Source organism: Natator depressus, chromosome 9, assembly GCF_965152275.1.
Source record: "Natator depressus isolate rNatDep1 chromosome 9, rNatDep2.hap1, whole genome shotgun sequence".
NCBI classification, from domain to species: domain Eukaryota; kingdom Metazoa; phylum Chordata; order Testudines; family Cheloniidae; genus Natator; species Natator depressus.
Window position 1 is genome coordinate 78,279,600 of NC_134242.1, and position 72,089 is coordinate 78,351,688.

Below are 72,089 nucleotides of genomic sequence, written 5' to 3' on the forward strand. Positions count from 1 at the left end.
CTGACCACCTGCACATCACAGGCCACAGAACCTCACTCATCCACCCAATCTAATATTGCATGAGTGGTTCTCCACATCTGCAAAACTGATCCGATTGGCATCCTCTGCTCAGGAACAAATCATGGATTGGGATTCACACAGGGTATGTGCTGAAGGTCAAGATCCCAGAGTACTGGCAGAACTGCTTGTGGGCTCAAGACTGGTCTAGCAAGAAGTGTGACAAATCAGGAGTGAAATGCTTAGGCAGAGATACAGAGGGACAACCCATCAAAATGGATCAGAATATATGCCAGCCTGTCCAGATCCACGTAAAGTGGCAGAGTTTACTTGGGGTATGCCCACTTCTCCCAGGTTTTAGCCAATTCCCTTTAGTCTTTCACGGTCATGAACATTCTTCTTCTTTTATCCCCTACCCCCACCCCCAAATCTAAAGACAAATTTTGTGAGTTTGGCTTCTGAGAAAAATAGGCAGATTCGATTGGTCTTGTCCACCCAAATGTGGGAGGTTGCTAATAAGCTTTAACAAACAGAGACCAGGCCGAATAGGAGTGCTGTGGCCAGTCGGACCCTCACATCTGGCCCTGGCAACAAGGCTGTGACTCAGAGGCCACCTGAGCTGTGCAAGAGCAGAGGAGTAAACAAAATGGGAGATCTCTAACATGGAGACTATTACTGTAAAACAAACAAACAAAAAAAACCTCCTGAGGTTTAATTTGTCTGTCGTGGTGGGAACAAAAAACAAACAGCAGGAAATGCAGTTTGTCTGGGCTTGAGGCCATTCCATTCATCTCTGGCTGTAATATAAACTATCTACCAGCAGTGAGGCCAAGCAAAGTGCTGAAGTTGCCATGGTCTCTTACACAACACTGTTGTTCAAGGTTTGTTTCCTTCATGAAATGCATTTTCTGGATAATTTCTGATTTGCAGGCGAATGCAAGTGCTTTTAGAGCTAAACCGCCCAGGCTGTTTGTGCTAGAACATTTGTATCTTCCCAGTCAAAGATTGCCGCTGCTTTCCTATTGCCCTTTTTATCCACAGAGCTCAGCGTGCTTTGCAAAGGTTGTTTTGTGTCATTGCCCTCATTCTGCAAGTGGAGAATCTGAGGCACAGAGAGAGGAAGTGACTTGCCCAAAGTCAAACAGCAGGTCAGAGAACCCAGATAGCCTGATTCCCCCCATCATAGGCCCTGTCCCCTAAAAAGGACAGTGGCTATGGGGAGAAAACACTTTCTTTCAAGTTCAAACACTAATACTCTCCGGGTTTATTACACCTTTAAGCTGAGGAAGTTTATATGCTTTAAAATAACTTTAAAAGTCCCTGTGAAGTGGGAAGGAATTCATCACTTATATGAAAACAAAAGTGCAGAGAGGGTAAGGTCAACATTTCATGAAGTGGCCACTGGTTTTGAGTACCCAGCTTGAGACATTTAGGGCTGGATTTTTCAGAAGCGCTGAATAGCCACAACCCCAATTAAAGTCAGTGGGAGCAGCTTTAACCTCAGTACCAAGGTTGCCCTTATGCTACAGGCCTGTGCAATTTAATACATTGAGCAGTGAATACAGCACATGGGAGCTCCTTCACCAGGAGGTATCTGCCACTTACTGGGGAGGGGATTCCCCCTCCTTCTTATCCCCTGTCTCCTGACTGGGGGAGGAGTAGCTTGTGCAAGATTGTACTGGTAGGTTATGAGTGTCTTAAGAAGCAAATTTGAGAGATCTGATAGCCTAAAAGACAATAGAATTTGTGGCAGGTGGAACGCAAAGTTAGTTCATTGACTGAGCACCAACTGGAGCCTTCAAGCAAAAGTTTTGGTTCCACTTTCCTTTTTAAAAACAACCCAACTTGGGAGTATGAGGGGGCCACTCGCCTCTCGCGAACACCTCCTGTCAGCCAGATGTGTCTGCACCTGCACTCTCTCTGCGTTGCTTGCGGTGACCCCTGCTGGCAGTTAACTTCTCAGGTGAACCTTCTGTGACTCAGCACTTCAGCCAAGTCACACACCATCTGTAGGTATACAACAATACAAAACAGACCCCTTCTGGGATACATGCTGCAACAGAGCCTATCTCAGTGCCCTCTGTAATGTCTCTTTATCTGCAGCCCTACCTCTGGGCTCTATTCTCACTCAGTCCAACAGGGCTGACCACAATACCCTGCTTTGAACTGCCTCTCAGCCCTTTCTGGGTTATTCATAGATACTAAGGTCAGAAGGGACCATTATGATCATCTAGTCCGACCTCCTGCACAAGGCAGACCACAGAATCTCACCCACCCACTCCTGCGAAAAACCTCTCACCTATGTCTGAGCTATTGAAGTCCTCAAATCATGGTTTAAAGACTTCAAGGAGCAGAGAATCCTCCAGCAAGTGACCCGTGCCCCATGCTACAGAGGAAGGCGAAAAACCTCCAGGGCCTCTTCCAATCTGCCCTGGAGGAAAATTCCTTCCCGACCCCAAATATGGTGATCAGCTAAAACCTGAGCATGTGGGCAAGATTCACCAGCCAGATACTACAGAAAATTCTTTCCTGGGTACTCAGATCCCACCCTATCTAACATCCCATCACAGGCCATTAGGCCTATTTACCATGAATATTTAAAGATCAATTAATTACCAAAATCATGTTATCCCATCGTACCATCTCCTCCACAAATTTGTCGAGTTTAATCTTAAAGCCAGATAGATCTTTTGCCCCCACTGCTTCCCTTGGAAGGCTATTCCAAAACTTCACTCCTCTGATGGTTAGAAACCTTCATCTAATTTCAAGTCTAAACTTCCCAATGACCAGTTTATATCCATTTGTTCTTGTGTCCACATTGGTACTGAGCTTAAATAATTCCTCTCCCTCTCTGGTATTTATCCCTCTGAATTCCCTTTGTAGAGAGCAATCATATCTCCCCTCAACCTTCTTTTAGTTAGGCTAAACAAGCCAAGCTCCTTGAGTCTCCTTTCATAAAACAAGTTTTCCATTCCTCGGATCATCCTCGTAGCCCATCTCTGTACCTGTTCCAGTTTGAATTCATCCTTCTTAAACATGGGAGACCAGAACTGCACACAGCATTCCAGGTGAGGTCTCACCAGTGCCTTGTATAACGGGTTCTCTCTCATTGTCCTTGCTTTGGTATGGAGCAGGGACGCCCAGCCTTCCTGCCTGGAGACTCTTCACCTATAGCAGCTTCGCTGACCCTAGCTTTCCAGGTGAGTTACTCTTCACAGTTCACTCCCTTTCTGGGGTGGTATCAAAAGTCACACAAATGCTGACCCTGTCTCTGGGTCTTCAGCCCTTTCCCTGGGCTACACCTTTGCTCAGGGCTTAAGCCACTTCCCTAGTGGCTGGCAGTGTTCCCTCTAATTTTTCCCATGCATGTGCGGAATGAATTTTGTTATGTGCATCAATATGGAGGTGATGTGTGAACAAAATTCATATGGTGGGGATGGGGCCAAGGTGTTTGGAGTGTAGGAGGGGGCTCAGAACTGGGACAGAGGGTTGGGGTTCCAGGGGGTGAGAACTCCAGTTGGGGGTGTGGGCTCTGGGGTGGGGCCAAGGATGAGGGGCTCAGGCAGAGGGTTGGGGTGCAGGAGGGGGTGAGGGCTGGGGCAGAGGTGAGGGCTCTGGATGTGGGGGCCAGGAATGAGGCATTTGGGGTGCAGGCTCCTCTGGGGCTACAGGACTCTTCCCAGCTCTCTCTCCCTGCAGCAGCACATGGGCTGCGGGGAGGGGGGTGGGGGGAAGAAGAAGAGGTGCCTCTCCCCACTGTGGCAGCTCCAGGGCTGGGGGAGAGGCATATCTTCCCGCCACAGCCCTGAGCACCTGTGCAGTGCTTAATAGGCTGCTGCACAGCTTAGAGGGAACTTAGGTGGCTAGTGAGGGGTACGCAGGCCCACCCACTACTTTGGGTCCCAACCCAGAGACCCTATACTTAGCAGCCATCTGCTGTGTCCTTTCAACTATTTGCTGCTCCTAGGGTTCTCTGGGCCACTTCCTATGCAGCTACTTCAGCTGCACCCTTGCCTTGGGGTTATTATAGCTTGAGCCCCAGCAATCATCCATTGGTTCCAGTCCACAACTGCTCTTTCCTCATGCTGCAACTCCTTCAGCCAACCAAGAGCACCCTACTTGTTCCTCTAGCTGCAGGCAGTAACTGACTCTGCTCAGCCTCTGCAGTTCCTTTTAGCTGGGCCTGTCACATTCTAATTGGCTGCTCCCTGCAGCCTCTCTCTGATTGGCTGTTTTCCCCATAACTGCTCTAAGCAGCCCAGAGGACTCACCTCTACTGCTCTTTCTGTGTGGTAGAGCCGCAAGGCCTCCAGCAGGGGGCCTCAGGGCCTGGTATATTTTGTCACAGGGAGCTTGCAGACAGCTGTCACAGAAATCAGGAAGAATATACTTTCTTTCCACAAACAAGGGCTTCATGTAGTCCATGACCATGGCAGAAATGAGAACTAAAGTGCTGTAATGGACAAAACTTACAATGGATGTGATGATACAGAAGAAGATGGCTTCTCTTGTCACAGTGGTCAAGAAACTCTAGGGTCTGGACTAATCTTTCAAGGGAACGCTGTACTAGAGAATGTGGAAAGCCAGGGAAAGAAAGACAAAACAATATATGGCAAATACAAGGTGAAAGAAAAGGGCTAGTCCAAAAAGAAGGAAAATAACAAGACAAACCCCAGAGCCCAAGAGAGAAAACAAGGAAACAAGTCTAAATGCACAGAGAGGCCAAGGTAAAAAAGAAGGAAGAGGCTGGTCGAGACAAGCCTTAATAAAGCATTTGGCTCTTTTGTGACTACAGGGGCCTGTGCCATACAACATCCACCAAAAGAAAATGAAGTTCTCTCAACCTCGCATAAGTGATGCATGGAGAGATTCCAGAGACCTGGAAAAGGGCAAATATAGTGCCCATTTATAAAAAGGGAAATAAGGACAACCTGGGGAATTAAAGAGCAGTCAGGCTAACTTCAATACCTGGAAAGATAATGGAGCAAATAATTAAGCGATCAATTTGCAAACACCTAGAAGATAATAAGATGATAAGTAACAGTCAGCATGGAATTGTAAAGAACAAATCATGTGAAACCAACCTAATAGCTTTCTTTGACAGGGCAACAAGCCTTGTGGATAGGGAGGAAGAGGTGGATGTGGTATATCTTGACTTTAGTAAGGCTTTTGATACTGTCTTGCATGACGGTCTCATAAACAAATTAGGGAAATAAAACATAGATGGAGTGACTATAAGGTGGGTGCATAATTGGGTGGAAAACCATTTCCAGAGAGTAATCAGTGGTTCACAGTCAAGCTGGAAGGGCGTATCGAGTGGGGTCCCGCAGGGATTGGTCCTGAGTCTGGTCTGTTCAATATCTTCATAAACGATTCAGATAATGGCATAGAGAGTACACTTATACAGTTTGCAGATGATACCAAGCTGTGAGGTGTTGCAAGTGCTTTGGAGGGTAGGATTAAAATTCAAAATGGTCTTGACAAACTGGAGAAATGGTCTAAAGTAAATAGGATGAAATTCACTATGGACAATGCAAAGTACTCCACTTTGGAAGGACCAATTAGTTGCACACATACAAAATGGGAAATGACTGCCTAGGAAGGAGTATTGCAGAAAGGGATCTGGGGGTGGTAGTAGATCACAAACTAAATATGAGTCAATAGTATAACACTGTTGCAAAAAAGTGAACATCATTCTGGGAGGTATTAGCAAGAGTCTTGTAAGCAAGACAAGATAAGTAATTCTCCTGCTCTACTCTGCTGATATGGCCTCAGCTGAAGTATTGTGTCCAGTTCTGGGCACCACATTTCAGAAAAGATGCAGACCAATTAGACAAAGTCCAGAGGAGAGTAACAAAAATGATTAAAGATCTAGAAAATATGACCTATGAGGAAAGATTGAAAAAAAATTTGGTTTGTTTAATCTGGAGAGGAGAAGACTGCGGCGGGGGGGGGGGGGGGGGGAAGGGACATAACAGCTTTCAAGTGCATAAAAAGTTGTTACAAGGAAGAGGGAGCCAAATTGTTCTTGTTAATCTCTGAGGATAGGACAAGAAGCAATGAGCTTAAATTGCAGCAATGAGGTTTAGGTTGGACATCAGGAAAAAATTCCTAACTGTCAGGTAGTTAGGCACTGAAATAAATTGCCTAGGGAGGTTGGGGAATCTCCATCATTGGAGGTTTTCAAGAATAGGTTAGACAGACACCTGTCAGGGATGGTCTAGATAATACTTAGTCCTACTTTGAGTGAAAGGTAGTAGACTAGAAGACCTTTCAAGGTCTCTTCCAGTCCTACAATTCTATAAAGTAGCCTCTGTGATCACTGTTAGCCCAGTGGTTAGAATACTCCCCACGAAGTTGGGAGACCCTGCTTCAATTCCTCCCTCAGCTTCATGAGGTGAAGGGATTTGAATGGGGATTTGCCATTTCTCAGGTGAGTGTCGTAACCACTGGATTATGAGAGAGTCTAATGTGGGTCTCACTCAACCTCTCTTGTTGAAGCCATTCCACTTTAATTAAATATTAATTGGACCAAATAAAGCATGTGAATCTCTCTATAGCTCAGCTGCTACAGCACCTGCTTGAGACATGGGCAATCCCTGTTCAAATCCTCTCTCCTCAGAAGGAAGAACTGAATTGGGATCTCTATGCCTCAGTTGAGACCCTAACCACTGGGCTGAAGGAGGTGGTCTCCTTCTCTTCCCCAGGCCATTTTGTGTGGAGTTAGGTAGGTGCCTAACTCATTCTTGCAAAAAATGGCTGAGGTGCCTGCAGTCTTAGGCAGCTGTATGAGAGGGGCAGGGCTTAGGACATACTCTTCTTGTTAGAATCTCCCATTGGCTAGCTTAGGTGGTCATCTGCCTAGGGTGATGGCTTTTGTGTATCCCATTCTAAGGTGCTAGTCTCTCCCTATTCATTTTATAGAGAGCCTAGGCTTGTGTGTTGTTCCAGTCATTTTCTAGGTACCTAAAAGTTGGGCATGGCAATGCTGAGTGTTGCAGTGTCTATGTCCCTTTGAGGATCCTAGCCTTAGGTGCTTTTGAAAATTGCGCCCATTGACAGTATAGTCATTATATACCAGATTATTATATTAGAAAACAAAGGCTATGCGTGTATGGTTACAGGGCCAGGCCTTAACCTCCGAGGGTTGGTTCTCATTGAGAAGAAACTAGCTATGAGACTTACTGATTCAGGTCAAGTGGCCATATCTAGGCTGTTAGAGCCAAAGGCCAGGGGTTCTATAACCACTGCTGATCTGTAGAAGGGGTTGCTACAACAGCTATGGAAAATATATACTGAAACAAACATTATCTGCCCTGGTATCTTCATGACAAAGGGGGATTTCCTCCCTGCTGTAGATCAGGATCTGTCTTCAGAGAAGCTTGTTCGAGGCAACAACATAATCATGTTAAAACACAGACTTTCAAAATGACCTGAAGGGGTAGCCAGCTGGTATAAATTATGGATAAAGTCAAAGCCAGAATGGCTTTCATTTAGCTTTTATGGGCTCCACACAGGTCTCAGCCTCAGGCTCACTGAAGTAATTTTCAATTTTCTCTTAACTCCTACAAATCAAAGTATTTTATCTACTGCTCTGTATCTCTGATGGTGGTTGCGGGTGGCACACCTTTAAAATGCCTGTTTTCCTTTCTCAGTGTAGCTATTAGCCATCTACATGAGATTCCCATCTTCAGAGCCTCCCAGCCATTTCACCTGTTTTCCATCAATAACAATCAGTCCCTTGCTTCCATCCACTCAGGGGACCCCTTTCCTTCCCTTCATTAAATGGTAGCATGTGCTGCTCGCTAGCTCTGGCTGGTTGAGCACACCTGTGCTGTTCTGCCTTTTTAAAAGACATGCACCGAGGGGTGGGGTGAGGTTTTTGGAAGTAGTGTTTTATGAGGATTGGGGAGGTGGCTTTATTGAGGGATAAAAACAGAGTGTTTGGTAGCTTTCATGGAAATGCAAACGCTAGCTAGGACACCTGAAAGGGGGGAGGGGGAGAGAGAGACAGACTGTGACAGGCTGTGTTCTTCTAAAAGAGAAACATTGATTTAGTCCTGATGTTGCTTGTTGGGGCAGCCTCATGTGATTTACCTTGTGCTCTCAGGTATTCCCAGGGGGGCAGTAATCACAAATGAATTTTCATATGTCAAGGTACTTTAGTCAGCTCATCTTGATGCTGTTGCTCTCCTCTGGAGGGAAGAGATTAGAGCAGGGAGTGGAGGGTTCCTCTTTTCTGAAGTTACCAGCCTCTGCTTCACTCAGCTGATGGAACGAGCAAGTTCCCAAGCCATGTGGGCTGATTAGTGTGTATTTTACCTCAGTATGAACATCCCTTCGGGGTGTATATGTGTGTCTGCATATACTGGCCATGGATGGTATCTTAGCTGCTGAGTCCCTGTGTGGCGGCAGGCAGGTCCCTTGACTGTCAGGTGCATTGGACTATCCACCTATGAAATTGAATAAAGAGTAGAAACCTGCCTGCTGAGCAGATTGTTTCTAAACTGCATCTCTTATTATTCAAACCAGCACTTCCAGTTTATACAGAACCATACCATGCCATACTTGTCAATGTACCCTGTGCTCTTAGGGTCATGTCTCTACTTGCCCTGATTGAGAAAGGGTATAGCCTTTGATACTTCTTGGCTTTCCTCTGCTCTGTTAGAGAAATGCCACGAAGCTTGAACTGTTTCATGAGCAGATCCCCAGCCACCTTAAGCACACAAGAGTTCCGCTCCACAGCGTGCAGTAAAGCCTGAAGAGGAAGAGGGTTTAATCTGAATAGGTGTGACCCTAAATACAGTAGAATATAAACCCACTGAAGCTAGCAATAGGCCAGACCTGCAAAATGTAGGTCTGGATTTGTTTTATGCTCCTCATAATACTGATACCAAGCTGGGTAGGGTTGCAAGTGTTTTGGGGGGATAGGATTATAATTCAAAATAATCTGGACAAAGTGAAGAAATGGCCTGAAGTAAATAGGGTGAAATTCAATCAGGACAAATGCAAAGTACTCCACTTAGGAAGGAACAATTGGTTTCATACATAAAATAGGAAATGACTGCCTAGGAAGGAGTACTGCAGAAAGGGATCTGGAGTCATAGTGGACCACAAGCTAAATATGAGTCAACAGTGTAACAGTGTGTTGCAAAAAAAAAAAAAAAAAAAAGAGAACATCATTCTAGGATGTATTAACGGAAGTGTTGTAAGCAAGACATGGGTAGTAATTCTTCCACTCTACTCTGTGCTGATTAGGCCTCAACTGGAGTATTGTGTCCAGTTCTGGGCACCACGTTTCAGGAAAGATGTGGACAAATTGGAGAAAGTCCAGAGAAGAGCAACAAAAATGATGAAGTGAGCTGTAGCTCATGAAAGCTTATGCTCAAATAAATTTGTGAGTCTCTAAGGTGCCACAAGTACTCCTTTTCTTTTTGCCAATACAAACTAACACGGCTGTTACTCTGAAACCTGTCAAAAATGATTAAAGGTCTAGAAAACATGACCTCTGATGGAAGACTGAAAAAATTGGGTTTGTTTAGTCTGGAAAGGAGAAGACTGAGAGGGGACATGATAACAGTTTTCAAGTGCATAGAAGGTTGTTACAAAGAGGAGGGAGAAAAGTTGTTCTTAACCTCTGAGGATAGAACAAAAAGCGATGTGCTTAAATTGCAACAAGGGAGATTTAGGTTGGACACCAGGAAAAACTTCTTAACTGTCAGTGTGGTTAAGCACTGGAATAAATTGCCTAGGGAGGTTGTAGAATCTCCATCATTGGGAGATTTTTACAAGCAGTTTAGCCAAGCACCTGCCAGGGATGATCTAGATAATATTGTCATGAGTACAGGAGACTGGACTGGATGACCTCTCGAGGTCCCTTCCAGTGCTATGATTCTATGATCCCTAAGCGTATGGATGTTCAAATCTGGGAATTTGATTTGTCCTGGTTTTTAGATAGAGGCCAGATATTAAATTCAGATTCCAGCATTCTCCACCTACCCACGCACATTTGGGGACATTGGGAGACTGCATTTGAACTGGCATTAGAAGGTCCTGAATTCTAATCCTGGCCTTGCTACTGACATGCTGGGTGGCCTTGGGCAAGTTACATGGTTTCTTTGTGCCTCAGTTTCCACATCTGTGAACTGAAGAATTGCACTATATAAGTGAGATTAGAAGCAGGCCCACAAAATACAATTTGAAATCCCAAAGATAACAAAAAAGGTGTCTGACACTGAGCCTTGTACCTCCCTGTTTATTCTCTACATCAATGTTGGGGATAGGTAATATCCAAAGAACCTTATCATTTCAGCTACAGCCACATAATGTGCTAATCTTAAACCTACAGTCCTCCGTCTTCACACACAAAATATTTTACAAGAGCATCAATTAATTACTAAACAACTTAAATTGCTCATGGCAGGGATTAATGGATGAGGAACAGGGTTACGTCTGGGGAATTCTAATGCCTTGAGCCAAACAATTTGAATGTTTATTTCAAGCCTGTTTCAGTTGAAAACTAAGGAGTCAAAGTGCATTGCTAAATATTCATGGTCATTATTAACTGTGTTAATCACTGTGCTGTGCCCCTCGAGCATGAGAATAACATTTTTTGCATTATATGCTGCAAGCTGTAGGGGACAGCATAGGTCTCCGGAGAATGCCAGTGTTTTTCATTAAATACAACGCATAAGCAATTAATATGTAGGGAAAAAATGAGGCATCATTGTAATCAATCACATTAACTCAAGGATCGGCAACCTTTGGCACGCAGTCCATCAGGGAAATCCGCTGGCGGGCCAGGACGGTTTGTTTACCCGCAGCGTCCGCAAGTTCAGCTGATCACAGCTCCCACTGGCTGCAGTTCGTCGTTCCAGACCAACGGGGGCTGTGGGAAGTGGCAGCCAGCACATCCCTCAGCCCACGCTGTTTCCCTCAGCCCCCGTTGGCCTGAAACGGCGAACCGCGGCCAGTGGGAACTGCGATCAGCTGAACCTGCGGACTCTGCAGGTAAACAAACCATCCCGGCCCGCCAGCGGATTTCCCTGATGGGCCGCATGCCAAAGGTTGCTGATCCCTGCATTAACTGTGAGAGCACTTTAACTGTGCAGTGATATTCTGACACACATGGGAACTTGACTTCAGCGATCTTTTGTGCCCCATCTGTAAAATGGGCTGAATAATCCTTCCTTTATCCGTCGTGTCTAGATTGTGAGCACCTCGATGGAGGGATTGTTTCTGATTGAGTCTTTGTGTGTTGCGCAGCAGAATGGGGAGCTCAGATCTCACTAGGGTATCTAGGTTTTAGCTGTGATATAAATAATGGAAGGGGTAAAGAAGTTCAGGATCCTTTCATTCACACTGTCTTTAGTGGCTCGCAGACATAGGTGGTTTATTTTGGGGGAGTCATTCTTATCCATCTCTTAGATGGTCTATGTTTTTTTTTCTTTTCGTCTGTATTTCTTCTCCCTTATTCTTCTGTAGCTAAGAGTATTTGCATGAAAAGAGGGTCTGTTCTGCAAGAATTCTTCTGATCTGGATGCTTATAACTCCCCACCACCACCAAATAATCATAATGTTCTTTTTAGGAAAATATGAATTCATTTACTTGAAATAGCCTTCTGAGATATGCACCTTGTTTTCATTAGCTACCCAAGAAAGAAGCAATTTTGGTTGTTACTCCAGCATCTTTCAGTACAGCACAAGCAATATAAATGGAGATACTCCATCTAAGAGAGCGGACAACAGAACTGAAACAATTACAATTTCCATTTATTTTACACTGACAGGACTTCTCTGTAATAAAGGATGTGCATTTTTTTCTTTTTTCTTTTCAAGCTAGACAATGCAGGTGCCTGTTTCAATGGGACAGATACTTTATTCCAGTCGTCTGGGGTTGTTAACCCAAAAGCCTGCCTCACATAGCCAGCCTTAGCTTTAGGCACCTTAAAATGAATAAGTAAATTGATTGAAGGGCATAGCTGCAGCCTGCTTTGGAGAAATTTTGGACATAAATAACGTTTGTACTGAGCAGTGACTAGTGCTGCCTTTGCTCAGAGAGACTAGCGTTATTTACTGTTGTTCTTTACTGAAGCGCTAACGATGGTTTGGTGCAATACAGTATACAAAATGAAGGTCGTCTCCCCCTGAAGACCTTACGAACGAAAAGACAGATACAGAGAAAAGGGGATGCACTGTTAAGGGAAACCTGGGAAAAGGAATTGGTTGGAATTGGATTACTTCTTGTGAGCATTTAGGAGGAAGTGAGTTCTAGGAGGCACTTTAGCTTATTAACTTGAATGCAAAAGGTCATAATCCTGAATCAGTGTTCATAAGAAAGTGCAGACTTCCAGAATAAGTTCATTCTCTCTACTGTGCCTTCTGAGGCACTTAAATGTACAGTAAGACCATCATTCACTGTGGGTAATACCGTAACTAGTGGTATTCCTCCACTCTGCTTTCTTGGAAGTTTATCATTACTGACATCCAAAAGAGGGCTAGGTGTGTCTCAAGACTGCTGAAAGACATAATCACTGCCCAATAAGCTTACAAACTCAGGCCCGGATGCTGCAAAGTACTTACCTTTTATGTACACAAGCTATCCCAATTTAAATTTGCTGGGATTTAGTTAAAATCATGCTTAAGTTCTTTGCAGGCTCAGGGCCTTAATCATTATTGAGAGAGTTTCTATAACCTGAGAAGTGAATCAAAAACTATGGTCTTTCTTTTATTTAATTTTAAAAAGTACCCCAGGGGAGTAGAGCCATGCCCCCAGGTTGTTAAAATCTGACTGCTGGTGATAGCTCAGGGCAAGGATGAGGCACTGTAGTACAACGTTGTGTCAGGGTGTGTGGGTGTTTTATTTGTAAGATACTTGGTTGTGTGTGCGGGAGAGAGATCAAATTTCCTCCAGTGGCTTGGCCCACAGAGAGAATAGAGAATTTTATGTCACTACTATCAACCACTTTAAGGAAGACCTCCTTGTTGTAGAGCAGGGGTTCTCAACCTATTTCTTTTTCTGGCCCCCTCCAACATGCTATAAAAATTCCATGGTCCACCTGGGCCACAACAACTGTTTTTGTGCACATCCACTAGCTTAAAAGCCAGAGCTGGCATTAGTAGGTAGTAAGCAGGGGCCCCACGCCACAAGGGGCCCCACAAAGCTAAGCTGCTCAGGCTTTGGCCTCAGCCCTGGGCGGTGGGACTTGGGCTTTGGCTTCAGCCCCAGGCAGCCCTTGGGCTTCGGCTATAGCAAGTCTAACACCATCCCTGCTCTATGGTTTATTTTGGCAGACCCCCTGAAACCTGCTTGCAGGGACACCCCCTGCCCCCAGACCCATGGTTGAGAACCACTATTGTAGAGGATCTAGGTTTTCCTTCTGAAGGAACAAGGTTCTGTGGTTCTAATTGTGAATATTTAGAGCTACTACTCATGATGGCCACTAGGGGCCATATAACAAGGAGGTAAGGATCTGCGTAGACCTTACCCAGCTCAATGGGAATGTCTGTCTCTAGCAACCCCCATTTTTTCATGTTCTCTGTATATATATCTTCCTACTGTATTTTAAACTACATGCATCTGATGAAGTGGGTTTTAGCCCACAAAAGCTTATGCCCAAATAAATTTGTTAGTTTCTAAGGTGCCACAAGTATTCCTCGTTCCTTCTGTCTGTAGAGAGTGACATGTAGTCCCATGGACTGAATGCATCCTTGGTCAACTTAATGAAGCAAAAGTCTTCTCATTGGACCATAAGAACGGCCATACTGGGTCAGACCAAAGGTTATGAGAAGGAGTAAGTAACACGTTCTTATTTACTTTCTCCTCACCAATCATGATTTTATAGACCTGTAGTATAATCTTGTCCCCTCTTTGAGAAGCATTTACCCAGCTGGGAGCAACGAGACAGGCAGTCTGCATGGAAGGGAACCCCATGCTGTTTCTTTACTAAGATGTAGATTTGTGCCCCTGCCCCCTTTCCTGCCAGAGAATGGCCACTTCGCAGGTAATGGTCCATCAGCCTTGTTTACACCTGAGTGAGGCATCAGTTTTCCCTTTGTCTCTGAGGAATGGGTTTGGCCACTGCCCACGTTTATTTGGAAAAGATATGTTTAGTCATGATCTCGGCTTATGTTTATAAGTTCACATGTAACACAGCTATGTGCATTTTGCCATGCTATTACTGATCATCAGATTATGAGGTTTTTAAATGATTCCTCACAAGGCATACTTTTTACAAATGTTAGTGCAATAACCTATAGCAGTGGTTCTCAAAGCTGGTCCGCTGCTTGTTCAGGGAAAGCTCCTGGCGGGCCAGGTCGGTTTGTTTACCTGCCGCGTCCGCAGGTTCGGCCGATCACAGCTCCCACTGGCTGCGGTTCGCCGCTCCAGGCCAATGGGGGCTGTGGGAAGTGGCGCGGGCCAAGGGACATGCTGGCCGCCCTTCCCGCAGCCCCCATTGGCCTGGAGCGGCGAACCGTGACCAGTGGGAGCCGCAATCGGCTGATGCTGCGGATGTGGCAGGTAAACAAACCGGCCTGGCCCACCAGGGGCTTTCCCTGAACAAGCAGCGGACCGGCTTTGAGAACTACTGGCCTATAGGGTGTGAAGCCAGGAGTATATTCTGTCACAGTGTGAAAGCATTTGTTTCTAGGTAGTAAGATTTACCTTTGGTTCCAGTTAAGATGAGCAATCGGTCTCTATGAACTGCCTTGTTAAATGACAAACTGAGTGACAAAAGTAGCAGAAGGAGGAAAGATCCTCAATCTGATCCAGATTCAGATGTCCATCAAAACTCCAGGAGCTGGATAAAATGTACCAGAAAATCCAAAACATTTACTTGTATTTATTGGGAGGTGAGTGATTCAGTCTGATCAAGTGTGGCAGAGAAACACCATAGTTTGGGATTTTAAAAAACAGTTCCACAGCTTTGAGGGAGCTCCAGTTCAAGCAACTTCATGGATCACTGTAGAAGTATGGCATGGGGAGATGGGCAGTCACTCGAACTTAAGTTCTTTTTGGAGTTTGTTACATCTGCACATCTGTTGACCAAGCACTTGGACATACTTAGTGCAGTCCCCACCCAATAGCAGGAGCTACTGTTTGTACTTTAACCCAGCAGAGAATCCATATGGGACCCTCCTAGTGTAAAGCAGGGATTGGCAACCTTTGGCATGCGGCCCCCCAGGGTAAGCCCCCTGGCGGGCCAGGCCGGTTTGTTTACCTGCCGTGTCCACATGTTCGGCCGATCACAGCTCCCACTGGCCGTGGTTCGCTGTCCCAGGCCAATGGGGCATGCGGGAAGCGGCGGCCAGCACATCCCTCGGCCTGTGCTGCTTCCTGCAGCCCCCATTGGCCTGGAGCAGCGAACTGTGGCCAGTGGGAGCTGCCATCGGCCGAACCTGTGGAGGTGGCAGGTAAACAAACTGGCCTGGCCTGCCAGGGGGCTTACCCTGGCAGGCCATGTGCCAAAGGTTGCCAACCCCTGGTGTAAAGAGAGCTGCTCTTCCATTGGCTGAGATGGTAGGAGCTATGCTGTAATCTCATCTGGAAGTTACTGTCTGTATATTTTACAGCTGTCAATGCTAACACAGTTGGGGAGGTGGCAAACTGTAAGATTCTAATCGATTCTAACTGAAAAATGTAAGTGTGCTCTTCCTTATTGAAATCTAGATACACAATGGGTCAGATTCAGAGTGGATATATTATTTAGATCATGAGCTTTTTGGGGCTAGACACTTTTTTTCTTCTACATGTCTGTAAAGTGCATACATGGAGTTGTTGCTATAATAATAGCCAAAAAATAATAAAGTGTAAGTAGGTGCAAAAACACTGATGTCAACAGAGTTGCACACACTTTCACCTGCCCTGAATTTGGCCCACCACATGTAGTTTTGCTCACCACATTTAGGGCCTGATTCTCCATTGCCTGGCACTAGTGTTTGCTCATTTGCACCAGAGCAAAATGAATGTGAAGTGGGTACAAAATGCTACCATTCTGTTTTCGCAATACTTTACCTCCCCTCTCCCCCCCACCCCCTTCATATTGGCGTAAATTACTTCACAAGTCACAGAGCCACAATGAATTAGGCTCTTATATGGTAACTAACATCTCCATAGGAGAAATGCTACTGCACTGATCCCTGTCACTGTCATGAGGTAAATTATCCAGTAATAACCTGAAGGTGATGATCTGAATTGAGAAGCCACTGTGAATTATGCCATTGAATAGATTGCTTGTTAAAATATCTTTTTCTGCTTTTACCTACCCAGTCAGCCTAACTTTATGCAAATTAAACAGCATTTCTATAGCTTTTGTTCATCCTTACTAGTAGTTTTCCAGTCCTAAAACTCCATATATTAACTAATAATGTAGCACTTTGTGTTTGGCATTTTCATATTACATATGCATAATTTCCCCCTCAATACAAAAGTCACTAATGGATCATCACTCTGCAAATGCACCCAACTATTTCAAGGCAGGAGGAGTGGGACTGCTAAGTGACAGTACTTGTGAGTATATGGCACATTTCCATAAGGAAACTGATCATTAATTTTTTGAATTCACACTGAAAGATTGGCTCAGGGAAGCGGGACTAAAATGGTAAAATATCAAATGTTTCATCCAATTTAAAGCATACACAGCCCATCATCATGCTGATTGTTGTCTAGCACCTCGATTTAAATTACATGGCTTGTTAGTAGAGCTATGCCTGTAGCCATATCACCTTGGGTTGAGGCCTTGTCACTTTGTAAAGCACTAGAGCTGGCTGAAATTTTTTAAAACTTGTTTTTTGGTTGCAAACATTTTCACAAAAAAGTGTGTGTCCCTCCCCCCCCCCCCCCCCATTTCTGATGCATTCCACTAAGCGGGGCTGGACCATGTTAGTATATGGACGAGAGACCTCCCCCCCAAAAAGCCAAATGCAGCAGGACATGCTGTTCTAATAGGTGGCACTCTTCTCTCCAAGTCAATAGTGAAACAGTGTTCCAGCACATTATTAATGGGTGCTCTGCTGCTGCAGGTCCTGATTATAGATTCGTAGACGTGAAGGCCAGAAAGGACCATTAGATCATATAGAGTGACCTCCCGCATAACACAGGCCATAGCAATTCATCCATTATTGAGACCAACAACTTGAGTTTGACTGCAGCATAGCTCCCAAAAGGCATCTGGTCTTGATGTGAAGACTTCAAGAGATGGAGAATCTCCACATCCTTTGGTAGTTTGTTCCAGTGATTAATCACCCTCTCTATTAAATATTTGTGCCTTATTTTTAATATGAGTAGGGCTGGCTTTAACTTCCACCCATTGGCCTTATTTTGCGTTTCTTTAGAGATTGTACACTGATCAGTTAATCTCCTCCTCTTCTTTTTGTTAAACTAAAGAGATTGAACTCCTTGAAATGCACAGAAAAGCATTTTTTCTGCCCTCAAATAATTTTTGTAGCTCTTCTCTGCACTCTTTTTCTCTAATATTTCACATCCTTTTTTAAAATGTTGACATCAGAACTGGTTCCAGTAAACTATTTGCAGTTATTAAACTACGTAAGCATTTTCCACAAGAATTGGAGTAAAAATTCCAGCATGTGCCCAAATTCTTACATGGGCTATTTTATTCTGCCTCACTGAAGGTTTCAATCTGATATTTTCCCTCTCTTCTAAACTTGTTGTGTGGCTGCATGCTGGCAAACTGTTGCACTTCACCCCAGTGGTGGATGGCTACACTAAAATGATGGGTGAAGTAATTTCCATGTGCTTATCCATGGTTATTTTTTTAAAAAAAATATTATATATCAGTTTGATTGAGGGCTTTCTGGATGAAAGCTATTTTACAAATATAAGACTGCATTGACTCGGCAATTCACGTTTCTGCTCTATGAGGAATCAGTATTTTTTCCCAAGCCCAGGTCTGCTGCTGTTTCGATGAAGGAAGGCCTGACCAGCTTTCTTCTCAAAGAAAGAGATAAAGATTAACAGCTACCAAGTTTAGACAAGTTCATGATAAATTTCTGGTCTGTGAATAATTCTGTAGGACCCAGTGTCTAGGTCATATACAGTAAACAGCTGGCACAATTACTAAATAAACTACATATATATGTAGAGCTAGGAATAGAACAAACTGATAGTTGATAGAAACAGAACTTTCTAAACTGTGCAATGAAGGCCTTTAGTAGTGCAAATTTGGAAGCAAGTGTTATCTTCCAAAACTGAGACTGGGAATCCAATTTTGAGAATGTAGACATGGGGGATCCAGGGGACATAGTGTACTTAGATTTTGAGAAAGCCTTTGACAAGGTCCCTCCCCAAAGGCTCTTAAGCGTAGTAAGCTGTCATGGGATAAGAGGGAAGGTCCTCTCATGGATCAGTAACTGGTTAAAAGATAGGAAATAAAGGGTAGGAATAAATGGTCAGTTTTCAGAATGCAGAGAGTGGTGTCCCCCAGGGGTCTGTACTGGGACCAGTCCTAGTCAATATATTCATAAATGATCTGGAAAAAGGGTAAACAATGAGGTGGCAAAAATTGTAGATGATACAAAACTACGCAAGATAGTTAAGTCCAAAGCAGACTGTGAAGAGCTACAAAGGGATCTCACAAAACTGGTAGACTAGGCAACAAAATGGCAGATGAAATTCAATGCTGATAAATGCAAAGATCACAACTATACAGAAAAAGATGGGGTCTAAATTAGCTGTTACCACTCCAGAGAAAGATCTTGGCGTCATTTTGGATAATTCTCTGAAAACATCCACTCAGTGTGCAGCAGCAGTCAAAAAAGCTAACAATGTTGGGAATCATTAAGAAAGGGATAGATAATAAGACAGAAAATGTCATATTGCCTCTATGTAAATCAATGGGACACTCACATCTTGAATATTGCGTGCAGATGTGGTTGCCCCATCTCAAAAAAAAGATACACTGGAATTGGAAAAGGTTAAGAAAAGGGCAACAAAAATTATTAGGCGTATGAAACAGCTTCCGTATCAGGAGAGATTAATATGATTGGGACTTTTCAGCTTGGAAAATGGGGGATATGATAGAGGTCTATAAAATCATGACTGGTGTGAAGAAAGGAAATAGGAAGTGCTATTTACTCTTTCTCATAACACAAGAACTAGGGGTCACCAGATGAAATTAATAGGTAGCAGGTTTAAAACAGACAAAAGGAAGTATTTCTTCACACAATGCACCGTCAACCTGTGGAACTCTTTGCCAGAGGTTGTTGTGAAGGCCAAGACTATAACAGGGTTCAGAAAAGAACTAGATAAATTCATGGAGGATAGGTCCATCAATGGCAATTAGCCAGGTTGGGCAGGGATGGTGTCCCTAGACTCTGTTTGCCAGAAGCTGGGAATGGGAGACAGGGGATGGATCACTTGACGATTACCTGTTTTGTTCATTTCCTCTGGGGCACCTGGCATTGGCCACTGTCAGAAGACAGGCTACTGGGCTAGATTGGACCTTTGGTCTGACCCAGTATGACTGTTCTTATAAAAAGAAGTGGTAAACACCCCAAGTAACCCCCCCCCCCCGCCCATCACATTCTCTGCACCTGAAAAGACAAAGGAAGCAGCCGCTGGACTCTGGGGGAGGGGTCCTGACTGAGTTAGGTCAGTAAGACTGCTGAAAGCATGTGATGATGAAACTTCTCTTTGAAGGCTAGGATGCTTTGAATCTAATATAATTTTTAAGTTAAGTACCAGTAAGTATTTTAATCTTGTAACCATTTCTGACTTTTATGCCTCATTACTTGTACTCACTTAAAATCTGTCTTTGTAGTTAATAAACTTGTTTCATTGTTTTAATCTAATCCAGTGCGTTTAAATTGAAGTGTCTGGATAACTATTTAAAATAATAAACTGGCATACTATTCCCATAAAGGAATAACAGACGTAGTACATTTGTACTGTTGAGGAGAGAGCTGGGCAGTACAGGACAAACATTGCTGGGGGAAGACTGGGTGTGTGTTGAGGTTGCCCTGCAGCATAACCAAGGCTGGTGAGAGCCAAGGTGTGGCTTGGATGACTGCAGTACACACAGACACAGCTGGGAGTGACTTACATGCTGGAGGTTGTTTGTGAGCAGTCCAGATTGGAGGCTACAACAGCAGAGCATGATAAAGGGCACCCCAGGTTACAGAGCACAGGTAACACAATCCCCCCACTAGTCTGGATTGTGCCCCAGTATGTCTCACACACATAAAAGGAGATTGTAGAGTACTTTCAATCCAACATCTCACCTATCCTCCAACTGCTATAATCAGAGAACGTAATTTTACTTTAGATTCTAAGGCTGGGCTTTTCAAAGCAGAGAGCCACTCAACTTCCACTGAAAATCAATTAGGTATCTACTCCAACAGGATCCTTTTAAAATTTCTCATGACAGACATCATTAAAATGTATCTGAAAATGCCAATGAAAATACACATCCATATTAATTTCAACCCCATTTTCAGAACACAAAACTGGGGGAAATTGTGTGGCAAATGTTGAATTTTTAATGGCATATACTGGCTATAAATTTATTCATTTGAAATTACCCAGAATGAGCCATAATTTTGCTAGAAACTGTTCTGTATAGGGCCATCCAGACTTGCGCCTGGGAGCTGAACTGGATGATCCCACAGTTTGTTTGTTTTTTTTCTTCCGCCTGTAACTTAACATTCATAGACAGACTTCGGGATGTGACATCTTTTTATTCATTTCACATAACACATACAAACTTTCTATTTGTTCTAAGGCCCATTTTCCTTGCACAATTTGACCAACGAGGAACACAGTTTATTATCTGTTTTTATTAACTAAAAATCCCAGACTAATGATGAGGAAACATTTCCAGGAGCTTTGAACATCAGCTGGGTTCTTACTGTGCCAGAAACTCCATGTCATTATGCACAAGTGACCAAGAGGTAACTAGGAAACATCACACAGTCATGACAGCAGCGAGATGCAGGAAATCCATCTTCCTTGGGGGACTTACAGTCACTACAGAGCAGACGGGACCCTGATGCTTTAATCTCCAACACTGGCTTTGTTTGAAAAAATAAAAAGTTACATCTGGACAGATCAATAACTCAGATAAGCACAAGATCCTTACTGGAAATGTGAAGGTTGAAAGTCACAATAAAAGGGAGAAACATCTGTTTCCTTGTTTCACAGCTCTTGTCAAACATTTTTATAAAGTTCTAAATAGTTTCATTGTGATTTGTGAAAAGGTCCAAAAAATCAGGGAACAAAGTGAGGAGAACTTTTGAAGGGAATCTTTTTCTCTTTTTATTCCATTTATTTCTCCTCCGAATGGGTGTATATTTTTAGATTCTCTTCCCTCCTCTCCAAACCCCATGATCAAAAATGTAATTCTGCTCTTTGATCTCTCCTGTGCTTCCTTTTGAGTGTTGCTTGACATGGCACTTCCCACAAGAGATGCAAAATTCATTCATCCTGAGTGAGTAGAAAATAAAAGCTGCAATTGTTAGTGACAAATATTTGGGGTTCCCTCCCTCTTCTTCCCCCTTTTCACAACAAGAAGGCCATATACACAGATTCAAGAACAATACAGACAGGTAAGTTGACAAGTGTTTAGGCTATTGATTAGCTATTGAAATTCTCTTACAGGTGGAGGCCAAAGATCTGGAGGGTAGATATACTCTTCTCCCAGCCATCGCTTCTCAATGAAGCTGTGAGCTGTTGCTGTGAACTCGAACAGCAGTCATATTGTGCACACAGCTATCACTGAAGCCCAGAGGTTTACAGGACTAGACATTTTATACATATAACAAAAGCCTCCAAAGATACACTAGATAGAATATAAAATTTAGAAGGGATATAAACCTTCATGTTTCAGGGCATAAACCAATCACTAACTTAGAAGACTTAAGACAAAACTTCCTTTATGGGCAGGTTTTTCCATAATTGTCACTTATAGGGTTTTATGCAACTTCCCCTGAAGCATCTCATACTGGCCACAGGAAACCACATTAGATAGACCATTGGTCCAATGTCCGGAACATAGGTATTGTCATATATCTGCTATAGACACTCAATGAAGCCAGTCCTAGAAATCAACCAGTCTTTAAAAGAAACCAACAGTCTCTTAAATAGACAGATTTCCCTATCGCAAAGCCAGACCCACATTTCCCATAGGGCTCAACAAGAGGAACTTATTTGTGAGTACATAGAATATCGGAAAGCTGCACTTGAGGGTAAGTTCTTTGTTCCACGATGACACCATGCTGTGCAAGTAGTTTGGTTCAGGTGAAATGGGAAGTAGAGGTCAGGCTTGGCTAGTAGGAGAGCAAATTGCAAATATTAAGGCCAAATATTGTTTAAATGCACTTTCTTATGTAGAAATGAAGATTCATTTAGTACAAGGGGTGGTGAGGGAGGTTTGTCTTTTTGTTTTAATTTGGGGGGAAACTGTGGTGTCAATTTAAAAAGGGAACAATAGCAATGTCTTGAGCCAGGAATAGATGCTATCCAAGCTCTAGACGACAGATGCTATGCAAATTTCCCTCACTCATACCTCCCAGTAAGCTTCAGTTCTACTTACTCAAATTTAGTCCATGGCATTTCTATTGTGACAATCAGCATGGTTTAGATGCCAATTCTGGACCCCAGTTATTCCAGTCCTGGTCACACACCATTAGCACTGTCCATGAATCTTACTGCAGTTAAGTTCTATTCCAATCCTCATACCCCCTACACAGCTTTACCAATGCATCTCAGTCATAAACTATCTCTGAAATGACTAAGCGCAGGCTGCTAATCATGACAATCTGTGTTGGTTTTGTTATGGGGAAAGGTGTCCCCTGAGACTAGATTAATAACCAAATGCTCTGAAGTGTCCTAATGAATGTGTGCTGATATCTGCATCAATCAGAGCTGGGGTTTGGGTAGGAGTTATTAATGAAAGTGAACTAAACCCTCTTACAAGTTTCATAAGAACATAAGAATGGCCATACTGGGTCAGACCAAAGGTCCATCTAGCCCAGTATTCTGTCTTATGACAGTGGCCAATGCCAGGTGCCCCAGGGGGAATGAACAGAACAGGTAATCGTCAAGTGATCCATCCCCTGTCTCCCATTCCCAGCTTCTGGCAAACAGAGGCTAGGGACACCATTCCTGCCCATCCTGGCTAATAGCCATTGATGGACCTATCCTCCATGAACTTATCTACTTCTTTTTTTTTAACTCTGTTATAGTATTGGCCTTCACAACATCCTCTGGCAAAGAATTCCACACACTGACTGTGCATTGTATGACAAAGGAAAAAAGAAAAGCTCCACTTATTACAACTTTGATAGCTACGTGCTGAACATGAGCACTGTAATGTTTGAAGTAAGAACAGTGTTCTGCTACAGGGGTGGGCACTGGGGCTGTCCAGCCATCCCTTATCGAGGTGGGAAAATAGAGTCTTGAATCATGGCAGAAGGACCTTCCAGTAGCTGGTACTAGTCAGCTGAGAGTAGAGTGTTGAACTTTCTCTCTCTCTTCTCCCACAGCCTTCAGTGAGAGCAGGATTGGGCCCAGATACTGCAGTCAGTCCATCCATCCATCCCTGTGTCGTCAGACAGATTTTATTTTTCTCAGGGCTTTTTTAGTTTATTTTAGTATCTCGGTGAGCCTGAAGGCCATGAACCCTCTTCGGGGAATAGGTGCTAAAGAACACAAAGAAACAACAAAACACAGCTTCATAAAAAACTTGAATTGAATATCCTGATCTGCAGCTGAGCAAGCTGTCAGGAATGGGTCCAGGAGAACTCTCTCCCCTCCCCCCAGCGGGTTGTATCTAAGCCCTTCACACACTAGTAGGAGGATTAGGCACTGAGGCAACAATCAAGAAGACAAGAATATGCTTTATCTTCTGTCACAGCCCTAGACCAGGTGATGAAAGGTAAAATACAGGATTAATAAGCAAACCACTGGCAAAAATATCTGCTGTCAAAAGAAAAAGGAGAATGCTAAGGCCTGGAACGATGTGCAGCAGATTCAGACAGGCAATGTGAGAGAAGAATGAAAAGGATGGAAGGATTTCAATGGGACAAATTCAGAAAGAAAATGACACTTTATTCAGAAAGCTGGAACCATATGCCACAGCAGTGAGTGAGGGAATAGGCTTTGAATGGGTTCCGCTCATCTGGCTTTCTGCTATATCCGAGCCTTCAAAGCTAGAAGACCATCCCTTAGAGCTTAGCTTCTTTAAAGAGTGTCTGAAATAAATTACATTTGGTTTTATAAATCTGCCTTTGTGTCCTTCAGAGGTTTCCAATTGGGGTTTCATCCAAAGTGCAGGAAGTTCAGAAATGTTGCTTACCTGCTGAAATTACGTGTGTGTCGTTAAATATATGATGTGAAGGAAGCAGACATGTTACCTTTCAGCCAGAGAGCTGCAGAGCAAGTTGTCCTGACTTGAGAGAAAAGCTTTCACTTCACTCTTCGCTGCAAAGGGGACCTATTTATTTGTTTGCAAAGGGCCAAAATCACTGTTTCAATCTCTTTGCAGTTTGCTTCTGAGCTGCTTGTCTGTTTGCTTCCCCTCCTTTGATCTTGGTGGGAGCAACTCTAAGTACGGTTACATTTACACCTTCTTCTAGATCATTAATGAAAAATTCAGTGTGGTTTCCTATAGTGACCTCTGTGATACTTGGGACTTGAGTCAAAGCCCATTGAAATCAATGAAAATCTTTCCATTGACATCAGTGGGCTTTGAATCAGGCCTTTGGTACTGTTTCACATTTGAAGGGCTACAGTTAATGACTATATTGTTTCTCCTTCATCAGCTAATTTCTAATTCATGGTGAGTTCTCTTTATCTAGCTGGTGTTTTTCCTGCATCTTTGTTTGCTACGTAGTGCGACTATATAACAACGTGTTTCTGAAATTCAAATATCCTCTGTGGCACATTCCCCATTATCTGTTTCATCAGTAATTATGCTGAAGGCCATTAGAGTCATTTGGCTTGAGCTAGTGTTAATAAATCCATGCTGTTAATTGGTCATTAGACACATCTCTCCTGAATCCTCACATATTGACTCACATCAGCCTGTGCTCCAAAATTTTCCCTGGAACAGACAGTTCACCAAACCTACAATGTGACAGGCTTGCCTTCTAGTGAAACTGGGGAATAGGAGGGGAGGTTCTGGGGTTTGCTTGCCAATGACTAATTCACCAAATCACCCATTTGCCTAGATGTTTTATCACTGAGAAGTGTCAAAGAACTCAGAACTATATCTACAGAGCATGAAAATGTCCGGATCACACAAATTTCCTCGAACTCCTCTCCCCACCACCCCAAAACTCCATTTGAAAAGCCTGATAGCTATGTTACAGAGCTGCCTGCTTCCCTCAACGTCTATGCCCTATTGCACTGTATCACCTAGAAAGAAGCTCTGTCCCTTGGCCAAGAAGGTCACTTGTACTTGGCCAAAACTGGGCACCCAACTCTAAATGAATGGCAATCATGATCAGAGAAAGTCCTTGGATTTGTCTCGCCATCTTTCCCACCTGAAATAACTATCCAGGACTCTATCCTGAGAAGCAGGGACTGTCAAATAAATTTGGGCATCATGGTGGATAATCAGCTGACCATGGGCTCCCAGGTCGACACTGTGGCTAAAAGGACTAATGCAATCCATGGATGCATAAACAGGGGAATCCTGTATTTGGCACTAGTGTGATGGCTGCTGGAATACAGTGTCCTGTTCTGGTGTCCATACTTAAAGAAGGATGTTGACAAATTGAAGAGAGTTCAAAGAAGAGTCACAAGAATGATTGAAGGATTAGAAAACTTGCCTTACGGGGATAGACTCAGAGAGCTCAATCTATTTAGCTTAACAAAGAGAAGGTTAATGGATGTCTTGATTAGTCTATGAGTACCTACAAGGGGAACAAATATTTAATAATGGGCTCATCAATCTAGCAAAGAGAGGTATAACATGATCCAATGGCTGGAAGTTGAAGCTAGACAAACTCAGACTTTTAACAATGAGGGTATTTAACCACTGGAACAACTTACCACGGGTCATGGTGGAGTCTCCATCACTGACCATTTTAAAATCAAGCTTAAATATTTTTCTATAAGAGATGCTTTAAAATTATTTTGGGGAAATTCAATGGCCTGTGTTATACAGGAAACCAGACTAGATGATCTTAATGATGCCTTCTGGCCTTGGAATCTCTGAGCCTGGTGTAATGCCACAGCACCCCCATCTTTAGTCACTGGAAGTCTGAAAGAAAATATCCAGACTGCTACCAACAGTAAAAGAAGATTATTATTGTTATTATGAAACATTTATATATAGTAACGCCTACAGCCCAGCCAGTTTGGAGCCCCATTCTGCTATGTGCCAGACAAACACAGTAAATTACAATCCTTGCCTTAGAGATTCACTTTTGGGTCCAACAGTAGAGCATCTTGATTTTTGATACAAAGTTGCTTAAGACCCCAATTCAGTAAAGTACTTAAGCACATGATTAGTCCCTCTGAAGTCATATGCTTAAATGTTAGGCATGTGTTTTAAGTACTTTGTTGATTCAGGCCTTAGTCTGTGTTCTAGCAAGGGCAGATTCCATGTACTTTTTAGAACTTTAGACCAATAAAAAGGACACATAAATTATTATAAGTCTAGTGCCATGCAGTTGAGTTTAGTATAGATACAATTTCTTGCCACTCTGACTTTGCCAGTCAAACCAGCCGGCATACCCTTTTTCTGTCACACATTCTATCATTAACCTAATGCGAGAGAATTGCTGCTATCGGTGTCTTCTTTCTTTGCTATATTAATGGGAACCCTTCAAGTGACACAGAAGCCTCTGGCAATGGGGAAAGCCTGTTGAGTTCCGAATCTCATCCAGGCATCAATAATTACTGTTACAGACAGCAAAGTAATTATCATGATTTAACAGAGCCAGTGATTAACATATGCTCATCTAGGGAAGCAATCTCAGCAATTAAAGAAGAGCTGCTCTTGGCAACAGATCCAGGGAAGAGGTGGCCAAGTGTAATGGCAGAGAGCTGGCAAACCAGAGGGAAACAAAGTAGACAACCCACTCATATGAGGAGGGATATGTTATTCCTTCAGAAGTAAACATGAAGCAATTCAAAAAGAGTAAGGAATATCAAAAGGGGGCAAGAAAATAAATTTAGAAGAGGCATCAAATGTCTTCCAATACCCATGCAGCTGACAGGGATAACAGAATAACTTGCATTCCCATAGAATCTTTTCAGCTGGAAGGATCCCAAGTCACTTTATTGACTCTGTATAAGGATTACTCACTGAAATGGAAGCTGTTTCTGGGTGGACCACAGAAGCCATTCTATGCCAGCAATATTGCCTAATAGTATTAAGCAAGAGTAGTGAAGAATAACTTCTGTAGTTTAACGACAAGAAGGACTTTTAGGGCAGGGGCAACATAAACATGGGAATTTGAATTTGATCAGAGGACTGAGGCCAACACCCCATTGCCTACAAAGAGTGCTCATATGGTGGTTCTTTTAAGAACCACAACTAGTCAGATCCCCAGTTCTATATTTCACATGAAAGATGTCAATATTAGTGTTGTTGCTATGATTATTTTATAGTACCCCAAAGCAAGATAGGAACTTTTACAGAACGTATAGAAAGCGATGGTCCCTGCTCCAAAGAAGTTAGATCTCATAATAGATATAATGTGATCAGTGGGGATAACAAACTGTACAGAGGGGTGGGGAAAGAAATGACAACGGTTACAACAAGGTGCTCAGATACCAAGGTTACCCACTTTAGGCGGATGCGCATCTTGGTGGGTCATTTTAAAGGGTATCTGAACAGATTTAATAGTCATATATTAATTGGCTTTGGGGAGATTTTCAAAGGCACACATGGTAGTTAAAATCTCAACTCCCATTGACTTTTGGCTGTTGTGACACTCTACACCCCAGGGGAGTGCCCTCTAGCCCCCATATTCATCATTTGTATATAACTGTGATACTGCATATAAAGCATGCCATGTGAGGTATCATGGGAAAGCTTATGATTTGCTGAAACCCACTGTTCCATCTAAATATGTATATCATTAATCCATATGAAGTTATGAGAATGTGGTGTATGGTTGTCACTAAAATATGCTGTGAGTTGGGGAATCGCCCAGATATTAGATCCCCAGAGACTAGGACAAGAGAGCTGGGGGGATTTGGCTGGTGCCTTTCTCTGTGTGATTCATGAGTGGCTCTGGGAGCATTCATGCAATCTAGCTGGGTGTGGGGCTCCACATGCGGTCGTGCTGAGTGATAACAGCACCTGGAGGGGTTTGCTGTTTGTCACGAGCAAAGCATTGTGAGAGACAGCCTAGGCTGGAGAGTTAAGGGGGTACTGCAGTCTTACAGTCCTAGGCTGCACCCTAGGGTTCCTGTCACAGTTGTTTGTGAAATGTTTGCTTAGATTAGTCTGTATTCTATGTCACACGATCTTGTTTCTGTGCCATGATGGAGGACTGAAAATTTTTGAAGCAAGGCACTAAAGAATGAGAAATAATGAACATATTTGTCAGGTATGGATTTTCAGAAGAATAATCCTCTGTTAAAATCAGCAAAATGTTCAGGATATGTGAATGTTTTCACGTGGTGGCCATCTGAATATTTGTGGTAATAACAGGACCTCATGAATCACAGTGAACCCAAACTTGTTGTCTGAATTAACAAAAATATTCATTAACTGGTATTTTTATCATTCAGTTAGCACTGTGTCCATATCAGAAGATAAAGGAATATTCTGTGCTTTATTTGTAGGCATGGTGCACCTCAATCCCTCCTATTCTCTGTGGCACATAATGGTTTTGTCTCCTGAAGGCTTTAATACCTTGGTTTAATTTCCATTTTGGATTTAGCATGTAGGTGCTGGGCAGTGTTGGTGGCCTGTGATAGATAGGAGATTGGACTATATGATGTGCTGGTCCCTTTTGGCCTTGAATTTTATGACTCTGTGGTGTACAAGCAATGTTGTCCGCTGGGATCCAGTGGTCTTAGACCTTGCCTTCCAAGGAGTTCTTTCAGGTCACACTTGAGAGAAATTACAGGTGTTCCTTCTAATTTTACTGCTGCAGCATATGGCAAAAGCCCCTCCCTTTGCCTGTTGACATGTTGGGAAAATATTCTTCCATTTTGTTTTCAGCTACGACTTTGCATTGTGATCAGTGAAGTGATCAGTTTGTGGTGTGATCGATTTTGTACACAGCCGGACAGTTGGGCCATCCTGTGAACTTTAATTCGGGGAGGGTAAAACAAACAAAACTATCTTTGCTAATATAAAAACATTATCTGCTTCACCCTCTATCTGCAATACTCTCCTTTTTTTAATAACCCTTCCTAATGAAACTCTCATTCGGGATTTATAATTTAGCAGATTGCACTTGAAACCCGGGCACTTCACTGATACAATCTTGTAGGCTGTTTATTAAGAGTCTTCAGCAGGCAGACTTATTAAGAAGAACAAAGATGAACTGCCATTTAAAGAACATTGAACAAGAGACAGATGTTGAGCCCTGTCACTATCAGCTGAATTAAACAGCCTCAAGGCCTTTGATAAAATATATTCCCAATCAGAGGATTATGACATGGGGTCAGCTACTGGAAAAGGATTCCCTGGACAGTAGAGGGCATTTACACAGTTTGGGGGCCTTAGAAAAGCTTTAGGTCAAATACTTAAGGGGGGGGGATCAGTTTTCTAGTTCTGGCTTTACTCTTCCACTCCATTACCTGAAGAATCCTCATCTACTTTCCCCATCTTTAGTTTTAAACCACCCATTACCATAGCTTATCCTTCACTAGAGCAAGTTCCTTTGCTGATTACATTGTCAAATTGGTCAAATAATATTTGACCTCTGAAGGCTCCAAGCTAGTGGATTCAAACAATAGGTTTTGCAGGGTATGATTTCAGACTAGAAAGATAACTTTTTTGTTCTATGGTTAGAGGTTAAATATATAAGAATCAAAAGGAGAAAAGTCCCCAGGTTTGGAGAATGAACTAGTGTCAGGAAAACTGAGCCCCCTCCAGATATTCTATGTATTTGTCTTTGGTTAGCATTGTCCCTCTCTTCTACCAGTATATTTCATTCTGTCCCCTACCCTTTCCCAATCTAAAGGGGGAGACTTCTCCTTCCAAAAAGAATTGTCTTTAAAAAATATTTCTGATATACTCACTGGGTGCATGTGACCCACCATACATTTTCAAGCCATGAGCTCAACTCTGATGCTGCTAAAAATTTAAAGCTCGTTTATTAGAGGTTGTTATTTCTCTGGTTTATTGCGGGGTTTGCTCTCTATCACATTCCAGTTCCAAAGTCAAGAAACGCGGCAATGGCAGAGCTTGGATTAAAACTCAGGTCATCTGACTTCCAGGGATGTACCCTGTCTATCCACTGGACCATACTACCTCCTCCTGTGGTTACAATACATTACTGGCTAAGGCTATGTCCATGGAGGATGCTGTAGTTCAGACTGATTTGGACTTTTTGGCCTGGTACAATATAATTCCCCCATTATTGCCTTATTGATACTAGGTAAAATGGGATGTTTGCCAGAGAAAGTCTTCAGTTTAATGCACGCCCTCCTTGAATAAAAACTTCAAAAACCTATTCTCAGTAGTTAACAGAAGTGAATTGGTATTTGCTAACCTAAGTTTCCTGGTGTGAGACACTTAGTTTACTGCAGCCTGTCTTCCTGCTCTGTTGTCTGCTAAATGAGTCCTGAATGTAGTTTTGAAATGTTTAGTATTTCTTGGAATAATTCTTATTTCACTGACGTTCACATAAGAAAAGAATATCTCTCTGAGAACAATGTATTCCTCTGAGCCAAGGGACTCGGGAACAGAGCTTAATTGCCTTGGGCAGGGTTTATCTGCATTAGGCAGTAAGTATTTGTATGCAGCACCAAATTTAAAAAATTACCCTTAATCCCTGCGTACACTGAGGCCTGGTCTACACTGGGGGGGATCGATCTAAGTTACGCAACTTCAGCTACATGAATGACGTACTTAGATCTACTTACTGCAGTGAAGACACTGCGGTAAGTCGACTGCTGACACTCCCCCATGGACTCCGCCTGCACCTCTCGCTCCGGTGGAGTACTGGAGTCAAAGGGAGAGCGCTCAGCAGTTGATTTATCGCGTCTTCACTAGACACGATAAATCGACCCCTGCTGGATCGATCGCTCCAGAGGTAGGTGTAGACACGCCCTGAGAAAAATGTCTGTATTTATTATTGCTACTTAGATAGACTATGGTAGTGCCTCGAGGTCCCAATCGAGATCTGGGCCCCATTGACAAAGGCACTGTATAAATGAATAGCAAGGGACAGTCCCTGCCCAAAGAGCTTGGAGTCTAAATAGACAAGACAGAGTTATAAAGAGGGGAAGTCCCTTGCCTGTCCAACGAGGGGAATTGGAAATAGAAACCAAGTCTCCTGAATCACGGTGCAGTGACCTGTCTGCTGAACCATGCTGCCTCTAGGTGTCAGACAGGCAAAAAAATTTTCCTTCTTTTTGAATGCTCTTAAATCTTTTCCTTCTTTCCTGACTCTATCACCCTGACTCTCCCTCTCCTTTCCTCCCTCTGCAGCTCCCTCTATCTAATGGTTGCTTCACCATAGTCAGATTAATCTTTTCAAGGAAAAAATAAAATCCTTACTCTTGCTGTGCTCCTGTAAACTCGGTTGTTTAACTGAGACTATGATGTAACATTCAGTAACGCTACAGAGTCCTATAACTGTTAAGTTAATAAATGCTACAGTCCTGAGAAAACATTCATGGAATCTAGCTTAAGTGCCGATGTACATCCATTCACTCAATTAATGTTATAAAAAATCCCAGACGATAACAAATCAGACTAGGACCTAATATTAAAGTGCAGTTCCACTCTGAAAAGTTGCTATGTAATAATGACCCACAGTCCATGGACCTGCTCACTGCTAACGTTGCTGCCAAAATCAGTTCTGTCTGCTTTTACTCTTGTTAGATATGCAGAGCCAACGTTGTACTGGGAGAGTGAGCTGGATTCATAGATGTGAAGGCCAGAAGGGGCCATTAGATCATCTAGTCTGACCTCTTGCATAGGACAGGCCATAGAAATTCATCCATTATTGAGACCAATAACTTGAGTTTGACTGAAGCATAGCTCCCAAAAGGCATCCAGACATGATGTGAAGACTTCAAGAGATGGAGAATCTCCACATCCTTTGATAGTTTGTTCCAAGAATTAATCACCCTCTCTATTAAATATTTGTGCCTTATTTTTAATTTGAGTAGGACTGGCTTTAACTTCTACCCATTGGCCTTCTCTTGCATTTCTTTAGAGAACCTTTTAATACCTAGTATGTTTCTTCCCCTGAAGGTACTCATACACTGATCAGCTCATCTCTTCTTCTTTTTGTCAAAGTAAAGAGATTGAACTCCTTGAATCACACAGAAAAGCATTTTTTCCTGCCCTCAAATTATTTTTGTGGCTCTTCTTTGCATTTTCTTCTTTCTATTATTTCAACGTCTTTCTTAAAAGGTTGACACCAGAGCTTATTGCTGGATTCCGTTTAACTATTTGCAGTTATGAGACTACCTATGCACTTTCCAGAAGAGTTGGGAGTGAAAATCCCATGGCAGTTGGAGGGTCTACAGCTCCCCACAGTTGCCTGCATGGCTCTTATTATGGCCCAGCTGTGGCTCATTGGCCCCCAAGTCCGCACCCCCAGGCCAGGCCGGAAACCAGAGTGGGGTAAGAGCCATGTGTGCAGCTGAGGGGAGCTGCAGACCCTCCATCTGCCGTAGGCAGGAGGCCCGGGGAGTGGGAACCTGGACTGGGGGCTGCTCGTGGGCCCCCCCACCCTAGGCAGGTAGAGAGGCCCAAGCTCCCTGCCCTGGTTCCGGCCTCTGGCTTGGCCGTGGGGGCGAGACATCAGGGAAAGAGGAGGCAGGGCTTCGTGGTCCCTCCACTTTTAGGAAAAATCCGTCACCCCTGGCTTGAGGAGGCATCTGTCAGTGGCAGTGAGCTGAACACCATTCTACTTCAAATAGGAATGGGGAGTAACTGGCTAGGAAGTGATACTGCTGCAAAGGACCTGGGGGTTATAATGGATCCAAATGGAATATGAGTCAATGCAATGTAGTTGTGAAAAAGGCTAATATTCTGGGGGGTGTAACCAGGAGTATTGTATATAAGACACAGGAGGTAGTTATCCCACTCTACTCAGTCCTGGTGAGGGCCTCAGCTGGAGTACTGTGTCCAATTCTGGGAGCCACACTTTAGGAAAGATGTGAACATATTGAAGAGTCCAGAGGAGAGCAATACAAATGATAAAAAAGGACAGACTGAAAAAACTGAGCATGTTTAGTCTTGAGTCAGACTAAGGAGCTCCTCTTTTGTCCCCATTTCACTCCACACTCTCCCTTAGATAAAGCAGGAAAGCCTTCATAACTCACCTGGTGGCTCCTGATTGGCCATTGCCTGACCCTTCAAGCCACTGGAGGATCAAGTCTTGTTAGTATCTGAGCCTGAGTGGCTTTTCTAGACAGGGGGTTACCAGGCCAGTGATACCCACAGCAGGGGGCAGTGAAGGCCTGGCATAGCCCATCACATCTCCCTTTTCACGTTATGCCTCTGGATCAACAATATCCATGATCTCTCATTTCCTGGCATACTTCGCTCCTCTACTAAAACTCCCCTCTCAACCTATTGACACGAATGATGCATCATAAATAAAGCCCCTTGCCACCAAACCTTTTGAACTCACCTTGACTCTCCAACTCACAAATCTGTGTTGACTGTCTGCACATTTGTGGTGGAGCGAATGCTCTGTGAGGAAGGCCTCTGCTTGTACCTGGCTTGCTCGATCCATGCCTCTCGATAGGCCATGATCACAGCGGGCAACACGTTGTCCTGTGTTTGAGGCACCTTCTGGCACATGCTGAGTAAGGACTTGAGCTCTGAGCGGAAGCTCTCGTTCAGCCAGCAGTAGATGAAGGGGTTATAGCAAGTGCTGCTCATGGCAAACCAGTGCAGAGCAAAGTAGATGGAGTTTTTGGTCTTGATGCCAAGGCTGGAGATGAGCACTACATAACAGTTGAGTGGGAACCAGCAGACAGCAAAGACCACCACAACCAACACCAGCATCTTGATGCTCTTCTTCTTGTTCTTGTGGTGAATGATGTATTGCTGCTTGGTGATGTCCCCAATGGCATTGCGCAGCCACAGCTTCTTGGCCAGGCTTGTGTAGGTGATGGTGATGATCAAAAGGGGCAAGAGGTAGAGGAGGAGGAAGGTGGAAAGGTCCAAGTATTTCCACACCAGCTCTGCAGGCTCAGGAAAATCAGGAAGACACAAACTCCGGACAGTAGCTTCCCTTTCAAAACAAAAAAAAAAGTATTTATATAGTATGTGGCCACAAAAACCTTCCTGTAAATTCCTGCATTTCCTCAAACCAGTGTGGGACTTTCAGGCCACAATATTAATCGCCTTTATGCTGCACTTGTGGACATCACAGAGCTAGTATTGCCACCACTGCTTCCATAGGACCCAAATCTTCTATCCTTGTGTACACTGAACCATACCCTAATATGCAAGCAGCCCCATTGCAATCAATCTGACTACTCCCATAGTACAGTACTACCAGATGGAAGGATGGCAATACCTGGCTCATAGTAACTAATATCCTTCAAAGGGGAAGAAGTACCTTCCCACCTCTGTCTTTCATGTCACCCCACTTCCAACACCCCTCCCCTCACTAGAAAAACAAATAAATTACAGATGTGACTACTTATAGATGCTGTAACATTGTAACTGCAAGATGTTTGTATGCATTCTTGACTACCCTTAGCCTTGTATTTGTGACACTTCTCCTTCTCCATATCCCCCTCTGTTGTTTGTGTGTATGTGCCACTTGGGACAGAAAACATGACTTGTCTGTCAAGCATCTTGCACTTACAGGTGCTGTAAATAATAAATGTTAATTGGGGGGTGGGAAAGGCTAATCATGGAGGACAGATTATGAAACTGAATATGCAGTACGCAGAAGTGTAAAAATAGTGTGTATGCATGCATGCACACATGAAGGGGAGTGCTGTACAACTTTGATTGTGGTATGTTTGGGCAGAGCTGAAGAAAAGTAAGAAAATGCTACTTCTGTAAGGCTTTCCAACCAATGATCTCCAAGCACTTTGCAGATATTAATCAAACCCTCATCACCCCTCTGTGTTAAATGAATATAACTATCCCTGTATTGTAATTCTGTTTATGAATATGTTGCACTTCTATAGGCCTCTTTCCCCATCACTTTCAAAGTGCTTGGCAAAGCTGGGTAAACACGATTATCACCATTTTACAGAAGAAGTAAATGATGCAGAGCGGCTAGTGGGGCTACGCCAAGAATTAATATGGCCCATGCTGCTTAATTAAAATACAGGTCCATATATGTATCATACATGTGTAAATTAGTATTATGCACAATAATAATATTCATACTATCTACTTTTACACTAAGATAAAAGTGATCATGGTGATCTATGGTGTAAACTGATTACTAGCTGGTGTCACAGCATAGCACTGGCACAGTAGGACATTTATACTTCCCTCTGAAGCATCCAGCATTGGCCACTATTGGATGGGCCATTAGTCTGTTGCATTATGATACAAAGGGAGGGCAGTTCCAGTACAATCATTCCAGTGTTCGCACAAAGTGGAAGATATTGGGTATCTGATTCTGTTAGGTTCTCATCCTGGCCAAGGAGAGCAGCATTTCAGAAAAGTGTTAGACTAAATCAGGTCCTTGTATCCTAATGGGCTTTTTTGTCACCATGATGCACTCTCCCTTGTATTGAGGTCCACATTTCCATTGTCAAGAGTGAATGACATGGGTTTTTTTTTTTTTTTTGGGCGGGGGGGTCATGAAGTGTTGCATTATTCTAAACAAGAAAGGCCTATTAACGAAAACTGAAATCTTCTCTTGGAAGCCGTTGCGGAGAAACGGGCAGTTTTGTTTGTCATGGCATGAGATGGGTCCTCACGTCCCCTCAATAAGGCAAAGAGAAACTCTTATGACCCATTTTTTATAAACAAGATATCAAAGGCTAGCATAAAGCAAGTAACTGCAAAGAAAAGAGAGTTCCCTGCAGGATGTCGACAAGAGAAGCAAGGACAAAGCCCCATCAGACAATTCTTAGGAATGCTACACAACCCTCCTACTCATCTTCCCCACACAAACCCCAAAGGGACAAACAGAAGGTAGGAGTGTGTCTCTGTAATATCCCAAGCTGTGGGCTCCACCTAATGACTCCCCATGCTTCCCCAAACTCACAGGTGTTGCCTGTTAACCTAACCCTGTATGATAGGCAACTATCTATTAATATAAGTTAAACAATTTCTCAGTGCCCCCCACCAGAAGGGACTGAACGTTCCACAGACCAAAAATAAGTACATGTAGCTGGAATTGATGAACTATTAAGGGAGGTGGTGACCCACTCATTTATTTCCTGGGGGTGTTTTAAACCCATCTTTTTCTGTCTCTCTCCCCTTCTGCTTTGTCTCTCTCTGCCCATCTTCTTTCTACCGCTGTCTGTACTCAGCTGCAGTCACTGAAGACTTCTTAATCCCTGCCAGACAACTTTATTCTCCACAGTTTGATTAATATCTTTAATATCCTGTTGTCAACCTCCTGCACTGACTATTATGCCATTAATAGAAGACCTTCCAGAACTGACTGCTGTGAATGTGGGATGACTGCAAGCCTAGGGGGAGCTGACAAATGTCAGGGGTGTAACTAGAAGGATTTTGAATTTTTAGGACTTGGAAACTTTTGATAATAAGGAAGTAGATGCAAATGGAGAAAGCAGACTTTGAGACAGAGAATTTAAGGCCACAAAGGACTGTCACAGTTTAGGGCAACTGCACTCACAGGCACCGACTTTCCAATGTGCGGGGGGTACTCAACCCCCGGCTCTGCCCCAGGCCCTGTCCCCCACTCCATCCTTCCCCCCAAGGCCCCACCCCTGCCTAGCCCTGCCCCACCCATCTCTTCCTGCCCCTCCCTCCCCCGAGCATGCCACGTTCTCACTCCTCCCCCAGCCCCCGAGCCTCCTGCATGTTGTGAAACAGCTGATTGTGGTAGGTGGGAGGCACTGGGAGGGAGCAGGAGGCGCTGATTGGCAGGGCCCGCCAGTGGGCAGAAGGTGCTGGGGGGAGGGGGAGGTGCTGATGGGGGGCTGCCAGTGAGTGCTCAGCACCCACCATTTTTCCCCCTGGGTGCTCCAGCCCCAGAGCACCCACAGAGTCAGTGCCTATGACTGCACTTGGATTCCCCCTCAGTGGTCCTGCCAGGGCATCCACTCTCTGCTTCCAGCTCCCCAGGTGTTGTCTCTCTTCAGTGGAAACAAGTGTCTCTCTCCCTTCTGACTGGTGTTTTCCCAGGCTGGACAGTTCCATTGCCATCACTCTGTCATTCCCAGCATGGACAGGTTGCCTTAGGACACCTGCTTGCTTTCTCTTCAGAGACGGATAACACTGTAATTGCTACAGACATAAGTTACCACACAGTTCTTTCTAAGCAAGCCTACTTTATTCTTACAGTACAAAGCATTACAGAGAAAACATATTAAAACCAATAAAAGGACCTAATAAGCTTACTAGAGTTCGTTCTAACTTTCTCTTGGGCTCTGGAAAGTGCATCTTTTAATATCCCACCCTAGGGGCATCCTTGTTGTTACAAGTTCATCAGAGCTTCAGCTCACAACGTGTCCACTCATAACACATTCAGTTCCCTTTTTATACAGTTCAGAAGTCTTAGAACTGGAGTTTCCGGAGGCAGGTAGTAAGTATACAAAGAATCTCTCCCTCCCCAGGGCATATCTTCAAAAGGTTGGCTTCAGAGGGGAAGAATTTGCATTCCTCTTACCTCAACGTATTTCCTAAGGCAGGGATCGGCAACCTTTGGCCCGCGGCCCACCAGGGAAAGCCGCTGGCGGGCCGAGACGATTTGTTTACATGTTAATTCTACATATCATCTTGAATATGAATTCCTCCCTCCCCAAAAGGGAGTGAGAAATTAGGAGGCAAGGCAGGGGAAAACAAATGGGTTCTTGTATTAAAGGTTTTCTAGACAACATTCTTAATGCAATAGTTTTGATGTAACAGCATTGTGTCCTCTCTCTCTTGCTGTCCATTCATAGGAGGGAAGTAGCTGTGAGCCAAGGAAGAACGCCAAGGCTATCTTGTGTGGTTTTTGCACAGATAAGTCAGAGGGCTCTGTAAGCAAGATGAAAATCTTTCTAATGTTGATTATTTTAGCCTCCACATTCTTCTCCTTGGGACTGAAATCTCAAGCAGCCAATACTGCTCGCTGTGATACTATCAATCCTGTCTTGCTCCAGTGGGGTTCTCCTGGATATTTACTGACCAGCAGTATTGAATGAGAACATGGGGGAAAAAATAAACCTGGTTTGTTTTGATGCATCATACATGGCTGCATCCATCCCGAAGAAACCGTTCTTTACTGGTTAGGAAAAGAGTCTCATTAGCTGGCACCACAAACTTGCTGTCAATAGTGGACTAAGGTAGTACCTAAGATCTTGGCCCTGCCCCAGAGCACAATGATCCCTGGATCCATCACCCCATCCTGCCCCCATGATACAATGTTTCGTGGCTTTAGGATCCCGACATCAAGTCCTCAAAAGCTTCTGCCCATGTGTGTTGGCTCAGTTGCAGGTAACACCCTGAGTTTGATTTACATGCCTTTTCCTGGTACTGATCCATGCTACTTTGTGGGCACTGGGGTCAGAAGAAATCTCATATAAAGGGAGAAGAAGTAGTTTAAGGCTTAATGAAGAAGAGACAACTGCTGGGTCTGAGCTTCCGCATGGCAGACTAGATAACTAGCTATCTTGCATCCAATTTCAAGATATCTTTGGACTCTCCCTCCCCTCCCCCCATGGAGCAAGAAGGGAAACATTTATGGATTTTGCTATGCCAAACTCCAGCTCAGAATCTTCACCTTCTTGTGGAACTTTGTGAATCTTCCTCTGAATCTGAAGTTTCACTTGATCCCCTTTGCATTTGCCAAGCAAACAGCACTCTTCACCTCCGCTTTACAGCAAAATAACCAAAGCAAAGGGGCATTAACAAGAAAGGTTTTATTGTCCTGCAGAATCACCAGACCGCCTTAAAAAGCACCGCCATGTGTTATGAGGCTGCTGCTTCTATTTTGATGTATTGTGTTTAAGTGTTTGTCAGAGGTGCCTAACGTGTTCAGTGAGGCTCCTCTTGTTTAGATTTATCAAACAAATAAAACCAAAGATGCTGAAGGGAGATGATCTCGCTCACTGAGTAAATGAGTGGCTCAGTTTGCTGAGGTTTGCTCTTCTGTTGATCAAAGAGGGAAGTCTTTATTGTGTACCTCAGTGATGCTAGATAGCTCTATGCATGGCTTAGACATGTATAACCTTGCCTATATAAGTACCAGACATGTGTGCTGTGTTTTTGATAGTTTGATTCCTGCCTCCTTCACCTTCCCTCACAAAAATATAGGGTTTGTTGGATGGCAGGGGTGTCCTGTTTATGAACAAAAAAGCAAATGGGGAAAACAGTTGCCTTCTAGCTAAAATAGCCCTCCAGCAGTGAATCTAGTGCTGAGAGAAACCACACAGTAGCTCTAAGTCTTTTAGAGATGATAGAAAACCAAGGCCCTGAGCACTTGTGCTCACTAAAGTTCCAAAGGCCCCAAGTTTCACAGTGGACCAGCTGTGTTGACCAAACTCCATTTTGGGTAATCACAAAGATATTTAGGTACCTAACAACCATTAAAATCCATGATAGTTAGGTGCCTAAATGCCTTTGAGAATCTGGGCCATTCTGTCTATATAAAACTCCCTGTGCATTGTCAGTTGGATGCAGTGATTGTCACTTCTTGGGCTAAACTATCCTGCTTTATGTCAGCCCAGCTTCCCACCTGAAATAGAACTACATTTCAGTAGTGCGGGAAGTGATTCTTGTAAATGACTGTGTAAAGTGCCATGGGGGCAGAGGAGCAACTTACCGGTAGTTGTACTGGAAAAGCTTCTGATAGATTGCATGGGGCAGGGAGAAGCAGGTTGCCATCAGCCAGATAACAGAAATGCTCAGCATTCCTCTTGTGAGCGACATCCTTTGCTTTAGTGGGTTCAGAATAACCTGCAATGGAGACTTCACAATGACTGTCATCTCACTGGGAAAGAAAAGTCCCTTCAGTAACTGATACTTCTCTTCACATGTTCCAATGCTTTTAAGAAAAATAACTGAATACTTAGAGAAATGCCTAACGACTTAGAGTGATCTAGAGAAAACTGAAACGTAGAACTCTACAGCTGGTACCAAAGAGTACCTTCAAGTCAATTTTCTCTGGTTTGTCTTGAAATTACGTCATACCTTAAACCATGACTGAGCAGTGACAATTGTGTAAGATTATCTCCACTTGAAAGGATGTTTATTCTAAATAAATCAAATTAAGAAATGCCTCACACGGTAACTGGGGCAACAGAGCACACCCAGCTTGGGTAATTTGCATTTTCACACAAGGTGAACTGAGCTCTTTATTTTTTGACATTATTTGTGCAGAATTTCAGGGTCTGAAGATCAAGTTTTCTACAGGGAAGGGACATTGTTTGCACGTTTCTAGTTTTTCTCTCTACATTTTGTAATGACGGTAGTGCTCGCAAAAGTGACAGGCTGACACCAATGGCTGTAGGTCAGAGTAACATAGGCAGATGCTATGCAAACTCCCCTCTCAGCTCTGACTATGTGACACCCCCTCTTGTGACACCCCATTTTATTTCAGTTCTGGCCTCCCCTTTGCTTACCCATGGTTAGATAGGGGATACTGTGGTTTGGAGCACCTGTGCCAAAGGAATCTTACACCAGTCTGGGGATTCTGTACCTGATGTCTGTCCAGAGCTATGGCTGTCAGGGTGAGTGTGGAGACATGAAGAGAGCAGTATTGCACGAAGCGGCTGATATGACACATGGCCTTTCCAAAGGCCCACGTGCTGTTCACAAACCGAACCTGCAGAGAATGTAACAAACCAGCAAAACCATCAGCAGGGCACGGTGGTTCATGTACCTGAGCCAAAACAAACAGAGGCGCTCTTGAGACTGCATCTGGAGAGCTCAAGAATATACATAGCCTTATGGTGCCCTCTGTCACTTGGGGCAGGTTTCCTTTGAAGCCCAAGAAAACTATTGTTAACTTTAGACACTGAAACTCCTTGGTAATTGTTTATAAATAAGGCTACGACTTAGACACGGAGGTCATGGAAGTCATGGAATCCATGACTTCCAGCGACCCCTGTGACTTCAGCCTGCGGTGGTCGGGAGCTGCAGGGGCTGGGAGCTGAAGGGGTACCCCCACTGACTCTGGTGGCCCCTGGAGCTCCAAGCCACCGCAAGTGGTAGGGGTACCCCACTGTTCCCGGCCACAGAGTGGGAACCTCCCAGCTTCCAGCTGTGGCAGGGGAACCCCTGAGCTCCTGGCTGCAGCAGGCAGTGGGAGCCCCCAAGCTTGGAGGTGAGGGGGGAACCCCTGGGCTCCCGCATGCCACGGGCCCCCAGAGCAGCGGGCGGCGGGGGTACCCTGCAGCCCCCAGCTGCTGCAGGCTGTGGGGGCCCCTGCATGTCTCAGCCATTGGTGGTGGGGGACCCTGGATCTCCAACACCCAACCCGTGGGAGCTCCTAGCCGCCCCGCAGATCCACATTTTGACACCGATATTTTTAGTAAAAGTCACAGACAGGCCACGGCTTCCGTGAATTTTTCTTTATTGCTTGTGAGCTGTCAGTGACTTTTACTAAAAATATCCCTGACAAAATCTTAGCCTTTTTGTAAAGGTTAAGACTGAAATTCCAGACATTTTGCTAAACAGTAACTTCTAGGAGCTTCACAACTAGTTTAGAGCCTTCTAAAGGGTTGAGCCTGTAAATCACACCCCCACTTGTGAATACATAGAAAATAATTCCCATGGAGGAGTCTATACAAGCCCTATTGCACTCTAGTGGTTCAATGAAAGGGACTAGGAGGTGATGTTGTTGGAACTAATTTTGGATTTGGAAAGACTAAGTGGGGGTGAGGGGGGGAAAAGACCCCTCTTTTACTTACCTGGAAGAGCTGCTGTCTGTGGGCCATGAATGTGCCCAGTTCAAGTCTTAGCCCCAGAAGCATGCCCCGAGTGAGTGCAGCCACCAGATGAAACATGGCGCTGGATGGCCAAGCCCATGCCTGGCTCCATTTTTGGCAGGCATAGTAGCACGGCTTGCGGCACTTACCAGAGTGAAAGGAGTGTTGAGCAGAGTGATCATGATATCGGACACTGCCAGGTTGACAATGAAGAGACTGGTGGCTGAGTGCGTCCTCTTGTTCTTCATCACCACGTGGCAGACCAGCATGTTGCCAAACAGGGATATGATGATGATAACTGAGTATGCCACGATTAGAAGAGCTTTCACTGTGGGCTTCTGGGACTCTGGTTCATACTTGGCCAGCTCAGCAAACTTCTCCCACTCAACAATCCCGCTGTCTGTCCAGTTGAAGGCTGTCCTGTTGGCTGCCTGGTAGATTGACATGCGGTTGGCCAAGGAAGAGCTATGGTCAAACTCCTCCAGAACTCCTGTGACCTGGGGAAAGTAGGGAAGCGACTGATGTAGGGGGCGAGTCATTGTGGTTTCCAACTGGGTTAAGCTAAGGGCAGACACAGTTTAAGTTGCAGCTCCAGGAAGCGTGGTTAGTGATTGTTTGCTTGACTTTGACAACGCTGCTTTTCTATGAGACTAGCATGAGTAAAGCCAGCCTTTAAAATGTAAAATTAGAGAGCGGCTAAAGGTCACAATAAATTCTCCTGTGCAATCAGAAAGGCAGTAGGGTCTTGTTTAACTCTGATGTGCAGTGTGGAAAGGAATTGTGAGGAACTGCAGGCTCTCATAACTCTTTCGTGTGGTAAAAATTGCATTAGCCACTAAGACAGGGTGGAAAAAAATCCCTAATTCCATGAAGCAAACCTGTAACAAACTCTCGGCTCAATGCTAATCTTGGACAGCATTTGGCACTGTCCTACTCCCACTTCAGCTTCTCTTCTTGTTCTCAGCTGTACTTATGCTTCTTTCGCCCTTCTGAGATACTGTTGTGTTCATCCTCATTCTTTATTTCTGACCACCTTACTCTTTTCTGTTGAAATGAAATGCACAGCTATTTCCAGGACTGTCCTTAAGTGCACAAATAGCTGTTATCTTCATCTAACCATGATAATTGTCCGGAGGGTATTCAGAACCTGTGAATTATATCAGAAGAACATTATAGGCTGTTTTCTCTTCCACACAATTGCTGTGAATTCTGCTTCCTCTCTTTCATTTTTGATGGTAAATGATCTTTTCAGCTAGAGGCCTGGACACAAAATCGTAACTCCTAATACCTTCTGAGCCCCCCTCTCAGCGTACATCCAGATATTTCTGGCAACTGACCTGCAATTAGCAGAAAGCAATACAGATTTTTGGATGCTACTGACTAACAGGGGAGGTATGGCATAAAGATGTTGTTAGCAGGAATTACTTAACTATATCACACCATCATGTATTATGTATATGCTATATGTACACATTAGAGAGCAACAAGTGTTACATGCTGTGACGGGTTGGACCCCTTGGGAAGTCACCTGATGCGCTGAGATATCACTGAGTCTACCTGTTCTGCCAGCATGGGTCCCTTTAACCTGTCTAGCTGAGCCAGGCTCTTCAAACCTCCTCTAACACACACACAGGCAAGGCCACACCCATCTGCAGATCTGCTCTGGGAAGACTCAGCTTAAGGGACTTGCTCCAGCACTCAGATGTCCACTTCCCTTGGAGTACAAACCCCAAATTATATGAAATTCCCCTCTCCCCTCAATGTGGAGGAGGGTGTACACAACTTCTCTCTCCCCCCACCCCATTTGAAATGACACAAACTGGGTTATATTATAAACCAGAAATAATTTTTTAACTATAACAGGTGTATTTTAAGGAGTTAAGGAGGTAGCAGACAGAACAAGGCAGATTACTAAGAAAATAAAACAGAGCACGCAAACTAAGCTTAATACACTAAAGAAATTAGTTACATGTACATTCTCACCCTAAATGTGGTTCTAATAATCTTCTTCACAGGCCAGACACTCTTCCAGCCTGGGCCCAATTCTTTGCCCCTGTTCAGTCTTAGTTGTTTCCAGCAGTCATCTTGGGTGGCGTAGCAAGGGAGAACTAACAACCTTGGATTACCTCACTCCCCACCCTTAAATAGGATTTGCATAAGGTGGGAGTGCTTTCTTTCCTAGTTTGACCCCGCTTCCCTTACAGTGGAAAGTTACAAGAAGTCCCAGGTAATGTTTTAGTATCAGGTGACAAGACCACCTGACTCTGTAGGGCCCCTGTAGCCATTCTTCACAGGCTGACCCACAGGTTCACAGGAAGACTAAGCTTTTTTACAGTCCAGTGTCCTTGTTGATGGGCCATCAGCACTGTCTGGCTTTTCCATTGTTGTACCTGAAGTGTTGGCAGTGGGCGTCACCCAAAGTAGCATAGTTGAAATACAGATACATCGTCAATATTCCTAATTTCAGATACAGAAATGGCACATGCATACAAATAGGATAATCGTATTCAGTAAACCATAACCTTTCCAATGATCTCTCACATGACCCATCTTGCATAAAGTACATCTCAGTTATGTCATTCATATCATAAACATATTTTCATAAAGAATATGGAATGACACATCACACCTGCTACTTAAAAGTTGCATCGATGTTATTTTGCGTATCCCTCTGCCTGTGAAACCAGATGCCTTCACTATTGTAAGTGCAACTCAACAGGCCTCAGAGGGAAAGGAAACATTCCTAAAATAGCTTTGAATCGCACACTTTTAAGGACTGTATACCTCACAAGCTTCTGGGGCTTAGCCTTAAACCGTTGGGCAAGAGAGATTTCTGGCTTTCTACTGGGACAAAGACCAAGGCCGCGTACTTTAAACATGTCACCTAACTATTGTCACTGTTGTGCCAGGGTAACCTGCAAAGAAGGAAACACTTCTTTGGCAGGTTGATTTTTCTTTTTTAAAACATAGTAGCTGTTTGAAGCTGCTCAAAGGCTTGTAAGTGGGGAAACATTCTCTCTCTCTCACACACACACTCTCTCTCTCTCTCTCTCTCTGTGTGTCTCTCTCTCTCTAGCCCTCTATTTTTTTCAGGTGGTCTAGTAAGAGGCAGTAGAGTGAGCAATTTGTACACTCACTGAATGATCCAGTGCCCCAGCCACAATATACCAAGTTAGACATGCAGGTATAATGGGTGGTGAGTTTAGTGAATTCAAATGGCCAGTCTCTATAGATAATTCTCCCTTCCAGGTGGTCCTTCTATTTCAACCATGAAGCACAGTGTGAGAGCAGTTTGTGGGGGAAGTTTACATTGTGCTATCTCTGCTAAGAGGATAAGCAGGTGACTGGGTCAGGCCTGCCAATCTGGCATCTTTCACCACCCACTAAACTCAGTAAAAAATGTTAAGGAGAAATGTGATCCCACACAGAGACTGTAAATCTCAAATACAATCAATAAACGCCTGTGGAAAGCAAGAATTCTAAAGCTTTGCCTCCCTTTTGTTTCCAATAAATGTTGCCCCTAGCTGGGTCAAGGGAGGGGAATTTATTGGCCGGTGTTTCTGACCCTTTCACCAAACTGACCAAACCCACAGTCTTGTATTTCTACTGCTGTCTGCCAGTGCTGGGGGATACCCCAATACCCAAGTTCTGTGTTGTTCCCAGAGGATGATATTTCTTGCCCATTGTATACACTATCCTTTTAATGCAGCATAAGCACAGGGCACTGACTTACCCTCCTCCCCACCTCCCAGAACTGTTTATCAGTAATAAAAATCTCTGTGATAGCACCTTATATTTGCTTGCTGCTCTACGACTATGCACCCAAATGCTGCAAGGAGCTCTGCCCCATGCCTACTGTGATGTAGTGTACACCCCATACAGGACTGGAAGGGGTTAAGGTGGCCAGGGAGGCCAATTAACTCCACAGGTGGGGCCTATATAAAGCTAGTTAGCTGGCAACAGAAGGAGGCTACTGGGAAGTAGGATGTAGTCACTTGCTGAGTGGAGGGAGTTGGGAGGCTGGCAAACTCAGAGAGAGGGGAAGCCATGAAGGTAGGTGAAGGCTCTGGGGAATAGCAGCAAGGAATAGGAATGCAGACCTTGGCTGCTGACCAGAAGGCCCCTGAGCTGGAACCTGGAGTAGAGGACAGGCCTGGGTTTCCCTACCAGACACTGGGAATGTGGCACCAACCAGGCAGGGGACAGCAGATTGCCTGGGACAGTTTGTTCCCCTTCAGCTGGGTCACCATACACTATCCCCGGGAGTCATGAAGAGGAGGTTGCGGTTCCTAGAGTGAGGATATGCCAGGAGAGACACCACTAGAGAAGGGCTCGATACCTGGCCAGAGCTCATCCCCAGGATAGCCAGGAGGAGGCACCACTAATGGTGAGTTCCCTTATGGTACCTACACAGAACTCCATGCAGCATTGGGGCCATAACAGGAGATGTTCCCTGCCTTGAAAAACACATGCTTAAAGCTAGATAAGACACAGGATAACTGCAGAGGGAAGGTGGGTTGTGAGAATTACTGATGAATTAAAGGACTGCTGGAAGAAGTGCATTCGATATGAAAGAAGAACATGAGGGTGCAAGGCAGATGAGAAGAGGAAGGCCCTCTAGCATGTAAGGGAACATGATGGAAGAAAGGAAGCCAAGACTGGATGGAGAGAAAGGATACAACAAGGCAATACATGTGTATAATATGTAGTGTGGGGGCTCTGTAAGGATACAGAAGAGTGACCAAAGTGGGTAATGCTAGCTAGAAAGGGGGCATGGCTTTCCCTGCATGTCTGAATATCTTTTTCCTTCGTGTCTGCCTGACTTTCTGGAAAGTCTTTTGGGACAGTGTTAAGGGTGGTCTATAAAAACAAGTGGATACAAATACAGGTCTTGGAAGAAAGTATCCGAGAGACTGAAGGAAGCACGAATCCTGAAAACAGCTCATTGAATGCACTCTTCTACCCATTAAATTGTTCACAAGAGAGAAAGATGGACTATAGGGGAAATCCAAAAGCTTTTAGCTGCTAACGTACAGCAGGAGTAATAAAACAGGGGGAAAAAATTCTGATTTTCTGAACACCGAAATAATACTGGGTGGGGTGGTTAGCCTTTGACTGTGATGGTGTTTTGCTTTTGCATGACACAAGAACCAGGGCACATTCAATGAAACTGAAAGGCAGCAGAAGTCAAACAAAAAAGGAGTGTGTTTTATGTTTTGTGTTTTGTTTTTTATTTTTTTTTAAAAAGGCACAATTAGCTCATGAAACTTGTATTACAAGATATCTTTGAAGCCAAGAGCTTAGCAGGATTCTAAAAGGACTGGGTGTCTATATGGATAATGAGAATACCCAGATTTACATTAAGTAAGGATTTTAGAAAGAGTGTGAAAAGGATATGAACCCTGTAGTAACTTTAATCAATTCCTTGTTGTCCTATTCAGCATCACTCTGCTCCCCTTTAGGCCACCACTAGGTCTGACCTTTCCATCCTCCTTTCTCTCTCTTTCTTTCTTCCCATCTTTGAGAGTCTCCGTGACTCCTTCCTTTGCATTTCCATTCCTGCAGCAATTCCCAGCTCTTCTAGCGCTTTAGTCCCCCCCCCCCCCCGCCCCACCCCCTTTTTCTGTTCTGTCTGCTAGAATGATCTGCCATGGAATGGTTAATGCTGATGTTGAAGTATCATGAATGGGCTTTGTATCTGATGTGTCAATTAGATGAATGGGGAGTGGGTTGGTTCACACCCCTCAGAGCTATCTTATCAGGCTCTCTCCAGACTCAAGCAGACACTGTGTCAGTTTACACTGGTTTAACATTTGGAAGGTTTTCTTTGCAACCATAAAAGATAATTACTTTTTTTTTTAAACATGAAAGCTGAGTTTCTGAGAATGTGGCTAGGTCATGTGGGCCGCATACATACACTATGGGGCCAGATCTGGTCTGCCAGTCATACGTCTGACAGACCTCCTGAAAGTGGTGGAGGTTAGGAGGAAACTTCCCCTGAGGAGAGGTTATTCTATAAAAGTGGAATTTTTAAAAGTGTCCAAGGCACATGAGCCCCACTTGAGCCAGAAGCACTTGGGTGTCTAAGTCATTTAGGTAGGGTGGGATTTTCCAACCTACCTAAACGGGCCATTACAGAGTTTCTTCCAGTGTCATTTGAAGTAACCAGTACTGGCCACTGTTGGAGACAGGATATTGGATCAGATGGACTACAGGTCTGATCTGGGATGGAAATTCCTATTTGTGTGTGTTTAAGCTAAACCTAGATTGTGCTCTTGTCATAACTGAAACATTCTGTTTTTGTGTGTGAAGAGAGCTTGCTTAGCAAGCAGGTTTTTGTACATTAGCTCATAGTTCTATAGATTTATATATTATCTGGAGGAAAACTGAAGTAGACAGCTTCAGATACATTTTTACATGTTTCCTTTATGAGGCATCACCATCTCTTTTGAACATATGTCTAACTGTTTAAAAACATCTTTTCTGTTTAACAAGCATCTTCTCAGTCACAACCTGACAGTTAAATCCCATTCTGAATATATAAGTATTACTGAAACTGTTCCTCCATTGCTTTGTCAACCCAGGGTAAAAGCAAATATCTGATTTTATTAAATAGTTTATTAAAAGTACCAATTATACACAGATTACAGGCAAAATCTAATGGAGAACAAATTACCTTGTCTTTAACTTATTTCTCATTCTGCCCTCCACTCACATTTGCTTGATTTTGTACAGAAATCCCCAAGAATTATTACATCAGCTTTAAAAGGCAATTTCTTTAAGTACTGTCACAAAAGTGTCTCCAATTAAAAAAATAAGGGCAGCAACATAGATCCTCCAACAATTGCAGCAGTGTCTCCGGGATTTCTCTCTGTTTCCAGTTAGGAATTTATTTAGGGATCTGCAAAGAAGTACATTCCAGCTTCACACCCTGATCTGAGCGATCAGTGATATGTTTTGTATAAAACGCTTTCCATTCAACGGGTCTCTTCAGAGAGCATAGAAAAGTCACACCCAGGGAAGTACTGCAATCTAGTGACATTCTCTCTCTCTTACTCACACATACACAATCCTGGATATTTTTTGCAGTCTAGTCTCTCTCTCTCACACACACACACACACACAGTTACAATAGAGTGAAATGCATGCCAACACCCCCAGGTAACTAGTGCAATCGAGCCACACACAAACCCCTCAGAGATCGCAAGCTAGTGGCACACACAAACTCTGTCCATTTTTTTTTTAAAGTGTGTGATAACAATGCGGATTGCCTCCCCAAGAAGCTAAATTCGCAGAGCTGCTACACTGAGCCAAGCGCAGCAAAACAGCGTTCGTTCTCCCTTTGCTACCTGTTTAACTTCGCTTCTTTACCCACCTGCTGCAGCGAGCGGTCTCGCAGCCACCACAGCAGCTCCTGGCCCGGAGGAGCGGCTCTCCGTTGGTCCCGCTACTTTGCGAGAGGCTGGTTGCATCCCCGGGATCCCCCCTCCTAGCCCTGTTCGCCCGCCGCAGCAGGCTGGAGGGGTAGAGGACCAGCCTGTTGCACTCTCACATGGTGCCTACCGCCCGCTCCCCCTCAGCTGGCCACACGTGCGACGCTGCCCGGCCAATCAGAGGCAGCAGCAGGCAATGGGCGGTGCCTGCTCTCGTTCACAAAACAAAGGGCTCCCGGCCCTCGGCGGGCCCTGCCGATCTGCAGCGCGCGGCTGAGCAGCCGGTGTGGATACCGCACCAGCAAACCCAGCCGAGCAGGTTGCAGCCCTAAGGGCACGGTGAGTGCCTTGAGCAAGGACTGAGGGAGGCTATGCTTTGAGCAGGGGGGTGGACTAGATGATCTCCGGAGGTCCCTTCCAACCCTGATATTCTATATGCTGATTGCCAGGCTGCCTGCCTGTCCCGCTTTCTAGCTACCTTCTCCTGTAGAGCCCATCAATATGGCATCTCGCTGCTTAAATTACATTGACTTTTTTTGAATGGGTTATTTAGGCAAGTCGCTTTGCTGCGTCATGCCTCAGTTTCCCCACCTGTGCTAAACATACTCACCTTCCTTGGTAAAGTGCTTTGAGATCTGTGGATTGCATGCTCTGCATAACAGCTAGGTATCATTAGTTTGCAAAATCAATCCTACAGTCAACCCCTGGAGAAATCGGACAGTAACCAGGTCCTGCCTCCCCCCCTAAAGTGATTAGCTCAGTTCCAGGTTGCCGGGAGATGGACATGCAGAAGTGACCTTCTCAGGCAGGTAAAGAAGAGAAGACAGGGAGGCATCCGAATCACATCATTCCGAAGGAGGTGCTGGAATCAAGGCAGGAGGAAGAGACTGCCAGTTGGACTGTCTTATTCTGTAGCCTTCAGACTAGTGATACATACTCTCTCCAACCAAAAGGAATTGGGTTGAAATGCAAGCCACCATGAGATGTTCTTTTGTTTTTTAAATAGAGACAAGAAAATCCAAAATGGAGCTCACTGTATGTGCAATATACACAGGCTGGAGGTGATTTTAACACTGGTTGTATTAGAGTTCTTGCTTCTAATATAACATTACGTATGCACTTAGAGTCGACCCAGCCTAGGCACACACACCCTCATGTGGCTGTATTATTCAGCTAAACACCAAAGGAACCAATCTATGTATTTAACTAAAAACACCCACCATCGTTTAGTGATTCTTTTGTTTCTTTGCTTCAGCACCAGATGTCTGCATAGTGCTTTATAGACAGACAAAGGCACAGCCATGTACCAAGGAATTTACGGTAGGGACTTGTCTTCCCTAGCAGTTTCACTAGAGTTATGGCCCAAGTGTTCCTGTTAACGTTTGCACAGCAATTTGCCAATGCAAGGTGCTATCTAAATGTTGTTGTTTGTTGTTATGTCATAATAAAATGTAGGGATTAGAAAATGAGAGATTAGATACACCTGCAAACAAACAAACCTGTGGTTCCTTTAGAATTTGAATTTTATTGGTGGTGGGGGATGCTAAGCAGAGGAACGAGAATTGAATGCTCATTTCAAACAAGAGATTTGATCTCTACCAAAATCAGTGAAGCCACATGAAACAAGAAATACCTTGGTGTCCTTCTGCCAAGAGGTGCCAAATCAGATATCCCCTGATGCTGATGACAAAGGATTGATCTGTCCCACCAATCAATTTAAAAGCCACAGTTCTCCAAGCCCAGCTAGTATGAAATGTAAGCAGTTGTGCTGCTTATTAGAAAGGAAATTCTCTAAAAGCCTGATTCAAAGCCCAGAGAACTCTATGGGAATCTTTCCATTGACTTTGCTAGGCTTTGGATTGAGTCCTAAAACAGGAAAGTTCAGAGTGATGTGAAAAATGTAGTTGCCCTGCTAGGAGTCTGGGTTATAATCATTGTTTTGAAAATTGCCAGCAGCAAAGATTTAGGCAACATACTTTCAGGTCAGATTGAGTGGGCTGTTAGTCTAGAATGTTTTGTGATAGTGTGAAGCACTTGTGTTATATAGAAAACTTGGAAACACAATGTGCGGGGGGGAAAACCCCTTCAAACCTGGCCTACACATTGTGGTTTAAGATCTTTAGTGGATATTTTTTATTTTTAGTTGCTGATTGTTCCTACTTCTAGGAACTTGTTTTCCTGTTTCTGAGGCTCCTGTTAACTGATTCTGGTATCTGAATAAAATATAGTCTAGAGAAGGATTTCAAGAGGCAGTTGGAAAGTGGTATTGCGCTTCACATTTTCCTTCCCACCATGTGCATTTTTCTTACCTTGATGTTTTGTTAAGTTTCAGTGTTCTAGATGATATCCCAGTTCATTATTCTTTACAAGGCTACTACGACGGAATACATTTATGGCTGGCATTAGTATTGCCTTTCCTTTCTTATTTAGTACCATATGATACTCCTGATTTCACTACAAACCTGATCCCCAAAGCTGTTCAGTGTCACAAAGGGAACTGAAAGATGACAATCCCTTTCCCTCTACAGCACAAATAGCCAAAATATGGGAAGGTGCCATTAAAGTGTTGACAAGCTACAAACATGGATTTGACTCCTGGCAGGATGGATAAGATGAGCTGTAGTGCCTTGGTGAGTGATCTTCTGGGGAACACCAAGTGAAAATGGTGAGATCCTTCCATAAGACTCTCAGATAATATAGATGGCTATAAATCCTGCGACCAGTCCATGCTTGACATTGTTGGAAATGGATTTTTCATTGTACCTACAGTCTCATTTAGAAAATACACAGTCCAGAGAGAGAGGATAAAAAATGAGTGTGTGTGTGTGTGTGTGTGTGTGTGTGTGTGTGTGTTCCAAAGTGTCCTAAGACTTCATTTTCCTTTGACAAATTCTGCACCATTCCCAGCCAGCCAGCTGGATTCCATAGGGTAACCGTGCCAGCTAAACAGATGTAACTCCAAGGTAGAAATTGGTCAATTGTCTTTATGGTTAGCAGCAGATAATAAACACTCCCACATGGAGAAGTGTTAATATAACGCATTGAAGAATGGGGCTGTGAGCCCCTGAAGGGCTGCTAGACCTCTCTGAGGAGAATCAGGGCTACTGAGTTCAGATCAGAGCTAGAGTGTAGGGCAAGCAGAGTATTTTCCTTTAAAATTTGTGTTCCTTAAGTGCCTTTGGTGTTGGTGAAATGTGCTGGTCTGATGTCCCGATAGATCAAAGTCCTTTGTAAATCTTTAGTGGAACATTATTAGTTTAAGCTGCTCTTGCACTGTCCCCAGCCAATATTCTTCATCTTGACTCTGGAGAGTACCTCAGTGAGTAGGCAGGTCTCCAGCAAGATCATGTTTTTATATAGGAATTGAATTAATTACATATCTGACTCTGACAGGTATAAAGAGGGCAATTTGTGGGTTTATCATCTCAATGATTTTTTTTGCATCTGTTCTCTGATTGTGATATTCAACAGCATCTGAATACTCCATTCATAGTGATCCATTCGTATTTTTCCTGCCTACTACATTTCACTCTTAACATTCTAGTGGTTTATAACCATGTGTAAATTCAGGGGTGAAATCTGAAGAGTTCATAGTAGCCAAATTCCAACATAATCCCTGGCTGTCTATCTCTGGGAGTAATTATTTAATTACATATGTGCTCTGGCATCTTCTGAAGCGCACACATCACTAACTGTTTATAAATTAAAATCCCATCTATTAAAATCAGTGCATCTTGCATTTCTTGGTACCTTGTTTATGAAATTCATTTTTCCCCCAAACTGCATACTCTTTGAAATATCATCTCGCCCTGACTTGCAGTTTGCGAAGGTACTTACTTTCTAGGTACCAAGGCCTCGATTCAGCAAAGCACTTAGGCCTAGTCTACACTACGGGGTTAGGTCGAATTTAGCCGCCTTAGGTCGATTTAAAAATGACTGCGTCCACACAACCAATCCCGTTCCGTCGACCTAAAAGGCTCTTAAAATCGACTTCTGAACTCCTCCCCAACGAGGGGAGTAGCGCTAAAATTGACCTTGCTGTGTCGAATTTGGGGTAGTGTGGACACAAATCGATGGTATTGGCCTCCGGGAGCTATCCCAGAGTGCTCCATTGTGACCGCTCTGGACAGCACTTTGAACTCCGATGCACTAGCCAGGTACACAGGAAAAGCCCTGGGAACTTTTGAATTTCATTTCCTGTTTGGTCAGCATGGCGAACTCAGCAGCACAGGTAACCATGCAGAGACCCCAGAATCATAGAGCGTAGAATGTTTCTACGCTCCCCTTATCGCCGTCCCTGAGGTTATCACAGATAAGAAGGTGAAAAAACGCACTCGCAATGACGTGTTTTCCGAGCTCATGCAGTCCTCCCGCATTAATAGGGCACAGCTTAATGCGTGGAGGCATTCAGTGGCAGAGGCCAGGAAAGAATTAAGTGTGCGCGAAGAGCGGAGGCAGGATGCGATGCTGAGGCTAATGGGGGGAGCAAACGGACATGATGAAGTGTCTATTGGAGCTGCAGAAAAGCCAACAAGAGCACAGACCCCCCGCTGCATCCACTATATAACCGCCTACCCTCCTCCCCATGTTCCATAGCCTCCTCACCCAGACACCCAAGAACGGGGGGTGGGGGGAGAGAGAGGCTCTGGGCACCCAGCCACTCCACTCCAGAGGATGGCCCAAGCAACAGAAGGCTTTAATTCAAACAGTTTGATTTTTAGCGTGGCTACAATAAGCAATGTGGTCTTGTCCTTCCCTCCTCCTGCATCCCACCCGGCCTTGTCCGTTATCTCATTTTTTAAAAAATTAATAAAGAATGCATGGTTTCAAAACAATAGTTACTTTATTTTGAAGTGGGGAGGGTGGTTAGCTTATAGGGAATTAAAATCAACAAAGGAGGCAGGGTTGCATCAAGGAGAAACACACACAACTGTCACACCGAAGCCTGGCCAGTCATGAAACTGGTTTTCAAAGCCTCTCTGATACGCAGCATGCCTTGCTGTGCTCTTCTAATCACCCCGGTGTCTGGCTGCTCAAAATTGGATGCCAGGCGATTTGCCTCAACCTCCCACCCTGCCATAAACATCTCCCCCTTACTCTCACAGATATTATGGAGCACACAGCAAGCAGCAATAACAATGGGAATGTTGGCTGTGCTGAGGTCTGACCAGCAGCGCCAGCGAGCTTTTAAACATCCAGAGGCTTTTAAACATCCAAAGGCACATTCTACTCCCATTCTGCACTTGCTCAGCCTATAGTTGAACTGCTCCTTACTACTGTCCAGGCTTCGTGAGCCATGGGAGCAAGGGGTAGGCTGGGGTAGGTGTGACCATGCAGTGCTGCCAGCTGGGAGAGCAGCCTCAGGCAGAAACCTCCAGGCTCGCAGGAGAGCAGAGTTGCAGCGGAAGTGGTGGAGCCATACACCCTGGACAAGGATGGCTAGCAGTCCTACTGCACCATCTGCTGCGAAGGCACTCAGGAGCTGCTGCTGTGTAGCAATGCCAGCTGCTGCAGGTGCTTCTGTGTCGAATGCTTGGAGGTCCTGGTTGGGCAAGGTACCTCAGCCAAGGCAAAAGAGCAAGAGCCCTGGCGCTGTTACATGTGTCAACCACAGAAGTGCTATGGGGTGTTACAGCGCCGACCGGACTGGAATGTACAGCTGCAAGACTTCTTCATCAGTGACAAAGGACAGAAATATGATGCACCTAAAACCTAAAAAGAGTCACTACCCTTGATAACGGAACGTGAGTGATTGCATTGGCTACTTGGATCACAGAAGCTCCCACAGTAGATTTGTTATACCAATAAAATAAAAACGAGCAGGATCTTATTAGAGGGGATAAGACAAAATGTCACATTTATTGTGAATACAAAAAGAATCATAGTAGGCAGTCAGTCATAGCTGTAACATTTCATTCAGTTTCACATTCATTCACACATCGTTCATGCACACACACAGGTTCTGCAGCTGCTGTATAGTTACCAGTCCTGAATGTAGCTTGAGTTCGTGGCTGGGTTCGTAGCTTGTGGCGGCTAACTGGCCAGGAAAGCCGGGCACAAGGAAGGGCTGGGGTCTCTGTTGGGCATGCACCGATGGCCTTCCATGTTGGCAGCAGAATGTTACCCCTTCAAAATCTTCCATCTCACCCATCCTTTTTGTAGGCTTTAGTTTGAATCCAGAGTCTATAGGTCTTGCTGTGTCACGCTGCCTCTGGGTTCGGTGTGATTGATCACCCGTCAGTTGCAGACATGACTGTCAGCCTAGGACCTGGCTTTGATGTTTCTTCAATTGTACTTTTGTTCTTTTTCTTTTGAGGGTGGACTCCTCTTACTTTGTCAGGGCTGTTGTCTGCATCTTCAGCCTTTGGGTGTTTACACTTTATTTCATCAGGACAGGCTGGGGCTGGAGGTTGAGTCCATCATCCATCCATACCTCATTCACACATCTAAACTAATAAGATTACAGCAGGGTTTTGCAAAAATGAAGGTTGCAGCAAGCTTTTACAAACGGAGTGAGCATTTTAAAATGGAGTTTGGGACAAGTTAAAATGGAGTTTGTTACAATATAGACAAGTATAATGAATGACAAACAGTGAGCAGAAGTTACAATGTTGAAACAATGTAAAAGTTCGAGTGATTTAAGCAGCAATTGGATTGAAAGTGAAACTCAATTAGCCAGTTATCGGGGTAACCGGTTTAATGAATGAATGTTGTTTCATTCATGAAACTTTGCTTGTGAAGTCATATTAATACAGTGAACAATTAAACACAATTTCATTGATCAGTTCTACAGACTTGCCCACAACAGCAGTGGTGACGGTAAGCTGAGCAGGCTCCATGCTTGCCGTGGCATGGCATCTGCAAGGGTAACCCAGGAAAAAAAGCGCAAAACGATTGTCTGACGTTGCTTTCATGGAGGGAGGGGTGACTGACAACATGTACCCAAAACCACCCGCGACAATGATTTTGCCCCATCAGGCACTGGGATCTCAACCCAGAATTCCAGTGGGCAGCGGAGACTGCGGGAACTGTGGGATAGCTACCCACAGTGCACTGCTCTGTAAGTCGATGCTAGCCACAGTAGTGAGGACACACTCCGCTGACTTAATGTGCTTAGTGTGGACATACGCAATCGACTGTATAAAATCGAATTCTAAAAATTGACTTCTATAAAATCGACCTAATTTCGTAGTGTAGACATACCCTTAGTCATGCTCTTAACTTTAGAGCACTTGTTTATGTTCCATTCAAGTTAATGCTTAAGCACGTGCTTAAGTGTTTTCCTGAATTGAGGGTCTACAACTGTTTGCAATCTCAAATAAGGGAATAAAATTCATTTCAATCAAGGTAATAGTCAAAGAATGACCAGTTTGAGTTGTCATGTATCCTTTGAAATTATCTGAGCTTAAATGAAAACACTTGAAATTGAGTTTATGCAGTGTTGTTGTAGCCACATTGGTCCCAGGATATAGCTTGTCTCTCTAACCAACAGAAGTTGGTCCAATAAAAGACATTACCTCAGCCACCTTGTCTCTCTCAAATTGTATTTGGCTTTTAAAGTTCTGTTGAAATTAAAGAGTGTAATGCTGTATGATTGAAATATGACCATTTATATCATTAAGATTGCCACTGTTAGACAATTGCAACAAATCTTGGACAAAGCACATCATGTAAGTTGTCAATGGAAAAGTTAGGATTTGCTAAGTATGATTATCCTGTTTATATGCATGTATCATTTTTGCATCTGAAGTAATAAATATTGACTATGTACTGGCATCCTTCATATGTGCTGTATTCCTTGGATAACAACCATCAGGCAAGATCTACATTGAAGCCAGACGGCTATGTGTTTGATGGCCCATTAAAGACAGTTAACTCTCCCAGTGGGCCATAGAAAAAACTCATCCTTCCCAGTACTACTTCCCGTGGATGTCTTACCACGGATATGGGCAATGGCTGCTCCTGTGAGTCAGCAAGCCATGTAAGGACATGTGATATGTTCATGTGACCCTGGACTCCGTCTTGTTCCAGTAATTTTCCACAAACTGGGCTGTGAGTTTGTTTGAAACATAAAATTTCCAGACACATGGCCAAGGGTATAAAAGACTCCTGGCATGACTCCTTTTTGCCTCTTTCCTGCTCTGATTCTCTGGACTCTGGATTTACAACTAAAAGGAGCATATATGGACGGAGGACCTTCCAATCTTTAGGAAGTTACCAGAGACTTTACAAGCCAGTAATCTATAACATTATTTCTACAAACTGGATATAAGAATATTGCAGTTATTGTATGTATATGATCCATTAACCATTTAACTCTCTCCTTCTTTTCTTTTCTTAATAAGACCTTTAGATTTTAGTTACTGAAGGATTGGAAACAGCGTGGGTAGGATCTGCATTGACCTGGCTGTGTGGCTGATCTCTTGAGATCAGAAGAACCCTTTCTTTGATTAAATGGGTTTTCAGTAACCACTCATCATAGAGTCCAGTGTCTGCGTGGTGAAACTAGCCTAAGGAGACTGTATTTTTGACTTCTTGTTAACTAGTGTGGTGACACAGAAGTTGTTACTGGCTTGGTGTAATCTTATGATAGAATAACCTTCAGTTTGGGGTGAATCTACCCTATTTCTCAGCAGTTTGTCCTGAATCTGGCATCCTCAGCTGTGACCCACCAAGGTGCACTGACAATAGGGAACTATTCCTCTTTTAAATGGTAGCTGAATTTAATTTGCAAATTTAAACTGAATAATTTCTGCCTTGATGGATGCAAAATACCTCCCTCCTCTTTTCTTTATGCACTCTATGGAATATTCTATTCATCAGTCTACTCCTATCTTTGCTTTCATTTTGACTGCCATTTGCCTATTTTATTACCTCTTATTTGAATTAAATACTCATTTCTGGGGCTTCCAATGTATCTTGTTACTGAGCAGGCTGGTTGTTTTTTCTCCCCCCGAGTAAAAAGATTGCTTGGTTGTCATTTGTGCATATTTCGTGGGTGATGCTCACAGTATCCACCTGCTTCCGTGGAACTTTTGCAAACCATAGATATCAAAGGCATCCAATAGTTACCTTCATTTGTTGTTTTTAAACTGTTGTGCTTATGGGTGATTAGATACTATAGAGGTGGGTGCATTAGAAATACCGTAGATACATAGGTGTTAGAGAAGTTACACTTTGGCATTTCAAGAAGTCTTTCTTTTCCACCATAACTTTAAATATCAATATCATCATCATCATCAAACAATTCAAAGTGTGTAGCTAGCAAACTAAAATATGTCTAAATGTACACCTACACACTCTGACTGCATACAAGGGACAAGTGATCTACCAGGGGATCATTTATAATCCCCTCTGAGGAGCCCCAAGTTGGGCACCCAAAGACTGTGGCACTGAAAATCACTAGTGAAAATCGGACGAGTCCGAGTTCACACAGGAAGTCAGTGGCAGAGCCACACAATGACTCCATCCCAGAACCTCGAGTCAGTGCCTTCTCCACACGACTATTTTCCTTCTGGATCTTATTTCACCTGAATTTAGATCACTGAGTTTAGACTAAAAGTACGTGTTACTCACTGAAAACTTATCTGTGCAATCCAGTTGAAGCCATGTATTTGAATGGGAACAGTGCCTTTCAACTCGCTATTTCAGACTGACGTCTGCCATTAGCATATATTTTTAACAGCTTTTATATTGCTCACTAGGGAGTAGGAGAAGGGGTCAATTTCAATAGCCTTCAAACAAGAAAAGGCAAACAATAAAATAGTTTCAAAATGTGATTAGTATTCAGAACACAAGTGACAAATGTGATTGCTGCCAGTAATGGAACATCAGAGAGGATAGAAAAGAACTTGTTTGCAAATGGGCTAGAAGTCAGAGAACTGGTGTACTTTCAGATAGATCAGTTGTAGATCTGCTCTTCATTCTTCTTGCATTGAATGCCTGATCCTGAAGACACTTGTGCATCGGCTTAACATGATGCACCTGAGCAGCTGTATTGAATCATACGGGACGACTCACGTGTGTAGGTATTTGCAGAACTGGAGTCCTAATTTTCTTTCCCCTATTGTTTAGATTCCTGGGGTGAAATCTTGAGAGTTTTGCAATGACTTCAATTCAGTTAGGATTTCACCACTGAAACTGAACCTCAGATCCAGAACTCAGTGCTTGGTCTGCATGGCTGGTCTGGGCAGATTCAGAGAGGAGTAGAAATTCTCCTTTCCTTCCTAGTCTACTTTGTGATAGGTACTTCAGTCCAGTGGTCATTAATACATGATTGTTATCGATTAAAAATGTTGGTATACATACACACAAACCCAAATATGATACCAGTGTGAAGAAAAGGACAAAAACAAGAAAAAATTGCAATGTGCCTTTTTTTTTTTAAATCATACCACTAAATAAACAGATTCTCTCCTCAATTCAGACTTTACATTTACTGTTCATTCAAGCCCTACTGAACACTATCTTTCATTTGTAGAAGTAGCTGATGAACTCTTTTCAGAGTAGCAACTGTGTTAGTCTGTATTCGCAAAAAGAAAAGGAGTACTTATGGCACCTTAGAGACTAACCAATTTATTTGAGCATAAGCTTTCGTGAGCTACAGCTCACTTCATCAGATGCATAAAAGTGGAAAATGCAGTGAGGATATTTTTATACACACAGACCATGAAAAAATGGGTGTTTATCACTTCAAAAGGTTTTCTCTCCCCCCACCCCACTCTCCTGCTGGTAATAGCTTATCTAAAGTGATCACTCTCCTTACAATGTGTATGATCATCAAGGTGGGCCATTTCCAGCATAAATCCAGGGTTTAACAAGAACGTCTGAGTAACGGGGGGAGTGTAGGAAAAAACAAGGGGAAATAGGTTACCTTGCATAATGACTTAGCCACTCCCAGTCTCTATTCAAGCCTAAGTTAATTGTATCCAATTTGCAAATGAATTCCAATTCAGCAGTTTCTCGCTGGAGTCTGGTTTTGAAGTTTTTCTGTTGTAATATCACAACTTTCATGTCTGTAATCGCGTGACCAGAGAGATTGAAGGGTTCTCCAACTGGTTTATGAATGTTATAATTCTTGACATCTGATTTGTGTCCATTTATTCTTTTACGTAGAGACTGTCCAGTTTGGCCAATGTACATGGCAGAGGGGCATTGCTGGCACATGATGGCATATATCACATTGGTAGATGTGCAGGTAAATGAGCCTCTGATAGTGTGGCTGATGTGATTAGGTCCTGTGATGGTGTCCCCTGAATAGATATGTGGGCACAGTTGGCAACGGGCTTTGTTGCAAGGATAGGTTCCTGGGTTAGTGGTTCTGTTGTGTGGTATGTAGTTGTTGGTGAGTATTTGCTTCAGGTTGGGGGGCTGTCTGTAAGCAAGGACTGGCCTGTCTCCCAAGATTTGTGAGAGTGAAGGGTTGTCCTTCAGGATAGGTTGTAGATCCTTGATGATGCGTTGGAGGGGTTTTAGTTGGGGGCTGAAGGTGACGGCTAGTGGCGTTCTGTTATTTTCTTTGTTAGGCCTGTCCTGTAGTAGGTGACTTCTGGGTACTCTTCTGGCTCTGTCAATCTGTTTCTTCACTTCAGCAGGTGGGTATTGTAGTTGTAAGATTACTTTAGTTAAGCTATTACCAGCAGGAGAGTGGGGTGGGGGGAGAGAAAACCTTTTGAAGTGATAAACACCCATTTTTTCATGGTCTGTGTGTGTAAAAATATCCTCACTGCATTTTCCACTTTTATGCATCCGATGAAGTGAGCTGTAGCTCACGAAAGCTTATGCTCAAAGAAATTGGTTAGTCTCTAAGGTGCCACAAGTACTCCTTTTCTTTCTGATGAACTCTGAGCACCATGAAGGAAATCATCATTTTGTCATTTATTTGATATGTGATAGATTCTCATAGGAAGCTTCTCCTATGAGGCTTTAATAATAAGGATGTTGGCTGTTTCCATCATATCCAAATGAATTGCTTTGCATGTGAAAGAGCAGTTGCAATCCCAGTTGTGGATTCAGCACCGGCCTTAGGGAAAATGGTACCCTGACCTGTGTGAACTTTTGGCGCCCTTCCTTTGAGTCCGGATGCATGGTGGTTGGGTGAACAGGGGGACAGCTCCCCATATAGTGACCCCGCTCCCCCTGCAGCTGTGGAATGATGGGGTAGGAAACTGTGTGTGTGTGTGTGTGTGTGTGTGTGTGTGTGTGTGGCTTCCTGAAGCTGAAGGAGGTTCCCAGAGGTGGGTCTGACCTGGCCTTGGGAGCATCCCATGCAGGGGAAGAAGTCGTCCCATCCCCCCTCAGCACAGCCAGGATTAGCAACTGGAGCCTGACGCAAGGTAGAATCCCCAAGCTGGGGCACCCCCAGCCCTGCCCCTTTCTGGCTCTGGGCCTAGTGCTCCCTTTAGGGGCCGTGGGCTGGCTGGGGGGAGGAGGGGTTGATCACAGCGCCCCCCTGACCACAGCACCCTGGGCAATCACTCATGTCACTCACCTGTAAGGCAGCCCTGTGTGGATTTCTGTCTTTGTACCTTGCAGTGCTGTAGGATGCCATTATAAGTGCAGTAGAGGTCAGAGTGGAGATTTATTTCCCCATCTGTTATCTAAGATGCAACCTGTTGCTGGCCAGAATTTGAGGGTTTTTTTGGTCATGAGTAAATAATTGCCCAAACATTCAGCCAGGCACATCTACAATTGCCCACGTAAATATGAGTGGACCTTGGCCCTGATCCTGATCCTGCAAGTGCTTATTCATTGGCTTACCTTTACACCTGTGGGTTATCCCATTGAAATCAGTGGGTCTAGGTATATGTGAAATACCAGCTGAACCTCTTCTCAGAGGGGTGAAAATCAGTAGTTCCATTGAAATTAATGGAGTTACACTGGGATAAAACTGAGTGAGAGGAGAATCAGGCCCATTGACTTTAATGGGAGTCAGACAGATTTCCCTTTAGTGTTCCATGTTGCTTCCTAATCTTAGAGAGACAAGGCTGGGGAGGCAATATTTGTATTGGGCCAACTCCTGTTGGTGAGAGAGACAAGCTTTTGAGCTACACAGAACTCTTCTAAATCAAAGATATTATCTTGTCCACTTCATCTCTCTAGTATGCTGGGACCCATGCAGCTACAATAAAACTGCTTCCCAATCTTGTCTTGTCTTGTCTTGTCTTGATATTTTGTCTGCACAGGTAGCTGCTCTGCCTAGCATCTACCTGCCTTCTCCAGTTACATACATATCCCCTATTTCTGGGACAGCTCAGAGAGGCGTGAATGAAGGAAGAGCCAGACTTCCCATGGCTGGGTTCAGCTCTCCTGGGTGAAAGAGAAGAGAGAGTTTAGGCCAACGGAAAACGTCAGGAGAGCATCACTAATTGCCCATTCAGCGTCAATAACTCCTCAGCCATTCCTCGCTTCCTGTCTCTTAAAGGGCATAAGGAAAATGATAGGTGAGATCGCGGCACTCTGGAGCTGAAGGGCTCCTGTCCTCCGGGCTGCATTTTTAATTCCACTGGTGAACAGCAGGAAATAGCTTACTCATCAGAAACTCAAGCAAATAGCTTCAACTTGCTGCATCATGAGCATGAGAACCAGTGGTGTCCGGAAAGCGGCTTTCATCTACCTCTCGTCATTTAGACGTGGTGAGGGGAAGAAGGTGTGTGGTTACTTGGCACATGGTATAGCGTGTTGGAAACACCTAGTGAGGAGGCCTAACATAATACAGTAAATATGTCTTCTTCCACAATGTTGTTTAGTGGTCACAGCAGGGAACTAGGATACTTGTTTTCCGCTTCTGACTCTGCCCCTAATTCTCCATGTAACCTTAGGAAATTCACATGGCTCAGGCGGAGGTAGAGAATACGTGTAATTTGCACAAGTTGCCAACCCATTTTAATCCCTTTTATTCCCCTAAAAATATACATTCTCCCATTCCTAGCATGCATGGGTCCCATCAATCAGCTCCCCAGACTATTTCTATCTTAGTGAGAACTAAGTAGGATACAAATGACAGAACAAAATCATGTTAATATCCCTTTGTTCTTGGCATGTCAATACACGCTGAATCCTTGCACATAGAACAGTTGCTGTTTATGAGAAGAATGGGGGGAAACCCCCCACACCTTTCTTAAACAGTATAACGTTCTCTGTTCATGATTGTGTTTCTCAGACACGGGTCATAGAGAAGCCACCATGGTTTTGTTGCTTATTAGCACGTATGATTCTTTTCCTGGGAGGTTGCTGCAGAGTTTGATTGTTTTTAATTTCCATTTTGTAGCTAACAGCACATAATGACAGAAGGGGGCATGCTTCTTTCAGTAGTGTATATTTGGCTGCAGAAGCTGTGTAACTGTACTGATTGCCAATAACAAGCAAAATAGTCAAATGAGTACATGATGTGCAGAAAGCGTGATGCTGAGTCATCTATATACATCAGGACACCTTTCTGTTGCTGTGTGTGTTTCCTGACCCCAGAAAGAACAGATCTGCCTCCCCCAAACTGTGTACGGCTTTCAGCCTTCCTGTGGCTGTGAAACCACAGAAACAACAGAGAACGAAAACTCACAAGTTGAACTGTAATCCAGTACCAGGGCTCAGTCCTCCAAGGTGCTGAGTACTATGGTCCCGAACCAGCAAAGTATTTATAAGGACATCCTCAACTTTGTGTGCACAAGTAATCCCAGTGATTTACGGGATTTCAACTGATTTCATGGAGATATTCACATGGTTAAAGACAAGCATATCCTTCAATGCTTTGCTGGACTCCTCTGCAGTGAAGACAAATACAAAGAATTCATTTAGTTTCTTCACAACGGATTTGTCTTTCTTGAGTACTCCTTTAGCATCTCAGTTGTCCATTGGCACCACTGACTGGCAGGCTTCCTGCTTCTGAGAGACTTAAAAAAACCTTTGCTGTTAATTTTTGTGTCTTCTGCTAGTTGCTTTTCAAATTCTTTTTAGGCCTGCCTTATTATATTTGACTTGCCAGAGTTTATGCTCCTTTCTATTTTCCTCACCAGGATTTGCCTTCCAATTTTTGAAGCATTGCCTCTTTTATTCTCTTGTTCAACCATGGTGCCCTTCTTTTGGTCCTCTTACAGGTTATGTATTTATTTATTTATTTAAATATGGAGTATACAATTAACTTGGCTGCTATTATGGAGTTTTTGAAAAGTTGCCATGAAGTTTGCAGGTATTTCACTTTTGCGGCTGTTCCTTTTAATTTCTGTTTTTGTTGCCTCTCTAGTCTCCCTGCATATTTCATAATCACTATCACCATCCCATCCTGGTCAGGTGCTTGGTAGTATATTTCTACTCCTATACTCGTATTATCATGCTAATAGGTTTTACAGTAAATGTTCAGCTCCAAATGAAATAAGCTGTTACCAGAACGGTTCAAGGACATACAACAGCTATGAAAAAGAGGGTGGGGGGAGAATATGTACAAAAAAAATACTTTGTGTAATTTCTAAAACATAAATTCACTCCATTTTATATTCTTTGGTTGCCCTGGAAATGGGATCCAAAGCAGAGACCTCTTTCCAGTAGGACTGTGAAAAGGAATAGCGCTAAGGATACAAATTACAGAAGTAATGCCTAGCCTTCCTGTTGGTCTGTTTTTTTTTAATAGAGATCTCTGAGACAGGAGAGGTATTGCATCGAGATTCTTGTCCTACTGGAGTCCTCACATTCCCGTACTGGTGGTCGTGTACTGCCTTAGACAGGTGTTTTCTCTAGAAGGCTCTTTCTTGCCTGATAGACTTGTTGACGTAGGACTGGCCCTGTAGCTATTGAAAACGCTTTCTTTGTTTGTACAGAAGAAGGCTTGGCTTGTGGCTAAAGCTCAAGATTGGGTGTGAGATCAGGATTCTGTTGCCCACTTGGCCTCTGACTCATGATGGGGCTGATCCAAATCCCCTTGAAACCAACAGAGTGGGCTTTAAATCAACTCCTCTGTGACCTTGGGGAAGGTTACTTTGCCTCTCTGTGCTGCCTCAAATTCCTCATCTGCAAAACAGGAATTTAAATACTTCCCTACCTCTGAAAGGATTAGTGTGTGGAAGGCCATGAGCTCCTTAGAGGGAAGACCATATATGTGGGTGAAGAATTACTGCTTTGTATTATTTTCATCTCTTTATGCTCACCTGTCTTAATCTTTCATTTCAGCTGCCCTCTTCTTTTTACTTTCTCCCTGCCTTTCTCATGTGAACTTCACTGAATAGGTCAGAGAATGAAGTGGATTTGCTTGCATGCAAAAAGCAAAACAAACCAACCATCACCTCAGTTCTGTGTAGAAAGGTTAATCTGCTGAGCTTTGGGAACTGTTGTCATTTATACACCTAATAGCCTAAAAAAGGCTCTGTTCCTCTTGGACCATCTCCACACTATCAACCCCACGCATATCTGGGTTTATGGCTTTCCTTTCTTTTTTTTTTTTTTTTTAAATACAAATCAAATCTTGAGCCCTGAAGGAGGTGACATTGATTTGGTGATAGAGTAATGATGATCATTTTACACTTAGATAGCACCTGTCTTCCCGGCAGACTCTACAGTGCTTTTCAGGCTGTAATAAAAGGTTTATACACCTGCCATGTGTGGCCACTCAGTTTTCATTTAGCATCCTAACCTTATTGTATAGAGCATCAGGATCTAAGGGCTACAGTCTAAACCCCCTCCAGCCCAAACAGGACATGGTTCTGCCCTAATAGGGAAGCAGAGGATTCTCCTTGCACAAGAGAATCCCAGGGTGGTGGAAAGCCAGCATTGCCAGCTCTGTGCCACCCATGAAAGGCCACCCCCAACCCTCTTGCAACTCTCCAACACCATCTACTATGAAGAACTACTAAGAAGACCCCACACTACAATTTACCCAGGAATTTAAGGATATCATCAAATCCTTCCCCAAATGCCAAGAGAAACTTTACAACCTCATCCCCCATGAACCTACCTGACGGACCTTCTACATGGTTTGCAAGATACACAAAGAAGGGAACCCAGGCACACTCATGTCTGGCCACAGCACTCTTACCAAAGGAATTTTGGGACTCATAGGAAACTATCCTCAAGCCAGTCACCACACAAAGGCCCAGTTTCCTCCATAACACAAAATACTTCCTCCACAAACTCTGCAACATTAACAACCTCCCTCAGAACACCAACCTTGCTACCATGGATATCACTTCCCTATACATCTTTCACAGTGATGGCATAGATGCCTGCCTCAAACGTTTACAAGACAATGGACAACCTGCAGGTATCCACCCTAAGCACATTGCCAAACTCATCCATTTCATCCTTACCGATAATAATTTTACATTCAACAATAAACATTTTGCCCAAACCATGGGAACAACCGTGGGTACTAGGATGGCTCCCCAATATCCCAACCTCTTCATGGGTCACCTTGAAGAAGAATTTCTGGACAAATGTACCACAAAACCAATGATCTACCTGAGATACATGGATGATATTTTCATCTTTTGGAGAGCCAATATAAAGTTCCTCAGATTTCCACCACAACTTCAACAACCACCACACACCCAATAAACTCTCTCTGGAACACTCCCACACTGGCATTGACTTCCTGGACACCACGATCAGCTTCAACAAAGGAAGCCCACAGACAGCTATACACAAGAAAACCACAGAGCACCACACCTATCTTCATAGATCCAGTAACCACCCCAAACACACCAAAAAATCGGTTATCTACAGCCAGGCATTCGGATACCACAGAATATGCTCTGAGGAGAGTCTGGGATATACACCTTAACATGCTTAAAATGGCCTTCACCAAACAAGGACACTCCCCCAGAGAAGTAGATCACATCAAGGAATGGGTCACTCACATACCCCGAGATAACTGCTTCAATATAGAAATAAACCCCCCCTCATTGTCACCTACCACCCCACACTGGAACCCATACAGTATATCACCAAACTACTACATGGGGACCCCATCCTGAAAGAAATCTTTTCTGAACCCCCATTCTGGCCTTCAAACAACCCCCAACCTCACCAAGCTGATCAGAAGCAAGCTCCCCACAGACCAGGACACACCAACTCAAAGCAGAACCACACCCCGCCAGAACAATAGATGCAAAACCTGCAGACATATCTACGCTGTTACAATGATCAACACTCCCCACCACGCACCTTTCAAGATCCATGGATCCTACAAATGCCTATCACAACACGTGGTGTACCTCATCCAGTGCACTAAAAGCTCCACTAACAACTAGGTGGGTGAAACCAGACAACCACTATGCTCTCGAATGAACTCACAGAAAAATACTAAAACACCAAAACCACCATATCACCTGTGGGTGAACAAGTCACAAAGCAATCACTCTGTATCTGACCTCTCAGCCTTCCATTCTCAAAAGAATCCTGCACAACGCTCTCAGAAGATGAGCCTGGGATCTTAAATTCATAGCTTTGGTAGACACTAAAAATAATGGTGTTAATAAAGACACTGGATTTGAGGCTTATTACAATAATCTGTAACCCACTATAACCTCCCTTTTTTTGTTCTACAACCACATGGGTATTAATGGGCTACTTCACCTTGAATGGTCTCTCAGAATATGTGCTAACTATTTATGCTAAACTATTTGAACTTGTATTTAGTTGTAACTCTCCTAGGACCTTTCCCAGATGGAAGAGCTCTGTGTGGCTCAAAAGCTTCTCTCTCACCAACAGAAGTCCGTCCAATAAAAGATATTCCATTAGGCTGTCTACACTACCACTTAGGTGTCAGTATAACTTATGTCACTCAGGGTTGTGACTAAGCCACCCCCTTAATGACATAAATTACACCAATCTAAACATCGGTGTGCACAGCTCTATGTCAGCCACCGGTTGTTGGGGGTGGATTAATTATGTCGAAGGGAGAGCTCACTAGTGTGGCCATAGAGTGGGGAGGCTATCTCTCTGCTACCCTGGGACCAGCATGGCTACAACATTGCATACACGAGGGATATACTAGGGAGCATAAGTTGTAGCCACCTCAGCACTGAGAGGACAAAAAGGTGGTAGAAAGCCAAACCTCCTATACTTCCTCCTCCAGAGCACTGACCGCTGCTCAGCCTCACCTAAGGATCTGGCCCTAAATCTCAAATAAAATAAATCAAAGAGTCCGGTTTTCAGCCATAGGCACAGAAGTTAGGGTACACAGATCCGCATTTGGGTCCCTCGAGCAATAATTAGGGGACTAGAGCTGGGATTTGAATGTACAATTCATCCTGTCAAAATGCCAAATTTGAAAATTAGATCAACAAAAAACTTAGAGGCTACATTTAATGAGCCAGGCTGGAATTTTGTTAGGAAGTCAGAGCTAACATGCACACCCAGTGTAAAGGTTATCTTCATTAACCTCTGGTGGTCAAGACCTTGATTTTATGACTCGTCCAAGAGCTGACAAAATTCAACAGTGATTCCAGTAGTGTTCATCTGCCTTTTAAAATGGCAATGCTCCAAGAGATTTTTCACAATTTTGAAAAATGTTTCTTCAGTGGCTATAATAATAATAACCCATTGGAAACCTGAGTGAAATCATTTGTTGCCTTGGTTACCCGCTACTTTCTCCCCTCCATCATATGTGAATACATATTTGTTACTGACAGGTTTCAGAGTAACAGCCGTGTTAGTCTGTATTCGCAAAAAGAAAAGTACCCCTTTTCTTTTTGCGAATACTTGTTGTTGTAGCTTTATTCATGAATGTAGTCTCTTTCCTCCACCTACCCCTCACATCAAGACTGGAGACAAAGTTGAATATCTTCACTTCAGAAAGTGAGATCACTGAGCTGCTTAATGACTGGATCTGTCCCAAGCCATTTTGAGATCACAATAATAAGCTCCAATTTTCATGGTCAGCTTGATCTTTTGACTTTCCCCCCATAGAGCAGAGAAATGTTCTAAATTCAACTCAGAAAAGTTTGCTTTGGGCTTTATTTCACAGCTCACAGGTCTGTCTGGGCCCCATTAGGGAAATGGAAGTCAAACAATTCATGTTAAAAACCTATAATAATAAAGTAAGGGTTTGTAGGAAGTTTACATGGGTCACATTTCTCTAATAAGTTTGGGGTGGCGGAGTCATTTTAGTTTTATTTACTTATTGTACTTTTGATTTATACACTCAGTCAAAAATGTGCCAATACTCTAAGTATGTCTGACAGCAAATAAAAATAAACCATATAACTAGGCTATAAACTATATGCTATCTTTATAATCAGAAAATGATAAAGTATAATGCTGGACAGGACCTTGAGAGGTCTTCTAATGCAGTGCCCTGCACTCATAGCAGGACTAAGTATAATCTAGACCATCCCTGACGGGTATTTGTCTAATCTGTTCCTAAAAACCTCCAATGACAGAGGTTCCACAACCTCCCTAGGCAATTTATTCCAGTGCTTAACCACCCTGACAGTTAGGAAGTTTTTCCCAATGTCCAAAATAACGGTTGTAGGTGCAAGACTTGGGGCAAATTTGAAATCACACACAACACATCTATTTTTGGGTAAAGTATTCCTTATCCAGACTACTGTGTACATACTACAACTGTAATAAAAACTAACAAACATTCTAGGTAGTGTAGCATTATCTTTACAGGCAAAAATGCTTTTTGACCGGGAGAGGGAAAATAAAACCCCTACTCAGTTCAGCATTTTGCTGTAGATTCCTTGACTGTAGTACAAACTATCAGATGAGTGAAAACAAATTCCTGTTGTGCGCACCAGAGCGGTCATGTTTGATTCAAAGCTGAGGTGCTCTCAGAGACCTATTGGTGACAGGTTTAATTGCAGCCGTTAAAGGCGTGAGTGGAGAGCAAATTGAAAAACATCAGGGGAGATCAAACATCTTTCAAAGAAATGAATAATGTCAAGATAACCACAAGTAAGGTACAAAATAGAATGGGCCAAATCCATCCCAGGTGTCACAGCATTTTTGTGTGTGTGTGGAGTCACTTACCAGGAATCTGTTCTCCAGGTTGTTCCTTCTGGTTTCTGGATGAGTTGTATATGCATCTTTATTTTATCATGAATACTTTTCAGGGGCTGGTAGTATGTAAGGCTTCGGTCTAATGTTACACCAAGATACTTTAGGGTGGGATTGTCTTGCAGTCTGGAGTGGCTCACAACCGTGAGTGCCTACATCAGGGCAGACCGTCAAAAACAGGGCAGACACTCCAAACTAGTGGTATGTTCCATAATTTGGTGTCACCAACCCAGTAACAAATGTGAACACCTGGCTCACTATAGTAACAGTCTTACCATAGAGTCACAGACAGTTCCTTTAGGCTCTCCAATCTATCTTGCCACCCAGGCAAGCTGGACTTAGTGTTAAATGGTCACTTACACCAAAAAAAATCACATCATATTCAGGTTGCTTCCAGTCCTAAGAGACCAGTAATACCCCAGTTCAGTTGGTACCCTAACTCTTACACCAAAGACAAAGCCTGTAGCAAATCCTGTAATAAACTATCTACAGGTTTTTTAACTAGGAAAAAGAAATGAGTTATTTACAGATTAAAGTGAGTAAACATATGCCCACAAATGAGTTACTATCTAAATCCTCAGAATGACAGAGTGGTAGTGATCTGCCAATTCAAAGTGTTTATCACAGCAAACCGAGGCTGACTCTGGGGATCTCTGCTTTAGTTTAGTGTGTCTGGCCCTATGAGAGTTCAAACAGCAAAGAGAGGGAAAATTCTCTTTTTTTTAATCTGTTACATTTAATCTTCCAGTCTATGCAACCAGCTCCCTTGTACATAGCATTTCCAGTGTGCAATAGGGCCATTCACTGATTCTTTGTGTTGCAGTGTTCCTTAATGGCCTGTTTAATCTTGATCGGCTTCCTGAATGGGGGGCAGGGGAGATGATTCATATGCCCGAGTTCATAAGTTCAGAGCAAACATTTTCAAAGTTATAAAGCAAAACTTACACATTTCTGTATAGCGTGGAATACAGACGTTACAAGTGAGGTTAATTCATGCAGCAACTTACTGGCATTTTATAGAGTCCAAAAACTAAATACATTCTTATAAGACTAATACCTACTTTGAACAAAGCTAACATACAGGTGAGCTGGTTTGGTTTCCAGCTATGAGTTTGTCAGTTCTTAGCTAATGCCTATGGTCTTGGCCAGAGCTGGCACTTGGTTTATCAGCGTCACAGGGATCAAGTCTTGTCTGATGGCCACAGAGTTCATATGCAATTCCACCTTAACCTTTCTATTATAACGGTGGAATGCTAACACAAAACACTTGATGTTGCATGTTCCAAATATTCTTCCAGGGTTTTAAGGTTCTTGGCGAGGATTTGTTCTATGATAGGTAAAATCCGAGCCTGTGTAGTCAGAGCAACGTCATCAGCATAGACAAGTTTCCATAATGATGTTCAGGGAAAACTCTATGGACACACAGCTCCCCTGCATGACTTGTCAACTCTCACCTTAACACTGCCATGCAGACCATTACATACACAGTCAAACAATGCTATTACTGTGGCTTCCCATACTGGTGCATG

At 43.6% G+C, this 72,089-nt stretch overlaps 1 protein-coding gene across 3 annotated transcripts; it reads right to left on the reverse strand.

The window, feature by feature from the left end:
* Positions 1–20,726: 20,726 nt before the first annotated feature.
* Positions 20,727–49,696, reverse strand: LOC141993592 (G-protein coupled receptor 83-like). 3 transcript variants are annotated; one of them, XM_074963142.1, is made up of 6 exons: positions 49,515–49,696; positions 42,289–42,636; positions 40,909–41,034; positions 40,033–40,166; positions 33,745–34,353; positions 20,727–21,436 (listed from the first exon to the last, which is right to left on the reverse strand). In XM_074963142.1, the coding sequence occupies exons 2-5, from the start codon at positions 42,583–42,585 to the stop codon at positions 33,759–33,761; spliced, it is 1,152 nt and encodes a 383-aa protein (XP_074819243.1). In that variant the 5' UTR covers positions 42,586–42,636; positions 49,515–49,696; the 3' UTR covers positions 20,727–21,436; positions 33,745–33,758. The 3 variants fall into 3 exon arrangements, with proteins under 3 accessions (XP_074819243.1, XP_074819241.1, XP_074819242.1); XM_074963140.1 differs by having other exon boundaries at positions 42,289–43,286; XM_074963141.1 differs by lacking the exon at positions 20,727–21,436 and adding an exon at positions 22,395–23,652 and having other exon boundaries at positions 42,289–43,286.
* Between the last annotated feature and the right edge of the window lie 22,393 nt (positions 49,697–72,089).

Coding starts and splice junctions, on each gene's coding strand:
- LOC141993592 (XM_074963140.1), bottom strand. CDS start 42,678: ATGACTCGCCCCCTACATCAGTCGCTTCCCTACTTTCCCCAGGTCACA. Junction 41,035..42,288: donor TCAACACTCCTTTCACTCTG/GTAAGTGCCGCA, acceptor CATTCTCTGCAG/GTTCGGTTTGTGAACAGCAC. Junction 34,354..40,032: donor CTTTTCCAGTACAACTACCG/GTAAGTTGCTCC, acceptor TTGTTTTGAAAG/GGAAGCTACTGTCCGGAGTT.